This window comes from Henckelia pumila, chromosome 1 (assembly GCF_033568475.1).
Source record: "Henckelia pumila isolate YLH828 chromosome 1, ASM3356847v2, whole genome shotgun sequence".
NCBI classification, from domain to species: domain Eukaryota; kingdom Viridiplantae; phylum Streptophyta; class Magnoliopsida; order Lamiales; family Gesneriaceae; genus Henckelia; species Henckelia pumila.
Window position 1 is genome coordinate 91,805,884 of NC_133120.1, and position 63,260 is coordinate 91,869,143.

Consider the following 63,260-nt stretch of genomic DNA (forward strand, 5'->3'; position numbering starts at 1 on the left):
CAGAATAACAGTATAGATAGCTAAACTTTGAATAAAAGTGTGCTAAATGCCGCGTTGACCCAAAGGGCTTAGGCAATAGTTACTTCACATTGGAGGATCTGTTCCATGTTTACTTGTATGGGTGCATCAATGATTCTCGTTTCCGCCACTTAATATTCAATCATTTTAGTACTGTGATGAATACTTTATCAAAGAAAATGGAGCCACTTTTCCGGAACAAAGTAGTACAAGAAGGTTTGTAATATATACGATCGCAAAAATCTGAGGCAAACACAGCTGTTTAAAAACAACAGAAAGAAAAAAAAAAAAAAAAAAAAAAAAAAGAATTTCCAAAAGCACAGCAAGCTGTAAAGGGTGAGGAGGTCCACAGTGCACACACCAACATAGTGAAAAGTACGAGCATCTGATCTGGAATTCAAACTCCATGGTGCTAAATTGTTTGACTATGGAAAGATCAAAATTCTTGTAAATAAACAGTAATTTATAAAGCCAAATTCTACACAATCTTAAGTTCTTGGAGCCATGTGGTATGCAATGGGCACGGATCCTGTTTTCCTTCTGCAATTGCTTTCTCTGAGAGCGAATAAAACCAACCATTCCGCCATTTGAACTGCAAACACAGCATTTACCAATATTTGAGAAGTGTGACAATTTAGTTTCATGAAACGAGATATCCATGTTCTTTACCTCCTTCACTGCAGTGGGGAAGTGTGCAACCGCACGTGAGTAAGCACATAATCTGTCTTCCATTGCTTCTTCAAAGACTAAACCTTTCTCTTCAGCAGCTGTGGCTGCCAACTCAGATATGAGAGCAGACACCTGATGTTGAAAGTTTTAGATTAGCCTAGTTGCTAGCATTTACATACAACATTCTTTCAGACTTTAACAATTTAACCTTCTAAAGTAGCTGATCGTTCGATATATGTTGGCATCAAATGATCCTCATTATAAACAAGAGATGATTTTTAAAATAAAGTGAATGAAATTACCCTGAAAAATTCCGAAGTTTCAAATTATTGTCAGTAAGCTGAAATGGACACATCTACCTCAGAACGATGTTCCTTCTCCACAGCACCAACCGTAGCGCCAGGATGACGGGCTCCAACAAGCATGAAAGCACATATCCAAATAAGCTTCTCAAGCATTTGCTTCTGAAATGCATCTTTGTCAAGCACCTATTGTTTTAAAACAAAATCATCTTTCAAGAAAGTAAACTATTTCAAAGAGAAAATAAAATATTGCAAAAAAAAAAAAAAAAAAAAAAAAAAAGGAAAATGTTAGGTTGATCAGCGAGATGAAAATTCGAACCAAACCATATTTCATCGGTTAAAAATTCAATCCAAACCATGAATAATTTATTACCAAACTAAAAATTTCAGTTTGATATGATTTGATGATCAATTTTAAGTTTCGAGTTTCACAGTAAATTAGTACATGAGTTATTGTCATTTGGAGAAAAAAATAGCAATTGACAATTGATAGAAGTTGTGTTACCTTTTATTTTATTGTGAACTAGAATTATTATAATTAAAATATCATAAAATAAAATCCTTGTGCAAGTTACAGAATTTTGAAACTTATAAAAAAACCTAAATTCTTGTCATTGTGTTTATGTTTATTTGGTCTAAAGTCTGCAATAAATAAATTCACAATGTAATGATACAAACTCACTAACAACAGAACACAAACTAAAAATAAAATAAAATATTTCCATGTTCAAGAAAAATCCCAATATAAAATATTTTTTATGTTAACAGGATCCGGTATCATAAGTCATATCGTTTCGACTTTTTCGGGAAAACCGGTTTTCGGGTATCTAGGCATGTCATTCTTTACCTTTCCGCCCTAAGCCTTCGATCTAAATGCAGGAGTCTCGGTTGTATTCTGTTCTTCAAGAATCGTTTTGATTCGAATTATCGTATTTTAAATGACCGATCGGTCCGGTTTACTTTTTTCACCAAAAGCGAGGGGGCATGAGAGCCCAAGAGAGAGAGGGGCGTAGGGATCTGATATTTCTCTTTTTCTTTGCTTTGGCCTAGGCTTTTATCATGTATCCGCATAGGAGTTGATTACGATTCTATAGGCTTCTGCGCCCAATAAAAGAATTCTCTCTCTTTACTTTACAAACACATAACCAGTTCGGATCGGTTTGGTTTGGTTTGGTTCATTTTATTCAAAACTTGAACCAAACCAATTTATTCGTTTTGGTTTGGTTTTACAGTTTGGTTAGGTTGCGTTCAGTTTTTTTAACACCCCAGGCGAGAGCAACAATTGGCAATATAAGGTGTGAGCATCTATCTGGTGTGCAATAACCAAAACATCTAGCTAAATCTGTTGTGTGGTGACTGGTGCGAGGTAAGTGCTTCCACGGACGGGTGATTTCTGACTTCTGTCGCATTATAAAGACCAAAGAAAAGTACATGGCTTGCCTTAGGATGAAAATGAAAATATTTGAACATAATTCTTCCTCACAACTACAATTTTTGCTCATTCCAAAAGACTATCTTACAGTCATTCATTAGTCATTGTCAAATTGTTCCCTTGAAGAAAGCAAGAATCCAGGTCGCAATATAATCAATTGATCACCGAGTTGATTTAGCGAGAGAAATAGAGCAAAAAGCAGACTTTACCTTGCAAGACAGGCCCCCAGCCTTCAATCTTGCAGCAACTGCGGATGCCCACTTCCCATACGCAGCAGTTAACCCCTCAGGATTGGTGTCGGTTATGCCATCAATGGGAGGTTCACCCAGCTTTGAGACAGCAAAATAGGCCAAAACTTGATCGGCATTACCCAGTCCCTTACTTTCAAACCATGGCTCCATCATTCCATTCTGGAAAAACACCAAATCTGCTATATTTTAAGATTCAGCATCTTTTAAACTTCGAAACACCTAGTTTTGGCGAATAAATACGTGAACTCAAACCATGATTTTGTGGACAAATTTATCGAAGATAGATATTAAAATGTAATGCATTTCAAACTAAAAAATATAAAATATACTATTTCCCATTTAGAAACTTCATTTTAGCAATAATAAACATAAAGTGCACCAGACACAATCATACCGCTCCAGCGCGATTTCGGAGTAGAATCAAGGACGGCTTCGAGATCATCATTCCTTGTACACACTAAAATTGGACCCTTGAAATCAACGGGAACAGATTCCCCTCTCTTAACCAAAACATCTTCTCCGCCACCCATATCTTGAAGAGCTCTGCCCACGCGTCCTCCACCTATTATAATGGCGGGAGCCACCGCTTTCTCGACGGCCATGGTGGCAGAAATGGAAAAGTATGCTGCAGCTGGTGAGACTTTGGAGGTGAAATTCAAGCGGGAGGGACGAAGGGAGGAGCTATAGGCGGAGAGCATGGTGGCGGCCATAGGTGGGGCTCAGAGAGTGAGGAGAAGAAGCCATGAGTCGATGAATAATTTTGATGCTGCACTCGCCAGCCACTCGTTTTCCAGAACCATATCCGACCGGTTCTTTTATAAAAATAAAAACCGGATTCGATTTAGAAAAATTATTATTATTATTTGAGTGTTTCTTTGGGCCTCCCAATGATAATGGATCATGACTTTTTCCTGTTTAAATTTTTTGGCGCTTGCTCTTCTTCCACAGACTAAATGAAGGGGGCCCATACATTTACACAGAGTCAAGACTCGAAATCAAATAATCATTCAATACTGCTGGTCATTTACATTTTTCTCCTCTCTTATACACAACTCCTTCCCCAAGTAGAAACTTTTATTAGAATCTTAAAAGTCTTTTGTAGTCGATGAACTTATACCTAGATTTCAATTTAGCATATGAGTGATACCCCAACAATATATAATTAATTACGTCTATGTGTAAAAATACTTATCGTTGAATACATGATGGTTTGAGTATTACACATATGCTAGAATTTCATCTAATGATGTAAAGGTCCAAGTGTGAAACGAAACTTGCAGCTCGAAACCAAAAAGAAAAAGAAAGATAAGATCTAATGATGTAAAGGTCCAAGTGTAAAACGAAACTTGCAACTGGAAACAAAAAAAAAAAAAAAAATAAGAAACCAAAACACTGGCTGCAACTTTTGTCAAGCTGAAATAAATTACCCCATTCTTGCATAGTTCCAAGTACAGATTTCACAACACACAACCTAAAACACTTCCTTGTTCAAAATTTCAAATTCAAATAGCCGTTGGTTTCATCTGTAGCACCAAAAAAGGCACACTAGTACATAAATATATGATTACCACGCAAACCAGATCTTCCTCCAAGATTCACAATCTCTACTTCCTTCAAAATCCCATCTTTTGAACCATGGCTTGTTGCAAAGAAACCACGATTTCTCGCCAATCTTCGTGCGGCTCTTCCCTGTATCGGAACCCCCTTATCGAAAGGAAACATGGCCGTAGCTCCAGCGAAGGCGAGTGGAACGGCGTCTCACTTGCTGTGAGAATGCGCCGTAATTCAGCTTTTGTTAATGATGATGATAAGGAGAATTCGGTACCAAATATTAGACATGAGAAAATTAATGGGAAAGAAAACATGGTTATTGAAAATGGGAAAAAAGACAGTAGTTTCTTGAGAGAGTCTTCAAATAGGAAAGAGAATTTGTTGAAGCCATCTTCTTTGCAGCTGTGCATGAAGAGGCAAGAGCCCGATTCCAACATTGGATTGAAGATTTGGGATAATTTTGGTTCAGATAACACGGATTCGGTCAATGTTTGGGACCATTCTGATTCGGAAGCTGCACCGGTTTCTTCATGGTCGACTTTGCCGAATAGGTTGGTACTACTCAGATGAATTTTATTCAATATTTTGGCTTAAATTAATGACACTAAGGGGAAGAAAACAAGTTTTGTTTTTTTAAGAAGGATCATAATCTTTGGATAATACTGGCTTTGGATTTAATCAATGGAGGTGGCTGAGTTCTTGGTGATTGTGCTTTGCAGGTCCTTGTTGTGTAGGCCTTTGCCGGTTGATGTAGGGAGATGCACGTGTATTATAGTGAAAGAAAGGTCGCCCGATGGATTCGACGGAGGCTCATTGTACACACTTTATACAAACGTAAGACCAATTTCAAGTTTGTGGAATTGGTTTTTGCCTTGATGTAAATATCACATGAAAAATTTGGCTTGATGCTCAAGACTTGTAAATGTTGCTTGTGTCACATGATAGGAGGGTCAGGGGCGACAAAATCGCAAACTTGCGGTGGCTCATCACAGGAGATGCAAAGGAAGATCAGAGTTCACAATATCTCAAAATCCAAGGGCCAAAAATGTTGGCTTAGATGACAACTTAATTGGCATTGTAACTGCTAACATAATGGGATCAAAATACCATATATGGGATCAGGTAAGCATAGAGGATCCTTTATTTAGCTATATGCATGCTTCACGCCCATATGGGTGCATATGACTGATATGAATACACTTTATTCAATATGTTCTTTTATATTTGAGCTTGAGAAGCTTAAAGAAGCATTTTTTATGTACTCATACAATGATCTGATCAAGTCATAGAATTAGAATTAGAAAGTGAAATTGATTCCCATGTTCAAGCCACAATGAGCCTTGTGATAAATTGACTTAGTCAATTTAAAGTTGTCTTGAGTTTTGAAAATTTTGAATGTAAACTAAGCAGATTATTGCCAAAGACTCATGAGTTAGCTTCATCTGCATGAGTAAAATCATTTTATATTCTTTTAACATTATTTTTCGGTACGTAACAGGGGCAAAGCCAGAATATGTCGAATAGAAACCCCAAATTATTGGCTGCTGTAAAGTAAGTTGGATTTTTAGAATCATTTTACAGGTTTTCCATGATGATGTTATGAAAGCACGACTTTGGATTTTGCAGATTTGTGCCTACTATATCTACCTGGACTGGAAGTTACCGAAGCATGAAGGCATGGATTCCAAAGCACTTCTCTATGCAGCTGAAGAATACTAATCAGGTAAGCTTGATGCACGATTCATTTTCACTGGTTGGGCTCCTAGTTTTGAGGAAAATAAATAGGAGAATTGTCAATAGAAATCAAAAAGCTTTTTTTATGCAATACATAAGAATATATATTTCGAGGAAAATTGAGAAGGAAAGAAGGGGACGGCTTCCCCTGTCATATATTTCTTGTCGTGCAGCCAGAAGATTTGGATATGGCTGATGCTCACCATCAGTTTTCAGCAGTTGTTGTAGATTGTTAGTTTCTAAGTATCTAAGTTGGTTTGAGAAAATTTGAAGATCATCGATATAGTTAATCAATAGTTTCATTGATCTTTTCGAAGAAATGTGAGTCCATAATTATATCGAGTAGCTTTTCATGTGTTAGGTACAACATATTAATGGATTACCCACAGAATGGGAGGCGAACAAAGATAAAGTTCATCAGCTGTTCTCAAAAGTTCCTCGTTACAATAAGGTGTGTATAGCGAATTTCGTCTGAGCACACTTCATTCTCTTACCAAACTTAAGATACTCCATTATTTCGCTTAGATCTCAAAGCAATACGAGCTGGATTTCAGAGACAGAGGAGGAAAGGCGGCAGGTCTTAAAATTCGAAGTTCGATGAAGAACTTCCAGTTAACTTTGGAGGTAATCATTCATCACAAATTTTGTTTTGAGCAACCGAAATTTTCGAAGAGACTGATCAATATCGTATTGTGCTTAACATTAGAGGAATGGAAAGCAAACAATCCTTCAACTTGGAAGAGTGGCAAAGTCTAAATATGAAATGGATTATAGGTAGGTGATCAAATACAAATGTCATCTACTCTGGTGTTATTTTCTGTGATCGATCAATTACTGAGAATCAGGAAAAATTTATATTGCAGATATCCATTAACTGGATACCAAGCCTTCTGCATATGCTTGGCTTCCATTGATTCAAAGCTCTGCTGCACCGTATGATTGAATCAAAATTCTAATCTAAGGATCAAACATGACATATATATAAAGAAAACAAAAACAAAAAGAATGGTCATGTCATGTTTGATCCTTTCATTCGAATTTTGATTCATCGAGAAAAGTGGGTGTTTACAGCCAGCCTACTGGGTCTCAAACTCGAGACCTGTCATGCATGAGCTTGTTTTGAAGCTAAAGAACCATGAATATTTGACAATTTTTGGGGCATTGCCGTGTATTATTATGGAAGTTCAGTTTAGAATGTTCTTATGTTTATTCGGCAGCTTCTCGTCTCGTGTTAAAACTGTTTACATTTAATAGTTTGTCTTCAAACTCAGGTTTTAAAAAAATTAGTAAAATATTTTTTTTTTTAATTTGATCATAAAATTTATAGACAAATTGAATATGGTTGGCAGAGCCAGGAACTTTTAATCTAGTGGGAAAAAATGCATTTCAATATTATACATGCATATAAACATAAAAAAAACAAATATATGGTGCATTAGATTATTAGGAAAAAAAAACTAAAATATATTAGAATCATGAATGTAAAAGGAGTAAAAAAAAATAATTTTAAACGATTTGACCGGAACATCAACACAAACAAAAACGATGTCAGTAAAAAAAAATAATTTTAAACGATTTGACCGGAACATCAACACAAACAAAAACGATGTCAGTAAAAAAAAATAATTTTAAACGATTTGACCGGAACATCAACACAAACAAAAACGATGTCTAATCATAACGGTATAAGGAAATTAACAAAGAAACATATAATCAATAAAATAAACAGGAAATGCAAAAGGGCTGAAATTAATTTACATAATTTAAAAAGTAAAATATTGATATTAAATTATATGAAGTTTTAAAAAATGAATACGTAATCATGAAATTTCATTTGTATTTAGTTTTCATAATATTTCATGCGTTATTGAGGCTTGGACATTAATACAAGAAATGGGCTGGGCTCTTAGAAAACAATTTGGACAAACAATCTGGCGGGTAGATGCCAATTTTAGGCCACGAGGAAGTTGGTTCCAGGAATATGAGAAGGAAAACGTTACAAGCGTTATAAATTGAGTTACAAAATATATTTGAAATTATAAATTTATTGTTATATTTTATTTGGAAATAAAATCATTTAAAAGTGTATTTTGGATATTTTTGTAATTTCGTATATACATAAGCTAATGTGTAATCTTATTTGCATGTGGAGGAGGATCCATATGGAAAAACTAAACAGAAAACTGCAAGTTATTTTATATAACTCTCATTTTTTAATACTCCCGTAAAATAATAGTGATACACTGTAATATGAACACGTTAGAAATTGAATTAACAAATAAAATATGAATACAGTACTGATGAGTATGCCAACATTGCTAGGAACAACTGTTTTGCAAGTTCCAAGGACATGGCCTTTTTTTGCAATTTTTTAAAAATAAATTTTTTTTAAATGATATAAAAAAAATGGAAATATCTTACCATATATGAACACATAAGATAATATTTTTTGCAATGCATTATCGGCTTGTTTTCTCAGATAATAAATGTACGTATTGTCTTTGTAAATATTTGATTTTTTCTGCAAATTTTAAATGTCGGGTAAAACAAATGCTCGAATAAGGACACGATTACAAAAGTAACAATCATATCATATCACAAAAATCTTGTACAATTAAAGTTATATTTTCACTATTTTTCCATTAATTCTCAGGGCATTAAATATTTTTTGTGTTAGATTTTCATGAAAGCAACTTTTTTAACAAATCAAATATCACAATAAATTGGTAGAACAAAGTCACAAACAATTCCGACACATGCATTGCATTATCAACAACCGTTACCTTAAAAACTAAAGAATATTGTACCATGGAAAAACCAATCACGTTATATAACAAAGATTGCCCAAAATAGAACTTCAATCAAATTCCTTTGAAAGAAAACCATCTATTAATAATGAAATGTGATGGAGAAATAAACATGATATCTACACATTGATTAATTAATTATCAAATAGAGGGGGGAAAACTCTCATTTCTAGTAGATCGAAGCATACATTACTATTCAAAACCTAGCTCTTTTGCATGTATGCTCCAAGTGTCAATCTGCCTTAGAATATTGTTGGCTTCAAAAAAAAGAATCAGTTCAACTTAGTCACTTATAATTAAGTTATATATAAGAAATAATAATGTCACTTTTTATTGCTGATCATCAAGCTCGTACATTGGCAACGCAAAGGAATCATAGTCCCCGAAAATAATGTCATGCTCCTCAGTGAACCTGCCCGAGTCTTGAAAATCGAACGAGGTTTGTATGTCATCAGGGAAGCAACTTCTCGGCTGGACTTCGCGTTCAGAGAGGCTCAAAGGGCTGTCACAGCTCGCCGTTTGCTCCAACATTTCTTTGAACTTGGAGGATTGTTGCAATATTCCTAGGGCCGACGTCATGGCAGTGGTACTGGAGGAGCCACCGAGCTGATACGGTGGCGTTTCGGTGGTGGTCTCAGCCGAGCTCGAGCTTTGGTCGTGGTAGTTGAGGTAGTCCAATCCTGGTTCTTGACTAGGGTTGTGGACCTTGTTGATGTCAACTTTGTCATTAGGGTTTGAATTAGTGTCGTTTGCGATAGGTTGCGACAAGTTGATATAACGACTTAGGTCGAAATTAGTGACAGCATTGAGCCCTCGATATTCTATTGCCGCCATGTCGTATGCAGTGGCAGCTTCTTCTTGTGTAGCTGTGCACAAAAATCAAAATATAATTAAGAACCAAAATGGAAATATTATCCAAGGGTGATTTTGGAAACTCGGTTGCTTTAAATCCATAAATATGTATAATAAATTCAAGAATTCAAATTGCATGAAAAATTTGGTTGGCAAGTGTTGAAAGTTTAATTATATTGCATGTACAGTAGCAGATCTAGCAAGCTGTTGAGGGTTGGTGATCTACACAATATAATTAGCCAACCATATATGTTTGCTTTCAGCTTACTAACTATTTGCCATTATGTTCTTTGACCCTATATGCCTTTCATTTTCCCTATAATATTTATATAATATCTTAACTATATATTATTCCGTATTAGATGATCATCTGCTACTATAACCTAATGCTTGTTGTTAACATGTGTTAACGTTGGTTCAATATTTGATTAGTTACTCCCCAAAAACTATAATAACTAATAGAAATATACAAATTTCAGTATAAGTCCGATATATCTTTTTCAAAAAAATTTATAAGTCGTTTTTCTGACATGTGCAACGTGTGTATGACTAAAATCAGAAAATGTACTAATGAAATTGAAATTTGATAATATAGAAGATTAAACCGGAAAAAATATTTTTTAAGAAAATAAAAGTAGATAAAAGAAATGCATTAATTGGAGTATAAATATAAAGCTTTTAAAGTAAAAGATAATAGAAACTAACATAAATGCACCCAATTGTCATGATTAAGAGTACCAAAAATTATTCGAAAGACTCTTCTCATCTAACGACATGTGGCACATGTATTGAAGCTTGTTTAATGCAATTTAAGAGTCATTTTATTGTTAGCGATTGGGATATTGTTTATGTTTGGTTGTTAGTTTGTAGGTAAAACAACAAAGATTTTGGTTTATTCTTCAGGAAGTATTCTTAGCAGTGTATTTTTTTTTATTAGGGTTACATATCTGTGGATGGTCCTTTTCAAGTTCATCAGATCCATGATTTAATATAATAATGATAATGAAATAATAAATTTAAAAGCTAGCTCGAGCATTATAACTAAGCAAATATATAGTATATTTATATTATGGCGTACCATATGTCCCAAGGTAAAGATATTTGTTGCCGAAGACTCTTCCTATGCGAGCTTCCCATCTTCCATTGTGATGATGTCTAAGCAAAAATAAAAAATAAAATAAAATTTAATGCTCGAAAATCTTGAAACCATGGAACACATCGTAGCAATTACGCCTACTATTTTCCCATATCTAGAGCCAATTTTTAGTCATAATTGTCATTAGTAGGGATGGACAAGAAATCGATCGGGTACTGCAGATTTTGTAGGGTAATTTGCATTCACCTCCCCTACATTTTTTGCTTTTGACATTCACGTACCACCTCGTTTCCATGCTATAATTTTTACACTTGATAAGAGAGGTGAGTGTCAAATGCATATAGTGTAGGGGATGTGAATACAAATGACGCAGATTTTATATACACAAGAGATTGCCTCTAAACTAGACATTTATCATTCAAAATTTAGAGATTAATATCATAAAGTTGGCAATAATCGGCAAAAAATTTGAACCTTTGATGCGTGGGATCGTTAAATGCAATAAAATAAAAGGTCCGGCTTGGTAATAAGTGCTGTGAATTCAAATTTTGGTATAGGACCCTATTGTATTTATGAAACACATCAAATTATTTTAGTTGGGAGCTAGATTGTGAACTTTTTCAAAGCCATTAATTATTTCCTTCTATGTGAGTCTTTGTCATATGTTTTGTCACGAATTGGGACATTCAGAAAAGATAAAAAAGGAGAGAAGTAGAAAATATTTGTGGAGGGTAAAAACGTTAAAAAAAATAAGAAAACAATATAATTTTTTGAATGAGATTAAATGAATTTCAATATATATAGACTACGTACCTTGCCACTCCTCTATACTTGGACACGCCTCTAGAAAACCCACTGCTTTTCCTGCCATTGAAGTTCATGAAAAAAAATTTCAAGATTCGTTGATCAGTAATTGATAACCTAAAATTTAACAAGAATTTTGACCAAAATGAAATATTTGAATTTTAATATAAAATCTAATTAAAAATAAGGGCGAGGAATTAAGGGGCCCGGCAAAAATTAATTTTTAATGATTTCACATAAAATCGGATTTATTAATTTATTTGACTCTTGCAACGAGTAGTATAACTTAATTGGGCACACAATACATATTGGTTCTGATTATTTTGTACCTTCTCAATGAACCAATATATTCTTCCTTTGATTGGCCTCCCATTTCCTTGAACTCTTGTAGATAAGTGGAAAGCTACAATCATAAAAATAACTCAAGCTTATTAAATAAATCGTTAAATTGTAACGAATTCGATCGATAATTATCGATAAAATATCAAAATTGTTTGGAGTTAGAAATTACTGGAAAATTGAGGATGGTGTCTTGTCCCCAATACTTCAATGCAGCCAAGTCATATGCATGTGCAGCTGCTTCTTCGTCATCGTAGGCCCCTAAAAACACAATTTTAAAATCATAATATGAGATAAGATCCAGTGAAAAAAGCCAAATCGTGATCAAATCAACAAGCTTTTTCATCACTAAAAAAAAAAGTGTTTTTTTTAATTCCCATTTGTTTTAAATTTGTAAAGAAGGATTCTTTTTTAATTTTTTATTATTATTATTTGGCTTTTTGTTTGAATATATAATTAAAAGTTAAATGATGAAATTATGGTCAATATACTTACCAAGATACACTGCATTTTTGTAGGATCCCATCAACCACCATTGAAAAACCAATGCAAATTAACCAACAAAGAGCAAAAATGGTAAATCACATTAGCTAGTGATGCCATATTTTTTATTTATTATGAATAAAAATAAAAAAAATTAAATTAAATTGAATTACATACCTTGCCTCCCTTTCTTGTTCTGTGATTCGTTCCAGCAATTCTTATCCCACAAATGAGCTTCATATCGACCCGTCCACCGGTGTCTGAAATATTATTTCACCATCAATAATATATATATATATATTTTTTAATCATGAAATTAAACTCAGTAATAAATCTGACAAATCCAACATGCATATATAATTAATGAATTAATTACCTGGTGACCCCTCGATAAACAGAGCTACGTTGCTGAGGAGACTCTCTGGGAACACTTTTACGTGTCCGTTTGGCCTTTGGAGAAGCCTTATTACTACTCTTGGCAGCAGTACTGTTTTTATTAAGGTTTTGCTTTGAGGTTTTCGCCATGAAAGAGTAGTACTTCAGTGGAGGGGAAAGAATTAAGCCCCTCAAAAATCCACACGTAATTTTAAAAATGCAAGAAAAAAGAAGTGAAAGAAGAAGAAGAATAGAGTACGGGGTTTGATGAGATTTGTTAACCAAAAAAGAAGACTAATTCCTCCAATGAAAATGGAAACAAAGAGGGTTGTTTAATTTAATTTGTAGGCATTTAGCGGCCGTCTGAAAACGGCTGAGTTTTCTTTTCTTGTATGTTTTTGTCTCGATTTGATGTGATGTGGGCTTTTCGGGTTCTTCATTTATATATAATGCTTTTGGCCAATTAACCTTTTTCAGTTGGAGATTTAATTCGTAGCTGCAGTTTCTGCTCAATATCATATTTTAGTCAATCGCATTTTGCCCCCTTATTTCCTAAGCCAAAATATATAGGAGACATTAATTAATTAAACTAACTAGTAATTACTAATTATCCATGTGATCAAGAATGAGTTGGTAAACCCACAAATTATACTCAAATCGAGTGATTTTATATTTTTTTTCTTTAGGGTTGTGGTTTTTCTTTTTTTTACTATTCTTTGGGATCGAATCAATAATGTTACTCCGTTATTGAGAAAGATTTATGTCACTGTTGTTGGTGTATTAATTTGTGTCGGTTGGCTAAATAATCTGGGAGCTCTTTATATAAACAAGGGCAATCCTCACCTCTTGATCTAGCTTTTGAGGTGAGTTAGGTCCAAGTCAATTCTTAACAACTGCATGCGATAGAATATCAATTCGAAATTAGAATTGAGAAAGTTATAATTTATAAAGAGTTGGGATTCGCATAGTTAATTAAAACCAAATAATCTTGAAATTTGAAATTATACACATCTCGTTGTCATCAAAAGTCCATTTATAGGTGGGACAATTTGGGTAGTTACTGAGTGGCGCTGACATTGATTCATGATAAATGATATTACTACATGAAAGCTTTTGGCAGCCTAGCAAGATCTATTCATATATTTTATACTTTATTTATCATTATAATTTATATCTCATGTAAGTTTTGAATCGCGTACGTGTTTATCGATCATATTTACGAACTGAAATATTTGGCTAACCATAGGATAATTTATATATCAGAAGGTGGGATTTTTTAATCCTATTGAGAGAGTTTTATGGGATTTTTTTTTACATTTAAATGTGAAACTAGAACACATACTTATATGATTCTCAAAGAAAATGTGGATGATCGGATTCCAATCTTAATTATAGGAACCGATTTCATTTTTTTGACAAAGTTCCTTTTCAATTATAAGCTATTTTGACCGGTTCGCTGGATACATACATTAATAACTAACAGATACGACCTGGTTTAATGGAATCATTTTGGAAAATATATTTTTATTCGTCCACATTAAATTAAAATAAATAAATACGTTTTTGGAAATTCTATTTGTTGGACGTATAATTAAATTAAATTGTTTTAATTTTGAAATTTAATTTGATTGGATACCAAAATAAACCAGATAAATAATTTAATATATATTTTATTGTTGCATCTGTAATGGAGACAATTTAATCGGACAAGATTAACCATTTCATATTTCAGCCAATATTAAAATATAAAATCTATGTTACATATAATACTGTTGAGCCCACAACACTAATTGATATTATCTGACCATATGCTTAACTATAAAACTCTTAGAACAATTTTTTAATTAATAAATTAAAACAATACAGTCGGCTTGATGCAAAACTAATTAATATTCAAAAATGACATGCATGCTCAGGTAACATTGTAATGGGGTTATAATACTATTTAGAGTTAATTGCTTACATTAAATCTTTCTCTTGATGACATTATCATCAAGAAATTAAATGAGAGGTTTAGAATTCAATAGAAGAAGAAGGCCGCCAGAAGAATTTCGAAGTACTGCCACTTGTGAAACTATTATAAGTTGAGATTAAATATCTGGTAATTAAGATACTCATACAATGACGTCATATAGTGAAAATATAAATCCTAGGCGCTTTGAAACGATATATAGCGCCTTGTCTTTTTCCCTTCTCCAAGATTTTGAGAACCCAGCTAGGTAGTGTTATCCCTAGCTAGTTAATTATCAACAAGTATAGTACTTGTCCATATCAACTAGAATACGGTGATTTTTGGGAGTTGTAAAATATATGTCGTTAAATATTAAGTTTTTGATAGTTGTATATATGAATTTAAACAATTAATCTTCTCGATCGTCTTAGCTAGATTTTCGGGTGGAGTTTCAATGTTAACGACATATATACGATGATGAGCATTAATAATTTTTCTCCCTTTTTAAGTTTTATATTTGATATCTTAGTAAAATAATATCGTTGCTCCAAATTTACATGTATTTGTGTGTGTTTTTTTTTTTTTTGGTAAAGGGCATGTATTAATTAGTATTTAGTACATTACATATACTACTTGATTTATTTAAAAAAAACTATAAATCATTTTTTATTAAAATTTATTTGATTGGAGAGAATATTAGAGGGTGTTTGAATTTTTGACGTCAAGTCCAGCCACGCCGCCCACGCGCAGTGACCTAGCCGATCGCGTAGTAATTGCAGAGAACATATTACATACGTGTAGAAAATACGTGTATATATATATATATATATAATAAAATTAAAAAAAAATATGAAAAAATATGGAGAAAAAAAAAACTACACCGTTCAGTCAAATTATTTTCCTACGAAAACGGCCAGATTGGTTAAAATTATACTTATTTAGTTTGTTTAATTAGCATCCACAAAACAAATGAAGTTGACCGCGTTGGTAGAAGAATTCAAACTTCAGAAAGGAAGAAGGAAGTTGAATCTTATATGGTCTTACAATCAACGTGCATACAGGTCGTGTATAATTTTCCCTATCATGCATTAGTTATTTGAAAATTGCCTGGTATGGTTTATCAATATTTTATTTTATATAAATTATTATTGCCCTAGACTATAAAAAGACACCAACTATATATATGATATATCTATTCAAATTCGTATATGAAATTATGAATAATGATCTCTAATTAAAAGTCGTGGGGATTATTTAATTATATGACGAATGTACATTTTCCGATAGACCGTGTGTTAAAAAAGAATGATAAAAATAACAACGTTCAATTCAAACCATTGCACAATTATTTCCTTTGAAAACGAACACAACCATTAAATCAAAGTCTATATATAATTGAGCCAAGCGATCTTGCATATTACGATTTACGCATACACACAATGGAGGCCTTGAAGAAGATTTTGCTCTTATTTTTAATATTTCTTGCTTATTCAAGAGTTGAAGGGAGATCGTTCATCTTCCCAGGTATGCAATATATTAATATAAGGTTATTTTATGTGTCAACTAATGTATTAAATTAAGAGTAATTGCTTGGTTTTATCCCGGATTCTAAAGAAGTTTAGTTCAAATTTCAAGCTTTTCAAGTCGCGTAAAAAAAATAAACAATTGTATAATCGAGTTTAAGCATTAAGTGTGGCTTAAGCATGCAAGATTTTTAGAACTTTGATTCTAGCGCATAGCTAGGTAGCCACATACCCAAAAAAATTAAAATATTTATATTATGGGGAGTGGAATTCATTTTAATCCCTATGCCATTTATATAAAAAAAAATTCCGGGAAAAAAAAAGGTAGAGAAGGAGAAGGTTGATATGTAGTGCCTACTGATCCCATGATCTCCAAATTCCACTCGTTCGAATTGATCTTAAATTTGAGTTAATTTTAAAAGTTTTTGCAATTTTAACCATCCCTTCATAGGTTTCTTTTTCTTTTTTTTTTTTTTACTTAATGAAAGTTTGTATAATTTCTCAACACCACGAACTCCCCACAAACGATCATAATCGTTATATTATTAGTACTATATAAATTTTTTTTATGTAAGCTATGTGATTGTTATAATATGAATTCGAATTATATTGTATTGCTTAAATATTAAATAAATAATGCAGATTATGTCCTCGTGGCCAATAGTATTGCAAGGATGCCGGATCCATCGCCAGTCGCCACCGCCGCCATACTTAAGCATCGCGCCAACCCCGTAAAGGAGTGTTTTGTGTGGGCTTTGTGAATTTGCATTTCAATTTATTATGGATTCAATAATAAATTTAAAATGTATAGATTTCAAATCTTGGAATTTATTAATCTTTTTTTGAGCTTTTGAACTTCAGTCTTAAACTTTGTATTTACGATGGATGTGGCATTTCAAGTATTGACTAATGGAGCATTTGATTCACGAAGTGACGAAATTTAAAGATTCCAGTAAATAAAAATTTGAAAGAGATTATTTTTGTTGAACAATAGTTTAACAAATGGGATTTAAATCTACTATATGGTTTTGTAAATTTTAGAAAATTGAGTTGAGCACATTTATATTGAAAATAGAATATTTAAATCAGTTGAAGCTTTCCATCAAAACCGGACCTAAAACCCTCGGATAAAAATTCTGGTATCTTAATGGGGATTCTATCAATAGATCAAGAGATTGTCTTAATCTAAGCGTGCCATACACATGAAGCGATATATTTAGATCAACATTTTCACTATATCTTAATATAATCCAACTATTTTAATATAATATCCTCAAAATAAAAATATACAAGACTCATGATCGACTGAATATATTATATTAATATATATGATCATGCAACTCCAGATATAGCATAAAATCAACGGAAACATCGAACTATACACTCTAAAATTTTCTTTGCAGTCCTCCATAATTCATTGAACTTGTTAATTTTTACATCAATATATTTATATACGCTCTTATCGTACCCAAATCTGAGCGTAAAACACACATTTCCCTGGTTGATAACATTAAAAACAATTTTTTTATGCTAACTCACAAATACTGTCATCAATGGATGAAAATATCCCTGAAGCGTTGTCTCATTTAATGTTACAACTCCAATGTTATGCATATCGTGAATCTGAAGAAGTTCATAGGATGTAAAATAGAATCGTTGGCTTTCCATAAGTCATGAAAGAGCACCAATTCTAGAATAAAATAAAGTAAAATTTGGTTTTACACACACAAACCATATTATGATAAGGAACCCGCTACTGCACCAACAGTATATAAGAAATAAAGAGGTTGCTTTAGAAGGGCAACAGTGTCCAAAAAATGGAAAACAAAATAACTTTTTTTTTTGAAACCGGAAAACAAAATAACTTGTGCCTGAGTTTATGAAGCATGATTTAAGGGATTGGAATGAATGATTCTTTGGTTTAAACATTGCACAACATAGATGCCACATTCAGGTAGCTGATACGAATTAGTTGCAGAGCAAGGCTCGAAACTAAAACAAACATACAAAATTACATGTTTAAAATGTATCCAGCCAAATTTGAACCAAATAAAACTGAAAAACACTTAGCAAATGCAAACACAGTTCATGACTTGATCATATCCTACCATGAACCCTCGGCACCGACAGTTGGATTCTGGAAAGCAGAGAAATTCCAATAAGTCTTCAACGAATATGGGGGAAAAGTTGTAACTCCTTCCTCTGTGATCTTTAATATCTGTGGAGTAATATCAATTGTCACTGAAAGTATAGTGGCTAAAATCTCGAACAACCAAAAAAGTGTAATCCATGCATTCCAATCCAGCAATAGTTAATGTGGGGATAGATTCAGCTATTTGGGACTGGATGACCATTATACATACAGTAAATAAAAGGACAACAGGTATGCACAAAATAACCGACAACTCTTTCCATTGAAATGAAATTTGCTCAGAATATATAGATTAGCATACACATCAGGGCACTACAAAATATGGGTTCTTCTATGATCCACCGGGTGAATTTCACCCGGTGGATCTGGGCCATTCATTGGCCCGGCCCCACACACAGATTGTGTGGGGCCCGGGCCAATGAATGGTGGATGCTGCACCGGGTGAATGGCCCACAAAATATAGACCTCCAGTCCTCCACAAGTATTTATCATGCAAGATCCACATATGATTGCGCAAGTTAGACAAACCATCTACAAAATTCTGATAAATAACACGATCTCGACAATAGTACTTGGTGCTTCATTTCAAGCAACAAGTACTAGCCCCCAGAAAGAAAAAAATAAAGGAAGGTCAAGACTTGAGAGAGTATCAAAATATATTAAATAACTAATTTAAGTAGTTTCTGGAATATTTCACGCCAGATAAATCGAACCTGAATCTTGTTAACAGCTGATCGGTCACGATACAGTAGCACACGCATACATTTCTCCAGTAACTTTACGCCCTCTTCGAAAGTCAAATTCTCGTGCCATTCATCACGCAAAAGAGGGCGTGCTAGGTGATTACCAAATCCAGTAGCAACATGGTTGTCCTCATAATGTACACCTATCATACTGACCTGAATGCATTCAAAAGATAATGAACCTGTGTGCTCGACATGACAAAAAGAAAAACTACCGTTAAAAATATCAAAAAAAGAAAAACTACCGTTCCAAGATACTTCTGCCCGTTTTTAACACCGCCAAGCACAAGCGAATTCCACAATGGATTGAACTTATTACGGCGATTGTACATAACTCTGGTTAGATAATTATGCACCTCTTTAGGGCCCAAGGAGTTCCCATCATCCCACATGTTATCATACAAGCTGCATTTGCAGATCAAGCAAAAGAAAGAGTTAATTAATGTACCTTAACACACTAATAATTGTCTTGGAAAAAATCAGCCACGTGAAATATCATACAGACTTACATAAGCTCGTCAAGATAGCGCATTATCTCCTGAAAATCGCTGATCTCACCACTAGCTCCTATAATAGAATGTTTCCCAACTGGCTTCAATCGCTCCACGCCTTTGTACCGGAGTGTAGATCCGTAGGAACCTATTGATGAAGGTGTTAGGAGCCTAGCATAACTAAATCATAATAGAAATGAATACGAGGCATCAATGTGTTAAAAAATCATGCATTCAACAAACTAGCGAAGCTATTTCGAGATCAAAAGGCAATGTCCCCATGAAATCAGTACATAGTGAACACAGCATTTGCAACTAATACTAGTACTAAGAAGTCCATTAGTAATAAATGGCAACTGTCTGAGATCAAAATTTTCAGACACAACGGTGTCCCAGTCAATCAATCCTCACCACCAGGTTAAAGAGAAGTAGCAATCATGCAGAAAACAAATATTAATAACAAATAATAATCCATGCTCATACATTTACAAACAATGCATACCCTTCAACAACAGCTAGCAAGAAAAAATGTCAGTCGCTCAGTCTTAAATCTCGTGTAGGAACACTGCAACCCAAAATGAGGACAGTGGTGAAAAATTGCAACAGTATTAGTTTTCAGAGCAAATATGCAACAGGAGTTCGAATGTTCAATGCAACAGATGGCAGACCTAAAAGAAATACTCAAAGAAGGATAGAACTAGGTTACATGTCAAGTATACATCTACAAAGATACTTGATTGAAGGCTTGAGCCATTGCTCATTTTGACATCCAACATTTAAACCTTAGGCATCTCTCATTCAAGTATTAGAACCCTAGTAAATACTGTAGGGAAGAATTTTAGCTTGGAAATCTCTACAAAAAAAGGCAGACGTAGGTAAAATTAGCACCAAGCTTCACCTAGTAACTCATTAACTACTGCCTACTGGACACATATTTTTTAGATGTTGATAGAATATAAGAAAAGATGCAGATTCAGGATCCAACCTCCCATGTCAGCGGCCAAAAGAATACCATCTTTGTACTTGAGACCAACCACTGAAGTCCCCGTCACATATGGATACCTACGCCAAAAAACCCGATTTAGACACATATATGTGAAAACCGATCACTCTTATTTTATCGTTTACAGTAAAAAAAAATTTAGTAAACAATTAATTTCTGAGCTAAATTCGAGCATATAACTCTATACTCTGGGCCTCTAGCAGCAGAGAGCTAGGATTCCATTTGCTTTTCAAAAGACCTTATCTTGCTATCATTGTATCATCCATAAAATATTAAAGACAACAGACAAGAAAATTTTATACTATATAGTTCAAATTCAAAAACCAAAGAACTAAGATAATAAGAAACTTAATGAATTCCAGAAATTTTTTTACCAAGAACCTTGGGAAAACGAAGTTAAAAACGATAAAAGTTCGACCAAACAGCACTGGCAGCCAAAACCCTAGATTCTTAACCATTAATCAAAATGAACGGATCACAGGCTCAAAAGTAAATCCGATGTATGAAAAGATGCAGAAATCATACAGTGTTCTCTGAGAATCACTTTCTGAACCGACCAAACTGTTCATTGCTGGGGCTGAATCGACCAACTGAAATCATTAAACCCCAAAAAAGAAATCTTTACACGAAATGCAAAATCGCATAAACCGAATTGAACTCATTAATACGGAATACAAAACGAACTCACATGGGTTGCCATGATTTGCGCTGCGATCTTGATGCAATGAACGGAATACAGTATAAAAATGTCGAATTTTAGCTTAGGTTTGTTTATCGCAGTCGATCCTTACTTGAACATCGGGTTTCCCTTCACACAAGAAAACGTTATTGGGCCTCTTTTGGATTTAGGGCTGATTGAACACTTTGGACTGGACCCATTTGGTTGTTATCCGATTCTAGTTCTATTTTCAATATTACCCACGGGGTTCAGAAAGATATCCCATTGGATTTAGGGCTATTGAAGACTGAGATATAAACCGATGATTGTATATTGGGCCCGATCCATAAGATTTGAGCCCAACACTTGTCATTAGCGTGAGAAGTATCGTTATATATATATGTTAACAAAATAGGAGATTAATAATGCAAATTCGAAATAATTAATAATGATAATGGAAAAATATCACATAACGTAAAATGTTTGAAAATGACCAATTTCAAATAAATAATCATTGTGTAATTGGGTATGTAAGGTTGTGTTTAACTTATACGATATCGAAAATGCGTACGTGTATTGACCGTATTTCTTTGAAAAAACATTAACCTAGAAACATGCCTTTATTACAAGGAATAAATTAACAAGAGAGGTACAACTATGCTATCATTAGGTGTGTAATTGTATTCATCCTTTCAAAGCTCGTAACTAACTTTTAATTAAGTTGACCAATTTTCCAGCTATGAGTTGCGTATTATATATATTATATCACATACATTCTGATTCGTTCACATTCGAATATATATATAAATTTTAAAAAAACACCATGTTTATATATCATTTGATAAATAATATTATATGGGATGAATTATTTATGGATTTTAGTATTTTATTTATTATACTGAGCCTACTATACTATTTGTTTGATTTAAAATGTGAATAAATATTGGAGCATGAATATATTAATTACTCCATAACGTGTAAGATATCCTCCATAAATATTAAATTATTTGAAAGTTTCTGCCCAAGCAAGTCGTCTCGAAGCTTCTAGCTGTGTACGTATTTACTGCACATTCGGCTGAATTTCCAGGTCTCGTATGTTAATGTTTACATTTATTTTATATACTCAATTGAAATTCGAACTTCTAGATAATTAATTAAAAGGCTAGCAGATTTTTGTGTACGAATAAAAAACGACAAGTTACGCAAAAGTAAAAATGTACAAAAAAAAAAGGAAATTTAATTTAAATGAAAGTATGCAGTGTTTTCTAATTATGTAGATCTAAAACCCCAAAAAAATATTTTTATTAAAAAGTATGCGACTGTGGGGACTAGGGAGATGGTCAAAATTATCAGGCATTTAGTTATGTACTATGGTATGTATTAGGTTGAAATCTACCATTTTAAATATATACGAGCCATTAATATCATAATAAATTTTTTCCACGCGATTACGAAAAGAAATAAATTGATCGGGCTATACCAAGTCAACACGTTGATCTTGATTAATCTTAAATCTAGAGCAATAAAATATCGAACTGGGAAATTTGATGATTAATAGTTGAGCCTAGGGTGACAACCGTACTGTACCGTATCGAAAATGCATATCGTATACCGTATCGAAAATTACGATATAAAAAATTAAATTTTATATCGATACCGTATCGAAAATTTTGGTATATCGATTTTCGATATACCGAAAATTTTGGTATCTATAACTAGTATATCGATTATATCGAAATTTTACGGTATACCGAGATTTCAGTACATATCATATTATACCGAAAAACAACCTTATATTTTTTAAATTTTACAAATTTATTGTTTAAAAATATTATATTTAAATTTTTATATAATTTTTCGGTATATCGGTATATCGGTATATATCGAAATTTTCAAATTTCTTACTGTTATCATACCGAAATCTTCGATATACCAGAAATTCGATAAATTCGATATTTTTTCGGTACGATAATCTTGGTATACCGAAAATTAGATATTTTTTACACCCTAGTTGAGCCGTAATCCCTATATATTGACCAATGACCATTCATCCGTCGATATATGTGTGTGTATGCAAACTTTTCATGTCTAATGTTTTAAATTAATATATTTTTCTTTAATTTTCTTTTTAAATTTCTAATATTGTATGTATATCGTATAAGATGTGAACTGATCAGAATTCAGATGGATCAAATCGACCGAGTTAATTTAAAATTATTATTCAATATGTTCAACTCTTATATTTTGATTTTATTAAACTAATAGATTGTGAAATATTCATATATTTTTTTAATGAGAAATGAAGATGGATTATTAAAGAAAAAAGTATGCCGATAGAGTTTTAATGGGTTGATTGAGTCATAAAAAGTTGTTATTATATGCATAATAATATTTTATGGTTTCTTTTCTGAGGTGAAAATAGATAATTATAATTAGATCTCAAATCGGAAGCTTAATTCAGATATGTACAGGTCAGCGATGATATTTTATTATTTTTGGGGTTATAAAAGATCTAGATTGCATATTTTTTATGTCCTTATCTCATCATTATTAAAAATGTGTGATATTTTAACGGGAAAAAAAGACATACAAAAACGTATGTTCTAATCCACGGAAGGTGGCTATTGAAGTTTGAACAAGTGAATAACATTTAAAAAAAGGGTCAAACAAGGTGTCATTTCTTGTATCAAACGTACATGACAAGTTTTACTTGTTTTCATTATTGTATTATACTTATATAATCTAAATCTAAACATATTAAAAGAGCACGAATAAAAGGGAAAAAATGTGTTCGTTTTCTCACTGTCTCGGGTGAATTTTTTTTTTTTTTTTTAAGTATATTTTGGAATTACAATCTTGATCTATTTTCTGAGTTTTAAAATAAAATGCGTAAATTGTCTTTGAACTCTAGAGAAAATATATTTAACTTATTTTAATGTGTAATGCTGTTTACTTGGTTGTAATTTACGTGCCTTCATTTTATCTTAATATCTTAATTTCCTCAAACAAAATTAACCCCTGCAGCTGCTTTAAAATATACGGATTTTTAAAATTTCTAATAATTGGGATTTTTTTTATTTTTTGGCTTTTCGTTTTAAAAAATTAAACACGTGCTGAACATGCGAATCAGTGTGTGCAAGTTGTTCTCAATATACAGAACAAAACAATAGGGTAGATAAATCAACACTCCATTTATTTATCATTGATAATAACTTCCTTTCAAAAAAAATCATTGATAATAATTTTGACCATGAAATAATTTCTTCGGTCGTGGTGTTTTTTTGAAACTACGATCCGATCCCCCTCGTTGCAAAAAATGCAGCGCACTACAAAGTTCAAACATGCAACATAATTATGATGATAACTCCGATTCGGTTTAGACGTGTATTTTAAATTTATTTTTGATGTTTTATGAGTTGAAAAAACTTAATTTTTATGTTAATTTGGACGAGAATTTTGCATAATCGTTTTGAAATACTATTTTTCAAAAATATCTTTAATATATTTTTAAAAAACAATTGACTCATTTTTGTGCTCAACAACCTTTAACAATGAGAATTCTCTTCCCAAAACTCGCATATTTCATGGTTTCATGGAATATGCGAGCTCAGGGGGCCACCTATTTGTTTACGTACATATGGTTTATTTTATTTTATTTTTAAAAAAAAAATCACTGTCACGTTTCAAATGTAAAGTTCATTCAGTCATTCTCATTTTTATCTAATTTTTTTTATACCAGTAGTTGTACTATCATAGTTTTGTTTAATGTATTAAATCGATTTTTAAAAAAAATAAATAATTAATTTGATATATAAACTGATGATGGTTTATCAAACCGGGGCCCGATTGTCAGGGTAGTTAAGTGGACCTGACGTGATGGTTGGGCTAATAGGTGTAAAATGTGATTTGTCCCTCTGGGATCAGGATGATCTGCACACAAGGGAAAGGAATGAAAGCACGTTAGTGGGGCGCCAGAAGGTTTTCTGACGGGGCCACTCCGATGCTTAAGTCAGACTTAGAAATAGAGTGGACTTTTAGGAAAAAATGAGTATAGTGCTTTGGAATTTTAGATGAACATACCTCTACAAATGTCTGTGGCCAGGTATTTATAGGCCTTGAAGTGAGAGAGTCACTCCGCATTTCCAGGGTAGTGGCCACGACCTGGATCGTGGGTGCAGGAGTTACCCACGTTTACCTGTGACGCACGATGGAGCCGGAAGGCTCGGGATTATGGCAATCGTGGGGATCATGCCCTTGAGATATGGGCTTTGTCTAAGTCATGAAGATCTGATCTCCCGAAATCCTGAAGCTCCTAGCCTGCTTTAATACAGCCCTGACACCCCTGGCCTTTCATGACCCTGCCACCCCTGGCTTACTAGAATATCATAAACTATTAGTTAAATTTCTAATTGGTACACAAATTTTTATTAATGATTTAGTTGGCATATCTCCATCGGATTCCGATCAATTTGTGTAAAAACAACACTATAATTAGATTATACGTAATAAGTGCAAGAAGAAATAATTACATAAAAGATAACCTTCTATATATAAATATCAGTAGATTTAAAATATTCAACTACAATTAAAAGCAAGAAATAAATCGTTCCCTTTGAAAAGCGGATAAGAACGTCAACGCCGAGCCGCTTATCCTGTATATAATAATATATATATCACCACAAAAAAATACGTTCAAAATCGGACATACACGTAGCCCCAAATCCTACGCGGATACTTGGTCACAAATTCGTAATATTATAATAATAAATAATTTCCATATGATATAATATATGATTCGTGGTAAAAACAAATTTAACCTCGAGAGATTTACGGTGCCACGCAACCCAAAGGAGGATTGGATAAGGACGCTTTTTCACCCACACACTTGTATATATTCCCCCCCAACCAACCCTTTACATTCTCCATACACAAACACAAGCCTTCTATTTAATTCTACTTTTCCTTTTTTTCCCTCTTTCAATTCAATTATTAACGCGCAGACGCCATTATTTTTTTGTTGTTCTTGTTCATATATTTAATCTAACCTATATAAATCATTGAAGAATCTTGATATTTCTTTCAACTACGCTCTGTTAGTTCTTGAGATTTTGGGATTTGTGAATATTGGGATCATCTTCTTTCTGGTGTTCGAGAAATAATTTAATGGCCGCTACTGTGGGTTGTGGTTCTACTTCTAATTCGTGGGGTCAATTGAAGGATTCTAATTCATCGCTGAGAAATTTGAGGAATAGTAATAAGAATAATCACAAGAAAAAATCCCGGGTTTCGTGCGTTTATTCCTCGCCTGCTGTCGGCGATCCGTACAAGACGCTGCGAATCGACCCCGGCGCTTCTGAATCGGAGGTTAAGAAGGCATTCAGGCGCCTCGCTCTTCAGGTGATTCGTTTGATCTTTTGACTTTGACTCCACATAAAAATGGCTTATGTTTTTTTTTTGGCTTACTGAAGATTCGGTTTTTGGGAGAAGATCTGTAGATGCTAATGCATTTTTTGATAGAAGTCAAGAATTGGGAATTAAATTAGTGATTTTTTGAAAGGATTATCTTTTACAGCTTTGTTTGTTTTGGTTATTATTATTAAAATTAAATGCACTGATGACAGTAATGCTTTTATTGGTGGAAAGCAAATTAAGTGAACTGAAATCTTTTTGTTCCAATTTACCTTTCAATTATCCGAAACAAAAATGGATTTCCATTTGCTAATATTCTAATCCACTGGTGTTTTATATGATTGCAGTATCATCCCGATGTTTGCCGAGAAAACAACGCCGGAGTCCAGTTTCACCAGATTAACGAGGCATATGATGTCAGTATTTTATCATCATCCAATAATGCCCTTTTTTATTTTTGTTATTTTTAGCTCACTTTTCATGGATTAGTATATATTTTAAACTATATATCAAAATACTAATGTGCGCATCTCGTGAGGCTAAATGGTATCAAAATAAATTAAAGTTTTGACCCGACGTGTGACATGACTTGAGTGGACCCTTCTTTTGTACAAATGATTGATTTCGATGGCATTTTGCTAGTGATATGATGTGATGTGTTTTCTTATTATTATTACAAGGAAATAATTGATCATAAGAAACGAAAATACAAAAACTGTGGCTGACCCATTGATTAATGTTGTATTATGAAACAGGCTGTGATGAGAAATTTGAGAGAGCCAGAGGTGGAGACGTACGATTTGGAGGTGGACGAGGGGATGGTGGATCAAGAATGGGATCTGTGGGAAGAGTGGATGGGATGGGAAGGAGCTGGGATTCGGGACTATTCATCCCACATCAATCCTTACATCTGATTGCATCGTATAAACAATTAAACATCGCGTAAATGTTCTGACTGAGAAATCAAATCCTACAGCCCACATCTTTGCAGTATTCTGAGCAAGGGAAGATGGTTGAGGTGTTTGTACAGAATTAATGTTCAGATTTATTTTCATTTTATATGCACATATTTTGGTTCTGTTTTGTGGATTTAAGTTCGTGTTGTTTGACTTTGATCTGTTCAATTTATGATTATTATCGGAATTTCTCAACTTTCACATAAATCGTGAACCTATACTAATAGTATATATAGTATATCTGGGATAATTGCATCCACATCTCCTGTGAAATGTTTAAAAAGTATAAAAACACTATGTGTAAAATTAATAGCATGTTAGATCCTATGTTTTAAAAAAAATTAGCATAAAAACCCCTCTGAGAAGTGATAAATGTGATCGAGTTTGTATAACATAGGTGTGAAATGTGCTATATTTTAAAAAACTGAGGGATACATTAGTCTATTAATATTTTTTAGAAGGTTTTATGATTTTTAGACTTTTCAAGATTAATGCAATTAGTCCGGTATATCTTTTATCAATTAAATTGATAAAAACAAGATGTAAACTTGTGCTAAGATAGAACTGGCGATCAGATATGATGACCCAAAACAGTTTACTCAATTTTGATTGGCGGCAACAAACCAAAATTAAAGCAGCAGTGGAGTGGAACCTCGGCCTAATATATTATAATTATAATTATAATAATTAGTGAGATATTAGAGAAGGAAAAATTAAGGCTTTTACCTAAACCTTGTCTGTCGTTGACGTTTTAGCTTGAATTCAAAATTGCACTCATAAAGACTATGCATCTGTGAGCCTTTGTACGCAGATTCATTACTTGGGGGAGGTAATGCGACATTTTAATTTGGTCCAGAGACAATAATTTTCAACGTATGAAGAAGTATTTTTTAATATTAAAAATATTTCTTTTTCATTGTAAATTATAAATTGGATAGTTTAACAAATAAGTTTCATCCTCGTGCCCACATACTCCTCGCTTTATTATTTTATTTTCCCTTTTTGTTTTGAGGCCAAACCAAATCAACTTTCATTTATGATTTAACCAAAGTAGTTACTGCAATGACGTAAAATATTAGAAGTAAAACCACAAGCATCATAAAGGTCAAAGGACACAATGGCAATCATAAGAATCGATCGCTCGAGTAGTGTATGAACGTCGTAAAGGACTAGCTTACTCTGTTGCGTTTTTGGATGCAAAAAACATGAATCGTAACGGTGTATTAGTCTTTTTTTTTTTTTTTTTGTATCGTATGGATATCCATGATTACTTGTATTTTATATTTAGTTTTAAAATCTCTGGCCTCATACGAAAATTTTAAAATTGCATCACCATAAAAGTTTGTTTTAGAAACAAAGAAAAATAAAGAAACTATATGGGTATTTGAACCATATATGAAGCCAGACGGAGTAAAATTGAATTTTTAATATTTTTGTGTCACAAATTAGGGGTAAAAAAAATTTATGGACCATGGGCTACCACAATACGGGTAAGGCGTATGGACGATGGGCTTCTTTTTTACTTCAAAAGCTCTAGTGTTATGGACCAGATATTAAAATTTTAACTGGGTTGGGCTTCCATTATATTGTATTTTGGGCCGTTTGTCCCCAGCGGACAAGCTTCCTCATGGCGGGAGATTTCAGCAAGCAAAGCTAAGTGCAAATCCAAATAACGATGAGTTTCAAAGAACATGAAATCGCTCTCATTAATACACAGAATCACTCATCGTCTCGCGTTATCAAAATCACGCCCTCATTTCACAACCTTTGCTCCTGAATCGATCCATCACAATCTTGAAGTTCATCCACCACTGTCTTCTATCGAGTCATTCTCGAAAAATCCATTCTTTTGTCTGTTAAATCTGTGCAGAAGCCTCTCTTCTCTCAGAAAAATTCACGCTCTTTTGATTGTCAGCGGAGAAGCGTATGACCCTTTACTAAAAACCAAGTTGCTCGGTCTCTACGGTTTGTTTGGGCATGTTAAGAACGCCCGCCATTTGTTTGATGAAATACCGGACCCAGATTTTGTATCTTGTAAAGCGATGATGCGGTGGTATTTTATCAATGATATGTACGATGAGATTATTGGGTTTTATAGATTTATAAGAAGAAGGTTTTTGGTGGTTGATGACATCGTTTTTTCTATTGTCTTGAAAGCGTGTAGGGAATTGAGGGATTTCACCGAAGGGAGGAAGTTGCATGGTTATATTATTCAGATGGGGAGCCCTGATAGCTTTGTGTTGACTGGTCTTGTTGATATGTATGCTAAGTGTGGTCAAATTGACATTGCTTGCAAGGTTTTTGAAAGAATTTGGGATAGGAATGTGGTCTGTTGGACATCGATGATTGTAGGGTATGTGCAGAACAATTGTGCTAATGAAGGGCTTCTTTTGTTTAATCGTATGAGGAATCACCTCGTTGAAGGAAATGGTTACACTTTAGGTAGTGTAGTGACGGCATGTGCGAAATTGGGGGCGTTGCATCAGGGAAAGTGGGTCCACGGATTTGTCATAAAGAACTGTATCGAACTGAGTTCCTGCTTGGTAACTTCTCTCCTACATATGTATGTCAGATGCGGGGCAGTTAGTGACGCTCGTTTGATTTTTGATGAATGTTCTACTATCGATCTTGTTGCATGGACGGCAATGATAGTAGGTTATGCTCAAACTGGCTATGCTCACGAAGCATTGGTGTTGTTCACAAACAAGAAATGGCTGGACATGTCTCCCAGTTCATTCACATTGGCTAGCGTTCTTTCAGCTTGTGGACAGTTGGGCAATTTTAATTTGGGTTCATCAGTTCATGGTCTAGGGATTAAGATGGGGATGGATGATGTTAATGTGATGAATGCTCTAGCTGACATGTATGCCAAGTGTTGTAGGATGCAAGAAGCCGTTTATCTATTTAACTCTATGGTAGACAAGGACGTCGTTTCTTGGAACTCGATTATTGGTGGATACTCCACAAATAACTATGGTTATGAAGCTCTGAGATTATTTAATAGAATGAGATCCACTGCCCTTCAGCCTGATCCCATGACCATAGTCGCTGTCCTCTCTGCCTGTCCTTCTTTAGGACACATTAGATTTGGTTCTTCACTCCATGCTTACTCCATCAAACAAGGGATTTTGGCATCTAATAATGTTTATGTTGGCACCGCTCTTCTTGAGTTGTATGCCAAATCCGGTGATGCAAAATTAGCACAACATGTTTTTGACGAGATGACAATCAAGAATGCGGTAACATGGGGTGCGATGATTGGGGGTTACGGAAAACAGGGGGACTTGAATAAGTGTATTGAACTTTTCGGTGATATGACAAAACATTTGGAGCCAACAGGAGTAATTTTCACCACAATGTTATCCGCTTGTAGCCACTCGGGCATGATTAGAGAGGGGTGGAGATGTTTTGACTCAATGTGTCGGGTATACAATTTCACACCCTCGATGGAACACTATGTATCCATGGTTGACCTATTAGCTCGTTCTGGAAGGCTTGAGGAAGCCTTGGAATTCATCGAGAAGATGCCAATCCAGCCCGATACCACTGTTTTTGGGGCCTTCCTTCATGGATGCAGTGTTCACTCCAGATTCGACTTGGGAGATTTGGCTGTAAAGAATATGCTGAAAATGAATCCTCGTGATGCACCTCATCACGTGCTTTTGTCTAACTTATATGCTTCTAAAGGAAGATGGAGCGAGGCTAGTCAACTTAGAAGTTCAATGAAGAAAAGGGGTTTGAGGAAGTCACCTGGATATAGTCAGGTGGGCTTGCATATCGATGAAATATATTCTCAAAAGATGGCTTCATTTGGTTAAAAGCGCAACGCATTATGCAAGCATTGGTTTTTGCCTTGTTGCATGTAACGACTGTCACGCTTACTTCTGCGACTAAAATGCTCGAGGTGGCAGTAGCGAGGAGATCTTTTTGGTGCTGATACGAATGCAAGTACCATGTGGAGGAGCCGATGGTATATTGAGTATTTGAAGTGGACGGAATCTTGTTCTTGGAATCACTGCCAGATGACTTGTATGCAGAATCATGGAGGCCGTAGCTGAAGGTGCTTTAATATGGTGAACTGAAATACAGGTGAAAACATAGTTAAAATTTGAAGAATTGAATTGTTGGGATATATATATCCTTGAAAGTGATATCTTGAAGTAAGTACACACCAAACCATTATCATTTACTGTACAAGTGGTACACAAAATGTAGATACTTTTGGTAAACTTTGTTATTGTTCCAAAGAGGCAACCGAGAAACTACCATTTCTTGTTGGAATGCGTTATGCTGATACAGTGTGTCCGAACGAATGACCATGAAAAGTTGTAAATTACTTGGATTTTTTAAACTTTATATTATCAAATCTACATCTTCCACATAAATTGGACTCTTTTAATAATAATTTGGGGATCTCGTTGAAATAACCAGCCCTTTAACGTCAAAGTCAAAAAAAGAAGAGAAAAAAGGTGACGAATGGGATGCCCCACGCACGTGATTGAGGTGGGGCTTTCGACACGCGTGAGTTGACATTGATATTTGCTGGCCATTACCCCAAATACAATCCAATTGCGATCCAGATCTCCCTCTCTTTCTTTTTTTCTTCTTTCTTTTTTTTCCTTTCTATTTTAATTTATTGCGTCAATGCTTTAACACCAACTACACATGGACAAATTGCGTACGAATAAACTTCGAGTTAACGATAACTTTGTAAGTTGTAACACACATAATTATATATTATTATAAGAAAGGAAATAAATCTTTGCATAAGACAGCATGCTTAAAAGTAGAAATTTGAAATATTAAAATAACATAGCATTTGTATTTAAAAAAAAGGAAAGCAATGGGGGGGATATTTATGGCGAACTTTAACAACTTTCTTGGATCTGTTGAAATAACTGTTAATTCGAATATCGATCTGAACAAATCGAACCCCTAGCCTATCCATTTGGCCACACCCACAAAACAAAATAATAGTAATGGCCACCTCATCTTCCCTTATCCTCCAGCTCGCCGCCGCCTTGCTCTGCCTCCTCCAGCTCCTCCCTTCCGCCGCAGCAACGGACCACATCGTCGGCGCCAACAAGGGCTGGAACCCTGGCGTCAACTATACTCTTTGGGCAGACAACCAAACGTTCTACGTTGGCGACCTCATTTGTAAATTAAACACCATTTTTATTTCTCTCTCTCTCGATGATTTTGAGCTATCTGAAGAATTTTGAACTCATTTCTAGCTGTGTTCCTCTGTAGCATTTAGGTACCAGAAAACTCAGTACAATGTGTTTGAAGTGAACCAGACAGGGTACGACAACTGCACCATCGACAGCGCGACGGGGAACTGGAGCAGCGGGAAGGACTTCATCCTTCTCGACGAGGCGAAGAGGTACTATTTCATTTGCGGGACTGGGGGATGCTTCAGCGGCATGAAGGTCACCGTGCTCGTCCAAGCGCTTCCGCCGCCTCCGACAGCTGCCTTGGCTGGTGGCCCTAAGGGTTCTTCTGCTCCGGCGACGGCGCTTGTTGGTGGATGGGACTTGATTTCAGCTGTTTTGAGTGCTCTGTTCACGGCATGGTTTGGATTTGGGCTGTTCTAGCTAGCGGTGCTCCGGCGGTGGCGGATCGGAGGCTGATCGAGTGATTGCTTTTAAATATTCTTTTCTTTTCTTTCTTTTTTTCCATTAGTTTTTTCGTTTCTGTTTTTCAAGTTTACAAGTCTGCTTCATTTTCTCACTTCATTCATTGTTTAAATTTAAGATACGTTTTTATTTAAAAATTTTATTCGTACAAATAGCTCTATTCACTCGGAACTCGAGTCACGTTGTTGAAATTTTCACTTAATATATCGTAATCTTAATACAATTTAAAGGCATAGTTTGGTAATATGATAAGATAGTGATTAATAAATTATCTTATTTTATTTCATGCTTGGTATATTTTTAAAAAATTCATGATAAGTCAATGGGCCCTTGATAAATGCTTGGTACATTTTTTAAAAACTCATAAATGCTTTGACAAGGGGACTATGTATTCCTTTCATTTGGTGTGATAAATTTAATACAACTAAAAAAATACTACAAGACATGTACCCTCCACATATAAAAACATCTAAACTCTAAACACGCCTCATTCTCCTCCACATTACGGTAGGGTTAATTTTGTCATTAAAATCGAATATATAAATTTAATCACTCTTATTAAAATCATACCAAACATTCACTATGGTATCCTATCATTTTACTTATCCTTAATTTATTCTTATATTATATATCATATACTTATCATATCCTATGTATCAAACTATGCCCCAGTTTATAGATTGAAATCCATAAAATTATAATTAATTTATTTGAGAGCCACCGTCTCCACTTAATCTATTGTTTATGTTACTATCTTATTAATTTGCAGCAAACGAAAAATATAAAAAAAGAGACTATTTTAAAGCATTAAGTTATATTTTATCCATCTATATGGCTGGATTGCATATATTACTTGTAGATTTGAATTTTGACTTATATTATGCGTAGGTATTCGGTGTGGGTGATGTTGGATGATAGATAATATTATAGCTGGAGAGCATGTTATTTTTTGTGTTGGCTGCATATTGGAAGAATAATGAAATGCGATATTAAGACTATAAATTATAATATTTAGATTATAGGACAAAATGGATGTTAGGTCATACAATTGCCAAATTTTAGTGAAGATGTGATAAATAAGAAAGAAAGTTCAAACAAAATGTTGAAAATTTTCGAACCATTTTCGAGGATTTGGGTATAGTACAACGTTATAATAGTTAGAAAACTAACGATAGTACTTAAAATAATTAAACATCAAATAGTCAAAACAAGATTATTACTAGTTGTTAACAATTTTATAAAATAATCATTTCCACAAGTTCTTAATTTCAATACAAGTTTTCGATAATTTATGTATTAACTGATCTAACTCCCAAAAATATCATCTAAAAGAACAAAATACAGCAAAAAATATTGACAATTGCAATGCAGTAGCTGTACAAGCACATAGAATATGTACAAGACTGCTAGCTTTTATAAAACTACATCATATATATTTAACTCACATAATTATATTTTAGCGTTACACTTTCAATAGCTAATATTCTTGATTTCCCTTTTGTTTCTTCCTTGATCTGCTAAAAGACTTGGAAGGAGGAGAAGGTGAGAACGCAAAGGGGAGCAATGGTAGTTCCATCTCCCCTTTCAATATCTTGACGAGGTCCCCAATATCCGGTCTCAACTCGGGCATTTTCTGCAAACAAGCAAGTGCCAAGTTGATGCACAACCTTGCTTGATTCTTATCATATTCATCTCTCATTCTTTCATCCACGAGCTCTAGCACATTCCCACTGTGAGCTAAATGCCTGCACCAACTTATTAGGTTTGCTTTCTCGAGCTTCATAGGCGATGGAAGCACGTGCAAAGGCCTTCTACCAGATATCACAACAAGGATCAGGACGCCTAAGCTGTAAATATCTGCCTTTTCCATCAAGTATCCACATCCACCATACTCCGGTGCTACATAGCACAATGTACCTCTCATGCTCGTCGTGCTGCTTAACTCCCGACTAAAAAGGTCTCCGCTCCACATGTCACTCCGAACAGAAGGGGAATTCGTCTTTCTCCAACCCTTTCTGAAGCTAAACTCCTTTTTCGATTCATAAGTATTGTTGTTGTTTTGGTGAAACTTTCTCTTTCTGAATTGTATGTGTTTTGCCAAACCGAAATGAGGTACTTTGAACGTTTTCTTGATCAGATCAAGCTTCTTTGATTTGTCACTCTTCTTCCTGAGTTCATCCAAGTGCTCTTCTCTCCACCATTCGTGCATCTTTCGGTGCTTCTTGATGCGCACTTTCCACCTTTTCGACCCCTCCCTGTCAACGACACCATTAAGAGATTCAAGCCTATGTTCTCGGACCTCAGTCTCCTTCACTCCCTCACATGTATCCAACTTTGTAGAGTTATCCAAGTTGATTTTCTCTCCGTCACCTCCCTTTTCTTCATCCCAACCGGTATTAGTCGAGTGACATATTTGACTCCCTATCCACTCCATCACATAATCTTTACTACACAATTCACCATCCCCATCCTGCCTCCACCACCAGTCCTTTCCCCATTGTTTGACACCCTCGTTACTGCAATTATTATCATCATCAACCAAAGCAACACTCAAATTCAACTCCTTACTATGATCAATACTACTCAATTCATCATCATAAGGCCCGAACATATTCCAATCATCCCCACCGTTTTCTAAATTTGACAACCCCTTCCCCTTCAAATTTCCACACTTGTCATCAATCCCATCACCAAGATTACAGTTAAAATTTAAAGAGTTAATTGTCAATCCTAATCCCATCACATTATGATAAACTTTACAAGTATTTTTAGAAGAAGTAGATGCTTGTAAGGCTAAAGCAAAATCTACCTCATCGTTTTCATGGCTTTCCACTGGTGTCCCAATGGCTCCACCTACTCCACTGGCATTCGAGTTAACCGAAAATTCTTGACTCTTCCACAATTCTTGGCTTCTCCCCAAGTCTTGGCTAAACAAATCAACCCCAAATTTAGCCTCAAGCTTCAGTCTTGAAAGCCCGAAATCCGAAATCTTGGCTCTAAACTCCGAATCAAGCAGTACATTGCTTGGCTTCACATCTCCATGGATCACTGCAGGGTCACACTCAAGATGCAAGAAAGCCAATGCCCTTGCAACATCAAGAATTACTGCAAACCTCCTAGCCCAATTCAAGCTCAAACTATTAAAATCCCCATTTTTAGACTCAGAAAACAAACATTCTTGCAAACTTCTATTTGGCATGTACTCATAAACCAGAAGCCTCTTACCCTTTTCCGCACAAAACCCCGATAAAGAAACAACAAGAGGACAAGACTTGAGCCCACCAAGAATCTTTAACTCATTCTGGAATTCCTGTTCACTCTGGAATGAACTTGAATCAAGAAGTTTGACAGCAACCAATTTCCCATCTTTCAGAATACCCCTGAAAACGGAACCACAGCCCCCTTTACCTATTGAGTTGGAGTCACTGAAATTGTTGGTGGCGCTCTTGAGCTCTTTGTAGCTGAATCTTTGTAGCTTGTGTGATATTGGTGAAGGGGAATCCAACGGGCTAGTGCGTGATTTGCGCAACAAAGAGTACCAAAGATAATAAAGAAAATACAGAATGGAAAAGAGAACAATGAGAGAAGCGGAGACCGTAATTGCAAGTAAAATTATGCTTGATTTTGGCCTTGAATTTGGCTGGAATGGCTGTCTTGAAGCCATATTTCTTTCTTTTTCAGGTACAATATGGTGGAACGTGTGCTTTCTTTCTTGATGCTCTATTCCTTGATTCACTCGTGTATATATATCATGCAATGGATGAGTACTGACAAAGCATATAAAGATCAAACTTATAAGCTACTTTGTGGATGATATAGAGTAGTGCATATGAGTCATTCACAGGGATAAGAAAGGCAAAGTTGAGCAATTTTTAATATGTAGTTGAGAAAATATTTCGGTATTCAATTTTAAAAAAATTTCAGAAAATAAGTGATGGGGAACAACTTGTTTGTTTATATATGCGTTTGCTAAAAACATTATTATCGTGAAAAGGGTATGTACATATTACTTCAATTACCATTTCCACCCATTAAACAAGTATTTTGTTTATCATTTCGTATCAATCTAAGGAACCAAAACAATCAAAGGTAAGAGATTGTCCTAAATATGGTCAATATATCGAGTTCAAAGTTTTTTTTTTTTTTTTTTCTTGTACTCACATAATGTATGATGATCAAGAAACATCAAAGTATGGGTGTGAAGTCGGGCCCAAAAGTATAGGTTTCACTCGAACAAAAAAGGATTCATGGGAGGAAGAAGCAAGAAATTTGGAGGGAGAATTTGAAGGTGCATGGTGGGTGTTGAGAATTGAGATCATCAATATGGTGATAATTGCTAATATTAATGCTTCCCCTATCTTTTCCCTTTTCGTCCACTTTTTTTCAAAAATAATTGAAGTACATTGTCTTAAAAATAAATTGATCATACAAAATTACCATGATCGACGCAAATCGTGAAATAATTGTTACATGAATTTATTATGCGCAGACTGACAGAACTACCATTCATGATTTTATTCAAGTCGACATAATTAGAAAGTGGTAATTGTTAAATTTATAAGAATGTATGATACAAAGTATTTAATTTATTTACCATCGTTTTCACTTGAATCCAAAACTTGGATGCTTAATTTGCATCGATCACCGCATCATCTTTCATTACATGTCTTCATAATTATGTTGCTACCAAAAGATGCTCCTAAAAGAAAATACGTTGTGATTCATTATTCCACTACATTGATTGAATAAAGGAAAAGAAAACTTTAATCATTGAAATAATAAAGTAAAAGTTTTATTAGCTAGTCCGTGGCCCAAAAAAACAACATTAGCCAAATTCATGTTTTAAAAAATTAGTAAGCAATAACAAAACATGAATTTTTTTTTTTTGACAACAACAAAACATGAAAAATTTAAATCTTATATAGTGACTAAAAACGAGATTATATATTTCGATAAATTTCATTGCCATAATATATATAAAATATTAAATTGCATGTAGAGATAATGAATAAGTTCAGATTCTGAAGAGATAATCTTCTTGGTTAATTGAACAAATGCATGCATAATGATAATGTCTTTTTAACTCATAAAAAGTATAAATTTTAAAGTTGAAGCATAAAAAAGAGTGAGTCTCTGCAATATGCCCTAGTGTTTTACATGCACAGTGGTAGTGTTTTGGTAGCACGGGATGTCTGTGTTTATACTATTTTTTTTAGTGTATATAAATATTTATGTAAATTAAAGTCATATGTAAATTTTTTATTTTTTTTTGGTTTAATTCAATTCGTCTAAGTAGCTTTTGTGTTTTCCCGCTTTTTTTTTTAAAAAAAATTATATTAATGTATTTTGTAAGCATCGTAATTTTGTTTTTCCCGAAAAAGCTCGGCACACTTAGAGGTGTTATCGAGCCGAGCCGAGCTCGAGTAGCATACTACTCGAGCTCGAGCTCATATTCTACTACTCGAGCTCGAGCTCAAGCTCGATCGAGTAGTAAAATATGAGCTCGAACTCGAGCTCGATTGTAGTTCGAGTACTCGAGCTCGAGCTTTTATATTATATATATATAAAAATTAAAATATATTAATAAATAAATAAATATTATATTATATTATATATATTATTAAATAAATAAATATATAAATATAATAAATATAATAAAATTAATTAAATATTATAAATAAATATATAAATATTATAAATAAATTAATATATAAATATAATATTATATTATATATATATTATATTTATATTTATATATATTTATATTATTTTTTAATATATATATATGTGGCTTATCGAGTAGCTCGCGAGCTACTCGATCACATAGTTTCAAAGCTCGACTCGAGCTCGATTGTATGCTCGAGCTACTCGAGCTCGAGTCGAGCTTTGACCGAGCTACTCGCGAGTTGCTCACGAGTAGCTCGACTCGTTTACACCCTTAAGCACACCTTTGAAAGTCTTCACAGAATTTAAAAAATATTGATATTAATTACATAACTAAATTTTATCCAACACTTGGCTATATATTTTTCGTTTGGAGTCTTTGGACCTGGCAACCTGGGGTTTACGTACAAAATTAATTTAATAGCCTCGAACGAACCAAATATTACAAAAATCAATAACTAAATATAATTCCATGAAATTAAAGTATTTATATAGAGTATTATCACATGAGATGCTGTACATATTAAGATGTAAGAGATGAAACATATATTTTAAATATATTATTTTAGTTTAGAAGAGACTGGCATTCAAAATGGGAATATATATATTGAATTTATACCAATATTATTGGTAGATTTCGTTATCATCTATATATTATTGTATTCTTTGTGCTTGGGAGATTGAAACCAGAGAACATGGCCAGTGGATGCTAAAAGGGGCCACAGGATATTTGTACATTTGAGACGGGACTCGACTACAAAAATGATCATATATACGTGCCATATATATATATTTTCATTATTCCTCATGACCATACAAAAGATATTCAGCTATTCAGCAACATTTTGCACGATTACGTATTTATGAAACCAAATAGTCGATCGATTCTATTTTTTGGATAGCGTCCGTAGGATAAATCCAAGAGCTCAATTTTTTTTTCATCGTATATGGAAAAAAAAATTGGGCTTGCCTATATAGCACTCGTATGGATTCTAAATTTGATTCTGATTTCTAATTTTGATTGCGACGAGGGGATATTTATAAAAGATTGGCATCAGTTATATATCCATGGGGATTTTTAGCATTTTAGTGCCTGATTTGACTAATTAAATAACCTCTAATTTTGCATATACACTGGTGACTTTCGTTAAAGACAAAGTTGTTTACTTGTCTAGCAGAAGCAAGCACCTTATGTTCTCAATTGCTCGATTATAACTAGAATACTTTCACATAAATTTAAAGAAATTAATTTCTAATCTGATATGTTATAAAATACAAGATTTGGTGTTCTTAAAAATGTAATTTGCAATCTTGGAGAATCATATATGTACGTAGGCTTCGAGTTTAATTTGGGGCGTGACATGATCTGTAGATATCTATCTCAAAATGTGTACTTCTAAGTTTTAACAACACAAAGACAAGCACAAAAAAAAATTTTCTACAACTTTTGTGTGTGAGTATTATTTAGCTGAAGAAACTTTCCAGAGATGGCAGCTGCCACAGCTGCTTTGAAATTGGGATCTCTTGTTAAAGTAGAAGCCATATGTTCCACCAAAGACTGTCGTCGGAGCTCCGGTGCGACACTTTTGCCCATTGGCTTACTCATAATTGTAGCTTGGTCTTGACTAGTGATCTTTGGCACGGTGAGATCGAGCGTGACCGTTGGCCCGGACGAACTAAGAGAAGTCGAGCATTGAATGTTTCCAAGAGTCGAGCTCCTGTTTGGGGTAGAGTTTGCCTCGAGTTTCGACGGTTGAGGATGGTTATGCTTCCCTTCATAAGTTGCTACTAGAACTGTTTGATCTTCTATACTTCTTTGAACCTATGTGAAGAGTGTAAAATGTAGAGGGTTATAAGTTCCTTGGAAATTAATTAGTTCTCCACATGATAAGAGCAACTTATTTTTCTACTTAGGCTTATTATAAATTAAAGCAAAGATGGAAGCATATTGGATACATTTGTATACTTAACATGTGAAATTCAAACGCATAAATTAGCTAAAAATATATATATATACATGATCACCATGAGTTATATACCTTCTTTTTGACTGGGCAACTTGGAGCATAAGAACACTTGTAGTAAGCCCGTGGAGAAGGGTTATCTCTAGTCACCTTCTGCCCATATTTCCTCCATTGATATCCATCTTTTACTATCTGCAACCATTCAAATTTACAGTCTTTGAGTACAAGAAACATACCAAATGTTTCAAAGGAGTTGCTATATATATATATATATATATGTCTTCAATTTCAGTAGTGCTAATTGGTATTGCATTACTAGCGCTAGCTTGTACTTACAAGGCTTGCATCAGATGCTTCGGTTCGAACACAAGTCCGCCATATCTTTCCTTTGTTGTCTTCTCCCTCTGTCGGTTTCTTGCACGAATCTTCGTCGCTGGAGCTGCTTTCACAGGAGCCATTAATTATGACGTTTGTTTCATGATTAAAATTGTTGATACCAGTACTCTCTGCAGGTAATTTCCTCTTCCTTGAAATCAAATCCGACTCCGAATTCTTGATCGTTTGGTACTCCTTCAATCTTCTTTGTAACTCATTGTAATTCTCACACATGACTGTTAATAACTCACTCAGTTTCTTGTTTTCAGCATTCACCCTATTTATTTCCTCTATCAAAGCACACCTCTGTACGATCGACCAGAAATAAAAATAATTAAATATACCAAATTTAGACTCAGAAAATCAAATTGTAACGAGCTTAATTAGCTAGCTAGATCAACTCTGATTTACCCTCTCAATCAACTAAACACGCATTTCAAGAAATTAAAGGAAACCAAATTCAATTTTTCTAATTATAATTCCACATATAAACATAATTGCTACTGATCATATATATATACAGTGTATATATTAATCTTGCATGTTTTAATATTATATGTTTTTGAGACTAAACATTGCATGTATTATATTCACCTCTTGTTTCACACCTACAGTGCTACATACTCCCAATTTCAAACTGCAGCTTTCCACTTGATGTTTCTGAAATCAAGAACAAGCAAAAGCATTAATCATCACCAAACCATGCATATACATTAACTTGAACCGCATTCAAATTAAGGACTCATATTAAAGATTACATATATATTATACTAACCATTTCCGGAGTTTCTTCAAGAAGTCGAAGAGGTTTCGAATTAAGATCTAATGAAGTATTCAAAAGACTAATGAACTCCATGTCTTCCGCAGATTCAGGAAAGGTGATTCCCAAACAATTTAAAGAAGTTTAATATATTCTTCTAGAAATGGTTCTCTTTTGATATGTTCAATATATTCAATAGTGCAACGTTTGGCTGCCCAGAATAGTCAATACATTGAAGAGATCAATATTATATGTACATGTATATGCGTGTATATTATAGAAGATATATGGTTCGTTCGACCCTATTTCATGGGTTATATTCCATGGGTTATACCCCAGGGATAGGTGGCAGCATGTGAGTGGTTCATTCATGTGGGGCCCATGTCAATTAATGTGGGGCCCACATGAATGGGCCAATCTCATGCCTACACGTATTCCATGGGGATAAAACCTATGGGGTAGGACCGAACAATCCACGATATATAGAGAGAAAAAGAGCAGTAAAATAAATACATTTGAACCGACAAGTTGTAGGGAGGAAGATGGATGGAATCCTGAAAGATCATGAGTTGTAATTTGGATTTATCTTGAATTTTATGGATAAGACAATAAGTTAAAACTTAGGTCGGCTGATTATAAAATTGCCAAAAAAAAATTAAAAAACAAAGAAGATAATTTCAAGTTTCAACTTTCAAGTAAAAGTATAAGATAATTTGTAAAAGTACATTAAATAAATTGGTTTGAGACTGTGCTGATTGTATATGTTTTGTTTTCCCAGATAGATTTATTTAATAGAAATATTATTGCAAAAATATATATATACATTTAATGAGTGGATGATGTCAAAATGAATGAGTTATTGTAAAATTTAAACATTCAGATTTCAGGGTGAGGGTCATGAGAGGGAGGGATCATTTCTATTGGATTGTTTATTTTCTATTTCTCTTCCCTTTTTTGTCCAATTTTCATTTCGAAATTGGTAAGAAGATCAAAAAGATAAATTTTAAAAAAAATTATTAAAAAAATAATATTGGATATAATTTATAAAATTTTCATATGTATATATTTCTAAAAAATATGGAAAATGAAAGAAAACAAAAAATATACTACTAGTCGTTTTAAAATAGTGGTTTATTTTCAAGGTCGCATTTATTAATTGAAGAAAAGGTGTTGAAGACCTTTCAAAGATTGGCGGTGTTTTTTGATATAAGTCAAAGTCACGCCCACCTTTGACCGAGAACGACGTGCGAACCTTACCTCAAATAAATACTAATTAATTTCATATTTCACTTTTATCATTCTTTTTTTTTTTTATTATTATTATTAGTAATAACAATTACGTACGTATTTATCGTCCGTGGGGATTATTTTATGTCTTTGCTTGGATGTCCCGTCACGTTCGTGTTTGAGTTTTCCACGACGAAATCTTATTTAATGAATTTTTTTACAACATAAAATATAGAGGAGTTGGAGTAATTATATAATGGAATTACTATATTATCTTAATATTCATTTAAGCTTGATCTGAATGAACTTAAATTAGATTCATTTTAAATACATTGTTTTTTTTAACTTGTCGTGGAGTTGCACAAAAAGAATAATGAATTGATTTTTTTTAACATACATTTGATTTGTTTATTGGGGTTTCTTTAAATTAATAATCTAAATGTCATGTTTGGATATATTGTTTGTTTGGTGTGAACAACATTTATTCCCCAATTATAACATATTTCGTAAATAAACAAGAAATTTATCATGTATATTTTTCTGACGAGTTTCTAAATTGAATTTTCGGGGAAACCACAAATTAATACTATCTAGCTAGGGGTGCACGTGATTTGAAGTCACCATTTTTTAATTCCTTTGTATAACCTACATGACAACGACCAAGTTTTTTCCTTCATACAACTTGATGATAGAAGTCGTGTTCGTTGAATAATATGAGCCCAATATCGAAATTTCAGTGTAATATTGAAGGGTCGTTCGCTATATATTATTAGTAGTATTCGAAAACTTTCGTCCATACAGTATGTAGTAACAAAATTTTCGATATTGGAAAAATTATATCAATATTATAATGAAATTTTCATTAAATGGTTCTTATTGAATGGAAAAACTTGTAAAGGACGACTATATATATAATATAATAGTAATTATATAGGGAGGAAAAGAAATTCTATTTTGGTCATCATGTAGTATGTTTTCTCGATTAATTTACTGATTTAGCCCACTATTTTTTTTTTCAATTTTAGTTATTTTTTTATTGGAGTGTTGACTTGATGTCAGAAAATTATAACATGACAATAAACTTAATTACTGCATTTCTCCGATGAAAAATGACTAAAATTAACAGGTAAAAAAATATAAGTTAGTGGATTAATACCGTTAATCAACCGATAACACACATATATGATAACAAATACAAAAATATAGTTAATCTATAACATTAACAAAGAGAGAAATATGAATAGTAACTGAATCTGGTGATGTCATTATTTTGTTATTTTGTTTTTCAATCTTTTATTATTATTATTATTTTTTTTTTTTTTTTACAAAACTCTGTTTATTTTACAACTAAATTACAAAAAATTATAAAGCAAAAATAAATTAAAAACAAAATCATGATTATACAAACACACAACACCTACTATTAAACGCTATTCAACGGTAGAATGCCATTATTGATAGGTCGTAGTGCTGAGGTCATAACTCAAATAAGCATGACCTAATTAACCATGCGAGTTTACTTCCAACGCTGAGAAATTCACTTCTTGGAAATTTTGGATTTTAAAAACTTTAATGATATTTTGAAAAATTTACAAAAAGTATAGATAATTGTTATATGGAAAGAATATTATTAAAGGAATTTGTCAAAAAAAATTGGATTAAGTAAACTTAGACCAAGACTTTGGCATATGGACCAAGACTAGATCAAGTACAACTTGATGATGGATGTCGTTCGTTGAATAATATGAGCCCAACCTATTGTAATTGGTTAAGTACTCTATGTCCATATTCACTGAATCTTTTCAATATTAATTATTTTTTATTAAATACAAATTAGTTAAGCAGTAACATCTGCGTGTATATTATATATGTTTTTAGTTACGTGATAATTAACAACTAGAGAAAACAAGTAAAAGAACCATACAATTGAGATTTGCGGGTCACCGTTGTTTTGTTTTGTTTTGTTTTATTTTATTTTATTTTTTTATAATGTAACGCTGTAACATCTATTCTCCATATTTAAGAAAATAAGGCTTTTGTGGAATTTCTTGGTCCCAAAATTTCACATGTTAAATTGCTCTTCAGCAACAAATATCATTAATATCCGTTTGATAGTGAAAATGAAGGGTCGTTCACTATATACTATTAGTAGTATTCGAAAACTTTCGTCCATATCTTATGTCGTAACAAAATTTCCGATATTGAAAAAATTATATCTGTTGAAAATATATTATTTTATTATTGTTGAATATTGAATGTTGAATATTTAGTTGTAAAATGTTGAAAATTAGTGTGTGTGATATAGATGATGATATATTAATTTTTTGACTAATCTCGAATGTGGATCTATAAATAGGTCTTTATTTGTGATGAATAACACAATTGAATTGAGAGAGAAAAATATTGTGAAGTACTGTAGAGTTTGATATATTTTGAGTTTTGAAGAGTTAGATATATTTTGAGTTTTGAAATTTTTACTTTTTACCATAAATTTTTACTTTTTCACAACACGTTATCAGCACGATCGCTCGAAAGTTCTCTATAATTTCCGACGCTCCAAAACACAAAGAGAAGACAAAAATATTCAACAAGTAAGTATATTTATTTTATTGTTTATATATTTTTTTATGTATATATATTAATATATAATTTCATGTTATTATATAAAAGGTTGTCTATGACACCGACCTTATAATAACGTGATATGATATATATTTATTATGTATATATAATAATTGGATTAATATATAATTTAATGTTATTATATAAAAGGTTGTCTATGACACCGACCTTATAATAACGTGATATGATATATATTTATTATTTATATATACTAACTATATTAATATATAATTTCATGTTATTATATAAAAGGTTGTCTATGAAACCGACATTATAATAACGTGATATGATATATATTTATTATATATATATACTAACTGTATTAATATATAATTTCATGTTATTATATAAAAGGCTGTCTATGACACTGACCTTATAATAACGTGATATGATATATATTTATTATGTATATATACTAATTGTATTAATATATAATTTCATGTTATTATATAAAAGGTTGTCTATGACACTAACCTTATAATAACGTGATATGATATATATTATTGTGTATTTATATACTAATCATATTCGTATAATCTCATATTATTATATAAAAGGCTGTCCATGACACCGTCCTTATGATAATGTGATATGATATACATAATTATTTAATTATGATTATCATTATACATTGCATCATTATCATAAATTTTTATTCAACACATACTCGTTTTTTCTTACCACCAACGGTCACAAACGGTAACAAAACGGCTAGTTTTTTGTCTATAAATATGTTCACTCAAGCTCATTTTCAATCACACCAAAATTCACTATTTCTCTCAAAATATTTTCTCCCCGATTTTTTTCGAAGATGAAGATGATGGCATTTCTAAGCTATTTTTCATAACGATTATGATCAACATTCTCACGAGTCTTGTACTCACCAGCGATTTTCCACCACATACTTTTTCTCTATTTGTATACGCACTTGTAATCTTCGTTCTTCCATTATTTTGTATTGTCATATTAATGGAAATTAACTAATAAAATGCATTGTTATTTTTCTAGTACCACCATGTCAAATTTGGAAAAGATTGAATTCGTTGCGCTCGATATCACTGAAAAAAATTATATGACATGGACTCTCGATGTGGAGATGCATCTTGAGTCATTGGGTCTAAGTGATACCATCAAAGAAAATAATATATCATCCTCACAAGAAAAAACAAAGTCTATGATTTTCTTACGTAGACATCTTGATGAAGGATTGAAATATGAGTATCTCACAGAAAAAGACCCAATGATTTTATGGAAAAAGCTGAAGGAAAGATTTGAGCATATAAGGGAAGTTATACTCCCGACCGCCCGTGATGAATGGAATACGTTGAGATTCCAAGACTTTAAAAAAGTCAGTGATTACAATTCTGCGATGTATCGAATAGTCTCGCAATTGAAATTTTGTGGGCATGTTGTTACTGAAATGGAAATGCTTAAAAAAACATTTTCCACATTCCACGCATCAAATATAACTCTACAATAACAGTATAGAGTGCGTGGATTTTCAAGATATTCTGAACTAATCGCATGTCTTCTTGTGGCGGAAAAGAACAACGAATTGTTAGTAAAAAATCATCAATCTCGATCCACTGGATCAACGACATTTCCAAAAGCAAATGTCGTAATTAAAAATGAAAACCAAAATCAAAGGCATAGACCAGATTTTGGTCATGGACGATGTCGAGGACGTGGGCGTGGACGTGGACGTGGACGTAAAAATGATCGCGGTCGTGGTCGCGGCCGTGGATATGAAAATAATCGAGATAGTTACTTCAATAACTCATCTCAAAAGAACGTCACGAACCACCCACCAAAAAGGCAGCATAAAAATACGAGTGAAAATGAACATCACTCAAAAAGATCTGAGAGTATTTGTTATAGATGTGGCACTCCAGGACATTGGTCACATATTTGTCGAACCTCTGAGCACCTATGTAAGCTCTACAAAGAATCAACAAAGGGCAAAGGAAAAGAGACCAATTTTGTTAAAAACAGTAACCATTCAAGTGGTTCAACTCATTTCGATGCTGCTGATTTTTTCAAATGATTTCGAGAACATTAATTAATATATTGGTGGGACTGAAATGTAACATGCTATATTTTTCATGCATTCTTATGAAACATGCTATATTTTGCATATATATATTATCCTTGATTTTATTTATTGCATTTTTTTGAAGTATGGAAAATGCTATGAGCAAAGATAAACCCATGAAAGTTTGCATACCCGATAGTGGTATAACGCACACCATTCTTCGAGATAAAAGATATTTCTTGGAATTAAAACCAACAAAAAACAATGGTGAATACAATATCAGGTCCTGTAGACTTGATTGAAGGTTGTGAAAAACACATTTTTTGTTACCTAATGGTACAAAATTTTTGATAAATGATGCTTTATATTCACCAGGATCAAAAAGAAATTTGTTGAGTTTTAATGACATATATTCTCATGGGTATGATACTGAGATGATAACTGATGGAAATCATAAATATATGTGTCTTACCACATATAAATCAAGAAAGAAATATGTGGTTGAAAAATTATCAATGCTCCCTACTGGATTGCATTATACACATATAAGGCCAATCGAATCAAATGTGGTGGTTAATAGTTCTTCAATATTAACCAATTGACATGATCGATTGGGACATCCTGTTTCAATAATGATGCGAAGATTTATTGAAAATATACATGGTCATCCATTGAAAGACCAGAAGATCTTTCAGAATAATAAGTTTTAATGTAAAACATGTTCTCTTGGAAAACTTATTATAAGATCATCGTCAGCTAAAATCCAAACAGAATCACCCATATTTCTTGAACGTATTCAAGGTGATATTTGTGAGCCAATTCATCCACCATGTGGACCATTTCGATATTTTATGGTATTGATAGATGCCTCTAGAAGATGGTCACATGTATGCTTATTGTCAACTTGGAATGTGGCATTTGCAAGATTAATGGCTCAAATAATAAAATTGTGGAATCAATTTCCCAATTATACAATCAAGAAAATAAATCTTGATAATGCTGGAAAATTTACTTCTCAAACTTTCAATGACTATTGTATATCAAAGTGAATTAATGTTGAACATCTTGTTGCTCATGTTCATACACACAATGAATTAGCTGAATCATTGATTAAACGTCTACAACTGATTGCTAGACCAATTATTATGAGAACAAAACTCGCTATTTCTATATGGAGACATGCAATATTACATGCTGCGACATTAATTCGCATCAGACCAAGTGCATATTATAAATTCTCCCCATTGCAGCTTGCATTTGGTAAAGAACCAAATATTTCTCATCTGAGAATTTTTGGATGTATGGTGTATGTGCCTATTGCACCACCTCAACGATCAAAAATGGATCCTCAAAGAAAAATCGGTATTTATATCGGTTATGATAGCCCATCAATCATTCGATATCTTGAGCCTTAGACAGGCGATGTGTTTACAACACGTTTTGCTGATTGTCATTTTAATGAAGAAATCTTCCCAATGTTAGGGGGAGAAAAGAAACACATCGAAAAATAAATCATATGGTATGTACCATCATTATTACATTTGGATCCAAGGACCAAACAATGTGAGAAAGATATACAGCAAATTGTGCACTTGCAAAGAATTGCAAATCAAATGCCATATGCATTTGCAGACACAAAATGGGTAACAAAATCATATATATATGATGTAAATGCCCCTGCTCGAATTGAAATTCCAAAGAAACAAATTGAAGACACTCATGATGTCATAAAACGCTTGAAGCGTGGAAGGTCAGTCGGTTCCAAGGATAAAAATCCTCGAAAAAGAAAAGGCATAGAGAAACATGATGATCATAAAATAGAAAATGGTGTTCCAAAAGAAACACCTGATGATGAAAATGTTCTGTCAGAACCACAAAATGACAAGAATTGTGAAATCTCTATCAATTATATTAATACTGGAAAAATATGGAACCGAAAAGATATAGAAGATATTGATGAGATATTTTCATATAATGTGGCATGTGACATCATAAATGAAAATGAGGATCATGAACCAAAATCTTTTAGTGAATGTAAAACTCGTCATGATTGGGCCAAATGGAAAGATGTCATCCAGGTTGAATTGGATTCACTAAATAAACGCAATGTTTTTAGACCTATAGTCCTCACACCTGAAGGTGTAAAACCTGTTGGATACAAATGAGTTTTTATTTGTAACGCCCAGAATTATTTAATTTTAATCCGAGAATATTTAATTTGGAAATATTTCGAGTTTTGATTTAACTTCTAATATTTTTAAATTATTTAGGATTGAAATTGAATTTAATGTTTGGTTGAGGACCGAATTGCAAAGAAGCAATAATTGGAGGACTAAAGTGTAAATATTAGAAATTGGTTGGACACTTGTCTTGCAAAGGAGTTTGAACGTGTATGCTCCTATTCTCAATCAGATAAATCAGAGGAAGAACCGAGAGAACAATAACAAATAATCTCAAGTCTATTTTCAATTTCAAATCTTTATAACTCAAGAACCGGTTATCCGATTTCAGTTTCGGGCACGGTTTTGGAATCCTCGCAACGAGATCTACAAAAGGATGTAAGTATTTTGATGTTTCTATCAAGTTTTGAAATCATGTTTATGCAGAATTCAGAATTTAGTCATGGTTTAGTGATCTTGAGATGATATACGATATCGTATCGGAATCGATTCAAAGATTGGATAGTGTTTGGGTGTGTGGTATTTTCCAGCTTGTATTCGATTTCTTCAGCTCAGGATATGATGATCATGATGATATGTTGCTGGTTATGAGAGGTGTAGATGATGTATATGCTTGGTAGTTGATAGCTTTGTGATTGCGGTTTCCGAATCGACGCCGTTACGCCGCCGAACTTAGTAATTAAGACTGTTTTACTATCTTATGCTTGAGATGCTATTGATATGAGTTAAAGTTGATGTTCCGTGGTAAAATGCTGTGATTTCAGTTTACAAACAAGAGAAGTCAACTCTAGAATCCCGACTTCGAAACCGGTAGAAGAAGAACAAGGTTTGAAGTTAGTCTCCAATAGAGTTTGTTTGGTTTGAAATGCAGATTGTGGGACAAAGCTTATGGTTGTTTATTGTACAGATTGGATAGCTTGAAATCACCTCAAACATCACAATCGAAAGGTAAAAGTGGACTATTATTTGAATGGGATTACAACTCGAGCTGGTTTGTATCGAGTTCCTTAAGTCACATATTTATTTGTTTACTTGCTCTTATGTGAATCATTGAATGAATTTATGATGTTAATGAATGCTATATTGATGTTATATGTGCATTCATCTTGTGAGACTTATTTCTTGAATTTTGAAATGAACGAAAACGTTCGATTAGACGATTTGAGGGATTATATATGTATGGCCTGGGTGGTTAATTTAGCCTAGTGTCTGATTTGCATATATAGTGGCTTCAAAGTCTAGAGAAGTAAGGTAAGTAGCCCCACCTCGATTGGGAGTGTCGGTGGATCAGTTACGATATCTTCTTCTCGGAATCCCAATCGATGAAATGAGAAAAGTCTTGAGAAAAGCCTATTTTAAATCATGCATTGTCTTTGTTTGATATCAGGAGTTTGATATTTATGACATGATTTTCATGTTAGTTGCTTTTACTGGGAAATACGTTTCTTACCGGAGTTATCCGGCTGTTGTTGTGTTGTATGTGTGCATGGCAACAGGTGGTTCAGGAACAGGGCAAAGACGGGCTTAAAGAATCGAGACGTGAGAGTTTAGTGTGATGATCCGGAGTAGATTAGAAGTTGCTGTCATACTATGTTGTTTTCAAGGAACATGATGGAATAGAACTTAGATTTGAACTTTAGTCTAGAGTGTTGCTACTTTATCTTGTATCACACTTGAACTAGTTATGCTACTTCTACTTTGAGATGTTGGAATAAACTTGTTAATGACTTTTATATCATGTTTGTTGCATCCATGACTTGGTAGAGTTGGTAGATGGATTATGGAAGCATGGTACAGCAACAATTCTAAAATTTTTAGCAGATGACAGAACTCAGCTCGCTCGAGCGGAGCCCGAGGCTCGCTCGAGCGAGCCAAAGGAGGGGGTCTTGGACTCGAGAGGTCCGCGCTCGAGCGAGGGGTGTGGCTCGCTCGAGCGAGCCTCCTTGGCTAAATTTTTTTTTTTATTTCTTTTGATTTTGGCTTTGATGCTTGGCCTTAATTCATGAACCTTAGATTATTATTTGATTTGAGAGATTAAGAACCGGGTCGTCACATTATTCGAAAGCGAAATGAGAAAAATGAAATAGTAAGATATAAAGCTAGACTTGTTGCACAAGGTTTTTCTCAAAGGCCTGGAATTGATTATGAAGAAACGTATTCTCCTGTTATGGATGCAATTACGTTTTGATATTTGATTAGTTTGACAGTGTCTGAAAATTTGGAAATGTGTCTTATGGATGTTGTTACAGCTTACTTATACGGATCACTTGATAGTGATATATACATGAAAATCCCTGAAGGATTTAAGATGCCTAAAGCACAAAGATCAAAACCCAGAGAATTTTATTCTGTAAAATTGCAAAGATCATTATATGGGTTGAAGCAATCCGGTCGAATGTGGTATAATTGGCTAAGTGAGCACTTGATGAAAAAGGGATATGTAAATGATCAAATTTGCCCTTGTGTTTTCATCAAGAAAACAACATCCAGATGTGTAATTATTGATGTATATGTTGATGATTTAAACATCATTGGAACAAATAAAAAAATTCAAGAAGTTATGATGTACTTGAAGGAAGAATTCGAAATGAAGGATCTTGGAAAAACCAAGTACTGTTTGGGTTTGCAAAATCGAACAAAAAGAATGTGAAATTTTTGTTCACCAAGCAAATTATACAGAAAAGATCCTTAAACGTTTTAATATGGATAAATCAAATCCATTAAGTACTCCAATGGTTGTAAGATCATTAAACATAGAAAATGATTCATTCCGTCCATGTGAAGATGATGAAGTTATTCTTGGTCCAGAAGTACCATATCTAAGTGTCATTGGTGCCCTTATGTATCTTGCAAATTGCACTAGACCTGATATATCTTTTGGTGTAAATTTATTGGCAAGATTCAGTTCATATCCAACAAAGAGGCACTGGAACGGAATTAAACATATATTTCGCTATCTACGAGGAACGACAGATTTGAGACTTTTGTACTCAAAAGACACCAATCAAAGTATCATTGGTTATGCTGATGCTGGATATTTATCTGATCCACATAAGACACGTTCCCAAATCGGATATGTATTTACTCGTGGAGGCACCACAATTTCTTGGCGTTCACAGAAACAAACACTCGTAACAACTTCATCAAATCACGTTGAGATTATTGCGCTACATGAAGCAAGCCATGAATGTGTTTGGATAAAATCAATGGCACTACATATCCAAATTTCTTGTGGATTATCAGTAGACAAGAAGCCTGTGACGCTGTATGAAGATAATGCTGCATGTATTACTCAAATGAAAGAAGGATACATCAAAAGTGACAGAACCAAACATATCCCCCCAAAGTTCTTTGCCTACACTCAAGAACTTGAGAAGAACAAAGATATTGATATCTGTTACATTCAATTAAGTGAAAACTCATCAGATCTCTTCACAAAGGCACTTCCTACGATAATATTCAGAAATCATATATATAACATTGGGATGCGCAATCTACGGAATATGTGAAGAATCACTTGTGTTAACATGAGGAGGAGTTTACGTGGCTGCACTCTTTTTTCCTTGTTATGATTTTTATCCCACTAGATTTTTCCTAGTAAGGTTTTTAACGAGGCAGCATAAAATACGTAATAAAGATAATCATCATATGCCGATCATCATCACAAGGGGGAGTGTTGAAAATATATTATTTTATTATTGTTGAATATTGAATGTTGAATATTGAGTTGTAAAATGTTGAAAATTAGTGTGTGATGATGTAGATGATGATATATTAATTTTTTAACTAATCTCAAATATGGATCTATAAATAGGTCTTTATTTGTGATGAATAACACAATTGAATTGAGAGAGGAAAATATTGTGAAGTGTAGAGTTTGATATATTTTGATTTTTGAAGTTTTTAATTTTTATTATAAATTTTTACTTTTTCACAACAATATCGATATTGTACTGAAATTTGGATATATTGAGACATCGGTATAGTACAAATAACATACCAATTATATATAATGAATACAAGCGATATACTAAGATGTCGATATATAGATATATATTATAATATTCTTTGTACGGAAACAAAACCTTAGTATAAAACGAAGACGAGGACCGGAGTCGTTTTGATTTTTGTGAATACAGTTAATTTACATAATTTGTCACTTTTGAGTCTTTCACCTTAGTTTTCTTATTTTATTTGTAATTTCATTACTTATAAAAATTGTATATTTTTTTATTTATAAATATTATTTAGATATTGTAGGATCGAACACTTGTCACTTTATCAAAAGCTATATCCGATGATAATTATGCAACTCAAAAAATAATGCAGACAATATATTCCGGAGGACTTGATTTTCTATGGCGGCAGGGAACTAGACAAAAAGTACACAATCTATTCGACATAATGAAAGAAGAAATTTGATGTTTTCAACTTTGTCGTCTGAAATTCTTTGAAGTTACTATTATAAATTTGATTTATATTTTTTTTTTTATAAAGATACAAAAGCCAAAATGGAAAAAAAACATGCATGTTCATGAATTTTATGCACATAAATAAACAATATAGCAACGTGTGTGTGCAAGCGTACATAATATCCATATTACCATATATGCCATTTATGATTGACATATAGTCGTTGAATGGTAGTCTTTTTCCGCAAGCGAGAAGAAAATATTTACGAAAAAATTAAACAAAGAAAATCATTCAAAATACAGGTAAATCATATTTTATTGGAATTTGATTTGTAGGTTCAGTCTTCAGTCAAAAAATTTCAAATAAAATAAGTATATCGTATAAAATTTATCCAACTGAACCATCTCGATCTCTGAATATGGTCCCTTCATTTGGTGGTATTCCTTATATTTAAAAATAAAGATACAAAAAATTGACACCACAATATTTATTCTTCTTAATTATCCGAAATATTGAGATCAATTAATTAAATAATTAATTGGCTTCCGTTGATTTATTGGTCACATGTTAGTCAATTAGCTAGACCCTTTCCACCTAGTTTGAATACAATTATATATAGAACAAGCGATACCCCCATGCATGCATATGATATATATATTTTTTCTAAGATCGCTGATATGACACGTCTTTTCTTATTTATGACATTATTTTATTTTAATTATTATATAAAAACTGGTTGAAGTATTGTATACCTCAACATAAGGCCAACTTCAATCCAACGTCATTTTTGTATTTTACACCAAAATAGCGTTGGATTCTTTGCTCCAACCCAGCGCTATTTTCAACGCTGAGTTGGTGCAAAGCTACAGTATTGCAGCCTTTGCACCGAAAGTTGATCATCTATGGCAGAAACCGACTCAGTAACCAAAGTTATGCCCCCCCCCCCCCCCCCCTTTTTTTTTTTTTTGTTTTCTAATTATGTATTAGAATATATTTTAATATATTTATTCAATAAATAACTAAATTTATGTTTTTAATTATATTATCAATTGATAAAATAATAAAATTAAATATTTTAAAATAATTTTTAAAACAGATTTAATTAAAAATTTTAATTCATTAATATTTGTAATGAATAGATATATATAAATTATTTTAGATATTATTTATATTTTAATTATTTGGTTTAAAAATATTTTGTGAAATAAATTAGTTGTTGTAAATAAAATAATAGAGAATATTCCGAGAATATTCTTTTTAGTGTAGAGTTTAGAGTTAATGAGTTGGAGATGAGTTTTGTATTTGCAAGGGCGGACCCAAGTTCAAAAACCCGGGTGGGCCCGAAATTTTTTTAAATTTTGTATATAAAATTTTTGAATAATTTTGGTTTAATTTGGTGGTAGCTCGGATAGTTTAATTCAAAATATTAAAGGATGCAGGAGCTTAGAATTTTAGTCCGGGTAAACTAAAAATCCTGGGTCCGCCATTGTGTATTTGGTGTAAAAATTACACTATTTTGAAGTTAGTGTTACACCAATATAACGTAATGAGTTGGAGATGGAAAGCTAGTACAAATGAAGAGGATTGTTCAAGTCCATATATAGAACTCTCATGATCGGAACTTATTGATACCATATTATAAGATGTGGACTTGGATTTAACTCAATCGCAAAAAGTAATTCAAGAGAGGAGAATTGTCAAAATAATGTATATAACTTCCAGAAACTCTATTCAACATTGATAACATGATCTTAACAGAGTACGTAACATACTAACGTAACGTGTACGAGTGACAAAATATGAGCTAGTTTTTTTTTTTTTTGACGGTATATGAGCTAGTTATATAAACTATTAGAATAACATCCTTAAGATGGCTTGAACTCGATCTTAAAAATTTATGAGATCTCAACATTAATCTCCCATAATCACAGGGGCCTCAGATCGCTATCCCTGATTAGGAAGAGTGATTGAAAAAATATATTTAAATGTTGAAAATATATTATTTTATTGTTGTTGAATATTGAATGTGGAATATTGAGTTGTAAAATGTTGAAAATTAGTGTGTGATGATGTAGATGATGATATATTAATTTTTGAACTAATCTCAAATGTATGTGGGTCTATAAATAGGTCTTAATTTATGATGAAAAATACAATTGAATTGAGAGAAAAATATTATAAAGTGTAGAGTTTGATATATTTTGAGTTTTGGAGTTTTTACTTTTTACCATAAATTTTTACTTTTTCACAACACGTTATCAGCACGATCGCTCGAATATTCTCTATAATTTCCGACGCTCCAAAACACAAAGAGAAGACAAAAATATTAAACAAGTAAGTATATTTATTTTATTGTTTATATATTTTTTATGTATATATATTAATATATAATCTCATTGTATTATATAAAAGGCTGTCTATGACACCGACCTTATAATAACGTGATATTATATATATTTATTATGTATATATACTAACTATATTAATATATAATTTTATTTTATTATATAAAAGACTGTCTATGACACCGACCTTATAATAACGTGATATGATATATATTTATTATGTATATATACTAACTGTATTAATATATAATTTCATGTTATTATATAAAAGGTTGTCTATGAAACTGACCTTATAATAACGTGATATGATATATATTTATTATGTATATATACTAACTGTATTAATATATAATTTCATGTTATTATATAAAAGGTTGTCTTTGACACTGACCTTATAATAACGTGATATGATATATATTATTGTGTATTATATACTAATCATATTCGTATAATCTCATATTATTATATAAAAGGATATCTATGACATCGAACTTATAATAATGTGATATGATATACATAATTATTTAATTATGATTATCATTATATGCATCACATGATTATCACAAATTTTTATTCAACACATAATCATTTTTTTCTTACCCCCAACGGTCACAAACGGTAACAAAACGGCTAGTTTTTTGCCTATAAATATGTTCACTCAAACTCATTTTCAATCACACCAAAATTCACTATTTCTCTCAAAATATTTTCTCCTCGGTTTTTTTAAACATACTTGTACTCATTGTTTATCTATTATTTTGTATTGTCATATTAATGAAAATTAACTTATAAAATGCATTGTTATTTTTCTAGTACCACCATGTCAAATTTGGCAAAGCTTAAATTTGTTGCTCTCGATATCACTGGAAAAGAACAAAGAATTGTTAATGAGAAATCATAAATCCCGACCCAATGTATCTACGGCATTTCCAGAAGCAAATGTCGTAAGTAAAAATGAAAACCAAAATCAAAGACATAAACTAGATTTTGGTTGAGGTCGAGGATGTGGTCATGAACGTGGACGTAGAAATGATCGCGGTCGTGGTCACGGCCGTGAATATGAAAATAATCGAGATAGTTATTTCAATAACTAATCTCAAAAGAACGTCACGAACCGCCCAAAAAGACAACATGAAAATATGAGTGAAAATAAAAATCACTCAAAAGGATATGAGAGTACTTGGTATAAATGTGGCACTCCAAGACATTGGTCACGTATCCCCTGAGCACTTATGTAAGCTCTTTAAAGTATCGATAAAGGGGAAAGAAAAAGAGACCAATTTTGTTGAAAATAGTAACCATTTAAGTGGTTCAACTTATTTCAATGCTGCCGATTTTTTCAAATGATTTCGAGAACATTGATTAATATATTGGTGGGACTGAAATGTAACATGCTATATTTTTCATGCATTCTTATGAAACATGCTATATTTTGCATATATATATTATTCTTGATTTTCTTTATTGTATTTTTTTGAAGTATGAAAAATGCTATGAGCAAAGATAAACCCATGAAAGTTTGCATACCCGATAGTGGTACAACGCACACCATTCTCCGAGATAAAAGATATTTCTTGGAATTAAAACCAACAAAAATAATGGTGAATATAATATCAGGTCCTGTAGACTTGATTGAAGGTTGTGGAAAAACACATTTTTTGTTACCTAATGGTACAAAATTTTTGATAAATGATGTTTTATATTCACCAGGATCAAAAGGAAATTTGTTGAGTTTTAATGACATATATTCTCATGGGTATGATACTGAGACGATAACTGATGGAAATTAGAAATATATGTGTCTTACCACATATAAATCAGGAAAGAAATATGTGGTTGAAAAATTATCAATGCTCCCTACTGGATTGCATTATACACATATAAGGTCAATCGAATCAAATGTGGTGGTTAATAGTTCTTCAATATTAACCAATTGACATGATTGATTGGGACATCCTGTTTCAATAATGATGCGAAGAATTATTGAAAATACACATGGTCATCAATTGAAAGACCAGAAGATCTTTCAGAATAATAAGTTTCAATGTAAAGCATGTTCTCTTGGAAAACTTATTATAAGACCATCGCCAGCTAAAATCCAAACAGAATCACCCATATTTTTTGAACGTATTCAGGGTGATATTTGTGGGCCAATTCATTCATCATGTGGACCATTTCGATATTTTATGGTATTGATCGATGCCTCCAGCAGATGGTCACATGTATGCTTATTGTCAACTCGGAATGTGGAATTTGCAAGAATAATGACTCAAATAATAAAATTGTGGAATCAATTTTCCGATTATACAATCAAGAAAATAGGACTTGATAATGCTGGAGAACTTACTTCCCAAACTTTCAATGACTATTGTATGTCAATGGAAATTACTGTTGAACATCATGTTGTTCATGTTCATACACAAAATGGATTAGCTGAATCATTGATTAAACGTCTACAACTGATTGCTAGACCAATGATTATGAGAACAAAACTCCCTATTTCTATATGGGAACATGCAATTTTACATGATGCGGTATTAATTCGCATCAGACCAAGTGCATATCATAAATTCTCCCCATTGCAGCTTGCATTTGGTATAGAACCAAATATTTCTCATCTGAGAATTTTTGGATGTATGGTGTATGTGCCTATTGCACCACCTCAATGATCAAAAATGGGTCTCAAAGAAAAATCGGTTATTATAGCAATCGGTTATTATAGCCCATCAATCATTCGATATCTTGAGTCTCAAACAGGAGATGTGTTTACAACACGTTTTGCTGATTGTTATTTTAATGAAAAAATCTTTCCAGTGTTAGGGGGAGAAAAGAAACACATCGAAAAAGAAATCACATGTTATGTACCATCATTGTTACATTTGGATCCAAGGACCAAACAATGTGAGAAAGATGTACAGCAAATTGTGCACTTGCAAAGAATTGCAAATCAAATACCAGATGCATTTGCAGACACAAAAGGGGTAACAAAATCATATATACATGTTGTAAATGCCCCTGCTCGAATTGAAATTCCAAAGAAACAAATTGAAGACACTCATGATGTCATAAAAGGCTTGAAGCATGGAAGGCCAGTCGGTTCCAAGGATAAAAATCCTCGAAAAAGAAAAGGCATAGAGAAACACGATGATCATAAAATAAAAAATGGTGTTCCAGAAGAAACACCTGATGGTGAAATGTTCTGTCAGAACCACAAACTGACGAGAATCGTGAAATATCTATCAATTATATTAATACTGGAAAAATATGAAACCGAAAAGATATAGAAGATATTGATGAGATATTTTCTTATAATGTGACATGTGACATCATAAATGAAAATGAGGATCATGAACCAAAATCTTTTGGTGAATGTAAAACTCGTCATGATTGGGCCAAATGGAAAAATGTCATCCAGGTTGAATTGGATTCGCTAAATAAACGTAATATTTTTGGACCTATAGTCCTCACACCTGAAGGTGTAAAACCTGTTGGATACAAATGAGTTTTTATTCGAAAGCGAAATGAGAAAAATGAAATAGTCATATATAAAGCTAAACTTGTTGCACAAGATTTTTCTCAAAGGCCTGGAATTGATTATGAAGAAACGTATTCTCCAGTTATGGATGCAATTACGTTTCGATATTTAATTAGTTTGGCAGTATCCGAAAATTTGGAAATGTGTCTTATGGATGTTGTTACAGCTTACTTATACGGATCGCTTGATAGTGATATATACATGAAAATCCCTGAAGGATTTAAGATGTCTGAAGCACAAAATTCAAAACCCAGAGAATTTTATTCTGTAAAATTGCAAAGATCATTATATGGGTTGAAGCAATCCGGCCGAATGTGGTATAATCGGCTAAGTGAGCACTTGATGAAAAAGGGATATGTAAATGATCCAATATGCCCTTGTGTTTTCATCAAGAAAACAACATCCGGATGTGTAATTATTGCTGTATATGTTGATGATTTAAACATCAGTGGAACGAATAAAGAAATTCAAGAAGTTATGATGTACTTGAAGGAAGAATTCGAAATGAAGGATCTTGGAAAAACCAAGTATTGTCTAAGTTTGCAAATCGACTAAAAAGAATGTGGAATTTTTGTTCAGCAGGAAAATTATACAAAAAAGATCCTTAAACGTTTTAATATGGATAAATCAAATTCATTAAGTACTCCAATGGTTGTAAGATCATTAAACATAGAAAAGGATTCATTCCGTCCATGTGAAGATGATGAAGTTATTCTTGGTCCAGAAGTACCATATCTAAGTGTCATTGGTGCCCTTATGTATCTTGCAAATTGCACTAGACCTGATATATCTTTTGCTATAAATTTATTGACAAGATTCAGTTCATATCCAACAAAGAGGCACTGAAACGGAATTAAACATATATTCCTTTATCTACGAGGAAAGGCAGATTTGAGACTTTTGTACTCAAAAGACACCAATCAAAGTATCATTGGTTATGCTGATGCTGGATATTTATCTGATTCACATAAGGCACGTTCCCAAACCGGATATGTATTTACTCGTGGAGGCACCGCAATTTCTTGGCGTTCACAGAAGCAAACACTTGTAACAACTTTATCAAATCACGCTGAGATTATTGCGCTACATGAAGCAAGCCGTGAATGTGTTTTGCTAAAATCAATGACACAACATATCCAAACTTCTTGTGGATTATCAGTAGACAAGAAGCCTGTGACGTTGTATGAAGATAATGCTGCATGTATTGCTCAAATGAAAGAAGGATACATCAAAAGTGACAGAACAAAACATATCCCTCAAAAGTTCTTCGCCTACACTCAAGAACTTGAGAAGAACAAAAATATTGATATTTGTTACATTCAATCAAGTGAGAACTCATCAGATCTCTTCACAAAGGCACTTCCTACGACAATATTCAGAAAACATATATATAACATTGAGATGCGCAATCTACGGAATATGTGAAGAATCACTTGTGTTACATGAGGGGGAGTTTACGTGGCTGCACTCTTTTTTTCTTGCTATGATTTTTATCCCACTGGGTTTTTTCTTGTAATGTTTTTAACGAAGCAGCATAAAACACGTAATAAAGACAATCATCATATGACGATCATCATCACAAGGGGAGTGTTGAAAATATATTATTTTATTGTTGTTGAATATTGAGTTGTAAAATGTTAAAAATTAGTGTGTGATGATGTAGATGATGATATATTAATTTTTGAACTAATCTCAAATGTATGTGGATCTATAAATAGGTCTTCATTTGTGATAAAAAAATACAATTGAGTTGAGAGAAAAATATTATAAAGTGTAGAGTTTGATATATTTTAAGTTTTAAAGTTTTTACTTTTTATCATAAATTTTTACTTTTTCACAACATTAAAAAATTTATAGATTTTTACAATTAAAAAAATATATCAACATCTCTATCAGCATGTTAAGTCGTCGTCAAATTTTCAACCTGGGATTAGTAAAGGCATGGAGCCCTTTTTAAAATAATAATAAAAAAAAATTCTTTATTTGTTTCTAATAGTATTCCCTTTTCAGTAAATTCCATTTTACATGACTTGAGCCCCTCGTGTGTGGGCAGTACCCAAACACTCTGACGTCGTAGATGATATAAAATCAATGAAAATTAACGCTTTTATTTTATATATTTATTTATACTTACAAAAATATATTTATGCTGAAAATAAAAGCGTTTATGTAGGATCGGTATCTGGATTTCCTTTTTTTTTTTTGGACGATCTTGACCTGCGTTAGCATATACATATATGGCACGAGACAACGCGATTGTTTAAGAATTACATAAAACTTATATGAAATGGTTATCGATTTTTCGAGATGAATATCTTATTCGAGTATGAAAAAGAATTAATATAATTATGAATTGTTTTTGAAGATGAGTAAGCAATAGATGATAGAACTTTTAATGGGGCTTTGCATTTAAAACATTGAAGAAGAAATGGCAGCCGAAATATGAAAATTGTGTGTTCACATATTTTTCAACATTTGCACGTGCATGCCATTAAATTGGCGTCGAAATTTGACCCAATTTATTCAGTTCTCCAGATGAGATACAGGAGAATCCCACCAACTCGAAGAAGACCTGGCTCCAGCCGAGTGCTATTCTTTGCAATTTCTTGGTTTCTTTTCTTTTCTTTTTTTTTTTTAAAAAATTGTTTCTTAATTTTCTTTTTCAAGTAAAGTTTATACTTTGTTATTATTTCATAAATAAAAACAAAGGTTTATAACTTTTTTGTTTGAAAATGACCATATTTATAAATTTTATAAGTTAGATATATTTATTGTTGTGGGACGAATCATTTATACACATAAAATTAATTTCACATTAGTGAGAAGAAAAATATTTCATAATATTGGTAAAATGGTGGAATGAAACATGAATATATTTACTTAATATATTTATTTTAATTTAATTAAT

At 33.0% G+C, this 63,260-nt stretch overlaps 9 protein-coding genes across 11 annotated transcripts; 4 read left to right on the top strand and 5 right to left on the bottom strand.

Moving 5' to 3' along the window:
• Window positions 1-225: 225 nt before the first annotated feature.
• On the bottom strand, window positions 226-3,428 carry LOC140874854 (uncharacterized). Of its 3 annotated transcripts, none has more exons than XM_073278304.1 (5): window positions 3,067-3,428; window positions 2,631-2,848; window positions 1,047-1,151; window positions 688-819; window positions 226-610 (listed from the first exon to the last, which is right to left on the bottom strand). In XM_073278304.1, exons 1-5 carry the CDS (start codon window positions 3,380-3,382, stop codon window positions 497-499), a joined length of 885 nt encoding a protein of 294 aa, XP_073134405.1. In that variant the 5' UTR covers window positions 3,383-3,428; the 3' UTR covers window positions 226-496. The 3 variants fall into 3 exon arrangements, with proteins under 3 accessions (XP_073134405.1, XP_073134404.1, XP_073134406.1); XM_073278303.1 differs by having other exon boundaries at window positions 1,047-1,175; XM_073278305.1 differs by having other exon boundaries at window positions 1,047-1,175; window positions 2,631-2,831; window positions 3,067-3,267.
• A 764-nt stretch (window positions 3,429-4,192) lies between these two features.
• LOC140876005 (tubby-like protein 8) lies at window positions 4,193-7,107 on the top strand. The gene is made up of 9 exons (XM_073279843.1): window positions 4,193-4,774; window positions 4,943-5,057; window positions 5,169-5,345; window positions 5,722-5,774; window positions 5,850-5,946; window positions 6,319-6,408; window positions 6,483-6,581; window positions 6,664-6,731; window positions 6,821-7,107. The coding sequence occupies exons 1-9, from the start codon at window positions 4,308-4,310 to the stop codon at window positions 6,894-6,896; spliced, it is 1,242 nt and encodes a 413-aa protein (XP_073135944.1). The 5' UTR covers window positions 4,193-4,307; the 3' UTR covers window positions 6,897-7,107.
• Window positions 7,108-8,893: 1,786 nt separating this feature from the next.
• On the bottom strand, window positions 8,894-13,106 carry LOC140875492 (AP2-like ethylene-responsive transcription factor At1g79700). Its single transcript, XM_073279186.1, has 8 exons — window positions 12,715-13,106; window positions 12,516-12,598; window positions 12,351-12,359; window positions 12,028-12,116; window positions 11,846-11,919; window positions 11,526-11,576; window positions 10,695-10,771; window positions 8,894-9,630 (listed from the first exon to the last, which is right to left on the bottom strand). The coding sequence occupies exons 1-8, from the start codon at window positions 12,861-12,863 to the stop codon at window positions 9,095-9,097; spliced, it is 1,068 nt and encodes a 355-aa protein (XP_073135287.1). The 5' UTR covers window positions 12,864-13,106; the 3' UTR covers window positions 8,894-9,094.
• Window positions 13,107-18,059: 4,953 nt separating this feature from the next.
• LOC140875002 (proteasome subunit beta type-4) lies at window positions 18,060-21,392 on the bottom strand. The gene is made up of 7 exons (XM_073278513.1): window positions 21,265-21,392; window positions 21,102-21,166; window positions 20,559-20,635; window positions 19,592-19,721; window positions 19,328-19,487; window positions 19,053-19,238; window positions 18,060-18,405 (listed from the first exon to the last, which is right to left on the bottom strand). The coding sequence occupies exons 1-7, from the start codon at window positions 21,274-21,276 to the stop codon at window positions 18,292-18,294; spliced, it is 744 nt and encodes a 247-aa protein (XP_073134614.1). The 5' UTR covers window positions 21,277-21,392; the 3' UTR covers window positions 18,060-18,291.
• Window positions 21,393-26,163: 4,771 nt separating this feature from the next.
• LOC140893169 (chaperone protein dnaJ 8, chloroplastic-like) lies at window positions 26,164-27,806 on the top strand. The gene is made up of 3 exons (XM_073302238.1): window positions 26,164-26,631; window positions 26,991-27,059; window positions 27,399-27,806. The coding sequence occupies exons 1-3, from the start codon at window positions 26,398-26,400 to the stop codon at window positions 27,555-27,557; spliced, it is 462 nt and encodes a 153-aa protein (XP_073158339.1). The 5' UTR covers window positions 26,164-26,397; the 3' UTR covers window positions 27,558-27,806.
• Window positions 27,807-29,243: 1,437 nt separating this feature from the next.
• On the top strand, window positions 29,244-31,758 carry LOC140875401 (pentatricopeptide repeat-containing protein At2g03380, mitochondrial). Its single transcript, XM_073279066.1, has one exon. It carries the CDS (start codon window positions 29,291-29,293, stop codon window positions 31,415-31,417), a length of 2,127 nt encoding a protein of 708 aa, XP_073135167.1. The 5' UTR covers window positions 29,244-29,290; the 3' UTR covers window positions 31,418-31,758.
• A 702-nt stretch (window positions 31,759-32,460) lies between these two features.
• Window positions 32,461-33,400, top strand: LOC140875839 (early nodulin-like protein 17). Its single transcript, XM_073279643.1, has 2 exons — window positions 32,461-32,756; window positions 32,850-33,400. The coding sequence occupies exons 1-2, from the start codon at window positions 32,579-32,581 to the stop codon at window positions 33,191-33,193; spliced, it is 522 nt and encodes a 173-aa protein (XP_073135744.1). The 5' UTR covers window positions 32,461-32,578; the 3' UTR covers window positions 33,194-33,400.
• A 1,146-nt stretch (window positions 33,401-34,546) lies between these two features.
• On the bottom strand, window positions 34,547-37,026 carry LOC140874731 (putative receptor-like protein kinase At1g80870). Its single transcript, XM_073278099.1, has one exon. The coding sequence runs from the start codon at window positions 36,897-36,899 to the stop codon at window positions 34,713-34,715; it is 2,187 nt and encodes a 728-aa protein (XP_073134200.1). The 5' UTR covers window positions 36,900-37,026; the 3' UTR covers window positions 34,547-34,712.
• Window positions 37,027-40,194: 3,168 nt separating this feature from the next.
• Window positions 40,195-42,425, bottom strand: LOC140875323 (probable WRKY transcription factor 40). The gene is made up of 5 exons (XM_073278986.1): window positions 42,014-42,425; window positions 41,833-41,898; window positions 41,200-41,544; window positions 40,939-41,055; window positions 40,195-40,721 (listed from the first exon to the last, which is right to left on the bottom strand). The coding sequence occupies exons 1-5, from the start codon at window positions 42,092-42,094 to the stop codon at window positions 40,338-40,340; spliced, it is 993 nt and encodes a 330-aa protein (XP_073135087.1). The 5' UTR covers window positions 42,095-42,425; the 3' UTR covers window positions 40,195-40,337.
• Between the last annotated feature and the right edge of the window lie 20,835 nt (window positions 42,426-63,260).

What these genes read in the sequence shown, in the direction of transcription:
- LOC140875323 (XM_073278986.1), bottom strand. Translation starts at nt 42,094, where the DNA reads ATGGAGTTCATTAGTCTTTTGAATACTTCATTAGATCTTAATTCGAAA. An exon ending in TTGAAGAAACTCCGGAAATG is followed by an intron (nt 41,899 to 42,013) that starts GTTAGTATAATA and finishes TCTTGATTTCAG; the next exon opens with AAACATCAAGTGGAAAGCTG. An exon ending in AAGCATCTGATGCAAGCCTT is followed by an intron (nt 41,056 to 41,199) that starts GTAAGTACAAGC and finishes GAATGGTTGCAG; the next exon opens with ATAGTAAAAGATGGATATCA.
- LOC140875492 (XM_073279186.1), bottom strand. Translation starts at nt 12,863, where the DNA reads ATGGCGAAAACCTCAAAGCAAAACCTTAATAAAAACAGTACTGCTGCC. An exon ending in ACACCATCCTCAATTTTCCA is followed by an intron (nt 11,920 to 12,027) that starts GTAATTTCTAAC and finishes TTATGATTGTAG; the next exon opens with CTTTCCACTTATCTACAAGA. An exon ending in TATATTGGTTCATTGAGAAG is followed by an intron (nt 11,577 to 11,845) that starts GTACAAAATAAT and finishes CTTCAATGGCAG; the next exon opens with GAAAAGCAGTGGGTTTTCTA.
- LOC140874854 (XM_073278303.1), bottom strand. Translation starts at nt 3,382, where the DNA reads ATGGCCGCCACCATGCTCTCCGCCTATAGCTCCTCCCTTCGTCCCTCC. An exon ending in CTGGGGGCCTGTCTTGCAAG is followed by an intron (nt 1,176 to 2,630) that starts GTAAAGTCTGCT and finishes TTAAAACAATAG; the next exon opens with GTGCTTGACAAAGATGCATT. An exon ending in TCCCCACTGCAGTGAAGGAG is followed by an intron (nt 611 to 687) that starts GTAAAGAACATG and finishes CTGTGTTTGCAG; the next exon opens with TTCAAATGGCGGAATGGTTG.
- LOC140874731 (XM_073278099.1), bottom strand. Translation starts at nt 36,899, where the DNA reads ATGGCTTCAAGACAGCCATTCCAGCCAAATTCAAGGCCAAAATCAAGC.
- LOC140875401 (XM_073279066.1), top strand. Translation starts at nt 29,291, where the DNA reads ATGAAATCGCTCTCATTAATACACAGAATCACTCATCGTCTCGCGTTA.
- LOC140875839 (XM_073279643.1), top strand. Translation starts at nt 32,579, where the DNA reads ATGGCCACCTCATCTTCCCTTATCCTCCAGCTCGCCGCCGCCTTGCTC. An exon ending in CTACGTTGGCGACCTCATTT is followed by an intron (nt 32,757 to 32,849) that starts GTAAATTAAACA and finishes GTTCCTCTGTAG; the next exon opens with CATTTAGGTACCAGAAAACT.
- LOC140876005 (XM_073279843.1), top strand. Translation starts at nt 4,308, where the DNA reads ATGGCTTGTTGCAAAGAAACCACGATTTCTCGCCAATCTTCGTGCGGC. An exon ending in TGTACACACTTTATACAAAC is followed by an intron (nt 5,058 to 5,168) that starts GTAAGACCAATT and finishes GTCACATGATAG; the next exon opens with GAGGGTCAGGGGCGACAAAA. An exon ending in AATACCATATATGGGATCAG is followed by an intron (nt 5,346 to 5,721) that starts GTAAGCATAGAG and finishes GGTACGTAACAG; the next exon opens with GGGCAAAGCCAGAATATGTC.
- LOC140875002 (XM_073278513.1), bottom strand. An exon ending in AGTGATTCTCAGAGAACACT is followed by an intron (nt 20,636 to 21,101) that starts GTATGATTTCTG and finishes TTTTTGGCGTAG; the next exon opens with GTATCCATATGTGACGGGGA. An exon ending in TTTGGCCGCTGACATGGGAG is followed by an intron (nt 19,722 to 20,558) that starts GTTGGATCCTGA and finishes CTTCATCAATAG; the next exon opens with GTTCCTACGGATCTACACTC.
- LOC140893169 (XM_073302238.1), top strand. Translation starts at nt 26,398, where the DNA reads ATGGCCGCTACTGTGGGTTGTGGTTCTACTTCTAATTCGTGGGGTCAA. An exon ending in TCAGGCGCCTCGCTCTTCAG is followed by an intron (nt 26,632 to 26,990) that starts GTGATTCGTTTG and finishes ATATGATTGCAG; the next exon opens with TATCATCCCGATGTTTGCCG. An exon ending in AGATTAACGAGGCATATGAT is followed by an intron (nt 27,060 to 27,398) that starts GTCAGTATTTTA and finishes ATTATGAAACAG; the next exon opens with GCTGTGATGAGAAATTTGAG.